Raw genomic sequence first — 54,521 nt, forward strand, 5'->3', positions numbered from 1 at the left:
TAATTTTTTTTTATTTTTAAATCTTTTTATTTTCAAAACATGTGCATGCATAATTTTTCAACATTGACCCTTGCATAGCCTTGTATTCCAAATTTTCTCCTCCTTCCCCCCACCCCTTCCCCTAGATGGCAAGCAATCCAATATGTTATACAAGTTAAAATATATGTATAACCATTTTTTGTTTGTCATTTTATTTTATACATTTAAAGATGTTCTGAGAAGAGTTTCAAAATATAAACGAGGTGAAAATCCCTGCTCTAGAGAAGATTACCCAAGAGAAAAGTAAAGTTTTACTGAAGTAGGCCAGGCCTATTATACCTGCTGTCATCCCGTGCACTCCCACTTTGGTTTTATGCTCAAATCTGGTACAGGTCATTGTTATTCCCTTATGAACATCAAAAGGCATTTATGTGCAGAGCCCTACACCAAGTACAATGGGAAAAAATAAAAATTAAATAACGCCTAGAATCTAACTGGCTATAACTCACAATCTAGAAGGTATGATCCCACCCAGAATGAGGGTAGACCAGATCATGGGGAGTCCTTTCCTCTTGGGCCAGACTGTCCCTGCTCAGACTGAACCAGGATTTTGCCTTTTGCCTGACCTTCCTGACAATGACCCTTACCCCATTCCTATGGATACTCGGGTCCAAGGAAAGAATCCCATTGTTCTACTCCATTCCCAATGACTATAGGCCTGGACTTCCAGTATCCTCCCTCTCCCAAAGATCCTTGTCCCCTGGGATGAGAATATAAACTCCTTGCATGTGACAATCATTTCATGCTTTGTATTTCTAATATGTAGCAGTGCCCTGAATAGAACGGGCAAGGATCAATTAATAATTGATTATATATAAATATATCAAATAATAAAGAATGAGCAGGACAATACAAATCCTATCAACTACCCTAAAATTAAACTCTAAAGATCAGGTAATTACCTCAAGTGTAGTAGAAGCACTAAGACCTTATCCAAGGACTACCCTCCTAAATACCTCTTCCAATTGCCCATTTTATTCCCTCAGTACTTAGTAGATAAAGAAATGCATAAGGCTTTTAAAATTCATTCCCATATAGATGAGTCTAATTCAAAATGACATGTGAAAAAGTACATTAAAAAAGGTTAAATCCTATCTCCCTCCTAAATTCTTAAACCTTTTCCTCTTCCAAGCTCACCTTTTCCTGTTGAGGCCATTACCACATTCCCAATTTCCTTGAAAGGATGTAGAAAGAACTTGGAATTTAGGTCAAAAACCTTGAGTTCAATGAGTCTAACAGTCAATAAACATTTATTAAGCACCTACAACATACCAAGCACTGTTTGGACACAAAAAGAGGGAAAAAACAGTCCCTGCGGTTGGGGAGCTCACAACTTAATGGTATTTAATGTACAAACAAGCTATATGCAAGATAAAGAAAAATTGATTGAGAGAGAAAAGACGCTAGATTTAAGAGAGGCTGAGCAAAAGCTTCCTAGAGAAGATGGAGTTTTGAAGGAAGCCAGAGAAATCCATTAAGTCTCCACTGAAGAGGGAGAGCCTTCCAGGCTCAGGGACAGCCAGAGAAAGTACCCAGAACTGAGAGATGGGGGTCTTGTTCCTAGGACAGTCAGGAGGCCAGAACCTATATTCTCTGTGTCTCAGATCTGGGCTTAGAATGAAGGGTTCAAGAAAGGATTTATTATTAAAATGGGACTTGAGCTTTGGTTTAAATGATAGAACAAAAGCACAGGACAGCAAGGAGTCCAGTTTGGCTGAATAGTAGCACACCTGGAGGAGTAGGAGCAGCAGGAGGAGGAAATGCTGGAGGAATAGCAGCAGGGGAAGCAATAGTACTGGTAGTAGTAGTAGTGGTGGTGGTAGTAATATGAGAGAAAGCTAAAAAGCTATGTTGGTGTGAGATTTTAAAGGGCTATGAATGCCAGGAAAAAAAGTTACTGAAGTTTTAAACAGAATACTGTATATTTTTGAACAAGGAAGGTTAATCTGGCAGAATGGGCTTCAAGATAGATCGGAAGGGGGAGAAATAGAAAGACCAATTAGAAGGCTGCTCCAATAGTCTGGATGATGGGTTTTCTGGTCCCTCATTCTCCAAGAGGACCAATGACGTCAGGAGGATCATACCTTGATTTGTCAGTGAATTGGATTTAAGCAAGGCAGAACTGTGCCAATCACCAGCCTCACTTTCTCTTCTATTCATTGGAGTTCAGTGACAAGATAGGTCAGGACAACTGGCATGGTCCCCTACTAACTGTAGGAACAAAGAGGATAGGATAGATGCGAGAGACCTTATTTTCCCATTTTATTTTTAGTATTTTAAAGCTTTTTATTTTCAAAAGATATGCATGGATAATTTTTCAACATTGACTCTTGCCAGATGGCAAGCAATCCAATATATGTTAGACATGTTAAAATATATGTTAAATCCATTATGTGTAAACATACTTATACAATTCTCTTGTTGCACAAGAAAAATCAGATCAAAAAGGAAAGAAAATGAGTAAGAAAACAAAATACAAGTGAACAACATCAAAAAGAATGAAAATGCTATATTGTGATCCTTATTTAGTACCCACAGTCCTCTCTCTGGGTGTAGATGGCTCTCTTCATCACAAGATCATTGGAACTATCCTCAATCATCTCATTGTTGGAAAGAGCCACGCTCATCAGAATTGGTCGTCCTGTAATTTTGATGTTGTTGTGTACATTGATCTCCTGCTTCTGCTCATTTCATTTCTCGTCAGTTCATGTAAGTCTCCCCAGAACTCTCTGAAATCATCCTGCTGGTTATTTCTTATAGAATAATAATATTCCATAACATTCATAAATACCATTACTTATTCAGCCATTCCCTAATGGATGGGCATCCATTCAGTTTCCAGTTTCTTGCCACTACAAAAAGGCCTGCCACAAACATTTGTGCACATGTGGGTCCCTTTCCCTCCTTTAAGATCTCTGGGATACAGACCCAGTAGTAACACTACTGGATCAAAGAGTATGCACAGTTTGATAACTTTTTGAGCATAGTTCCAAACTGCTCTCCAGAATGGCTGGATCTGTTCACAGTTCCATCAACAATATATTGGGATGAAAGAGACTTTGATGATCAAATCAGACAAAGGGGAAGAGAGACAGACAAATTTGACACCATTGCCACTGACATAGAAAAGTTGGGAAGGTAGATTTTGGACAGAAAATGCCATCTGCATCCAGAAAAAGAACTATGAGACTGAAGGTAAAACAGCATATACTATGTTCACTTCTTTTTTGTTTTTTTTTTTTCTTTCCTCTCCCATGGTTTTTCCCCTTTGTTCTGATTTCTCTCTCCCAAATGATTCATAATATATATACATTTTATATATATTAAAATAAATTTTTAAAAATAGAAAAAAAGAAAAGTTGGGGAAGAGGAAAATATATGGAGGAAAAAAATTCGATTTAGAACATGTTGAGTTTTAGGGACGAGGAGAAAATTCAAATGTGGAAATACTCAAAATGCAGCCTGAGCTTAGAAAAGGTCATTTTTAAAAATTCTATTACTAATTATGAACAAATACTTTATTTTTCCAGACTCCATCCATATGCTTATTATGCAACATAACAAAACTTCAATTCTTAATTCTATAGTTAATGAAAATTATGACACTGGTTAGTCATGGCATTAATCTAATCTCACAGTCTTGTGTAGAAAGGTGGGGGAGGGTAGTTTTCTTTAGAAGGAAAATGAAAAAAATAGGGATAGCTCATTTTGGCAAGAAAAAAGATATGTTGAAAGAACTTGGCACTCTCTAGGAATCCAAATTCTTTAATATTACTGAATCTATGGCCTATGTATTGGAAAAAAAAAAAAGCAGAGAAGAATCAAAGTAAAGAATGCTTTAAAAATTTTTTTTCAGTGAACAGATGTTAAGCAATATTCATTACAACAAAATTCCATTACAGAAAAAGAACTTGGCCCCTATACCTTATTGCAAGATTTGACCTACACAACTTTCTGGAATTGTGCTTGGAATTACTTACTTTCCATGAAGACAGAAAATCAAAATTAGATTTGCCTCTTGAAAATATCTTCCATTATATGCACATACATATACATATGTATATTATTATATGCATATACATATGCACATCTTCCAATGTAAGAGGCATCCAGTCAGCCCTTTGATCTATTAGTTCTCTGTGTCAATGGAGATGGCAATTGTAACAGATAAGCCCAAACAGTAAGGAATCCCAAATCCTCTCTGCTTCTGGAATCTACTACATCCCAAATCGTAGCAAAGCTATCTTCCTGATTATGCTGTGTTTAGGCTACTAACAAAATAAGTTTACATTCTTGTATGGCAGTGGAGGGAGGAGTCCAGAAATAGTGTGGAAAACTGGGAAGGCAGCCTGATAAAGAACCGATGGTCTGTATTAGACAGCTTCAGTGTCCATATAGAAACATAAGCAATTCCATCAATGTCAGTTTGTCTGCGGAATTATTTTTGAGCTTATTCCTTGTTCAAGTTTATGGGTAAAAAGCAGGGGTTCCCATTACATTATTAGGGAAAGATACTAACAGCTGACATTTATGTAGTGTTTTACATTACAAATGGCTAGACAGAAGTTAAGTGCTTGCTGGACCTAATGTCAGAAAACTCTTGAATTTGAATCCCATCTGGAACACTTATCTGCTGTGACCTGGATATGTCAGTTTACCTCTCTCAGCTTTAATTTCCTCATTTGCAAGATGGGAAAAGAGCACCTACCTCCCAGGACTGTTTTGAGGATCAAAAAGAGCTACATAATAAATATTATCTTCATTATTATGATGATCATTACTTAAATGACACACAATTGAGGCAAATTCTTCAGTTATTATTATACCCATTTTAGAGATAGGACAACAGGCAACTTGATCATTTATTGAGCACCTACTATATGCCAGACACTGAGCTAAGCACAACACTTTGAAGGAGCTCACATTCTAGTGGAGGAGAAAGAACGCAAGCAATTCTGCCCATATGTTAGTGACTCAGCTGGGATCACAGGTTCAGTATCATAGAATTCAAATCCAGTTCAAATCCAGTCTCATAGTTGTGGCCCTTGTTGCTTCAACAAATTACTCTTTAAGGGAAAAATTTGGAACAGGTTTTGCAAGGGTCAATGCTGAAAAAATTACCCATATGTATGTTTTGTAAATAAAAAGATATAATAAAAAACAAAAAAAAACTCACAAATTACTCCTTAGCAGGTTTCATTACTCTCCTCAGAAACATATGAATAAACAAGAACCAGCCCAGTAAACAGGTCTAGTGGATGTATAACTTTGGCCTTTGCCATTCAGATTGCTGAGGGCAGGCACCTAGTCTTATGCTTGCACCTAACTAGAAGGTTCTTATAGAATATATAGAATTATACAAGAGAGATCATAATATCACCAACAATGAAGACTCAGTGGTTTTCCCCTTTGTTCTGATTTTTCTTTCCCAACATGATTCATTAAGCAATGTATTTTGAAACAAACTAATTAATTTTTTAAAAGTGCTGCATTCAATATGCCAGCAAATTGGGAAAATCAATAGGCCACTGGATTGGAAAAGACTTTTTACATCTCAATCCTAAAGAATGACAAAAACCAGCCAAATTGCTAAACAAACTAACTGCACTCATTTCATGTATCAGCAGATTATGCTTAAGATTCTTCAAATGAGGTTTTAGTAATAAGCTTAATAAGAATCGCTAGAAGAACAAGCAGAGGAACGAGTGACTAAATTACCAACATTTGGTGGATTATGGGAAAATCAAGAGATTCCAGAAAAAAATCTACTCCTGCTTCATTGACTAAACCTTTGATCACAAATCACAACAAAATGTGGCAAATCCTCAAAAAGATAAAAGTGCCAGATCATCTTACTTGTCTCCCTAAAAAATCCATATTCAGGTCAAGAAGCAATAGTCAGAACCAAATGTGGAACTGACTGACTTAAGATTGCAAAAGGAGGCCCTGATTTTAACTTATATCCAGAGTACATCATGCAAAATGCCAGGCTGATGAACCAAAAGCCAGAATCATGGTTGCCCAGAGAATTATCAACAAATATCAGATATACAGAAGATACCTCTCTAATGACAGAAAGTAAAGAATTAGAAACCTGAAAGATGGTGGAATAAAAGCAGGAAAACAATCATTCTCCTAACTTCTCCCGCAAACAATATCAAATACCCCCTCAGAAGAGAACCTTGAACAGCAGAAATAAGTCAGGGTGGTAAAGCAATTATTTCACCTAAGACAGCCTGGGAGGCCTTAGGAAAGACCTGACCTCCCAAGCCTGTGACTTGGCCAGTTTGAAGTGCAAACACTGCCAACAAGCAGCAAGCCCTGGGGCGGCTGTGAGGGGGGCAGGAACTTTCTGCTCAGGCCAGGTGGATGGGACAAGTGGGGAAGGGAGCCTGCACATGGGCTGGATTCCCACCCAGAGGGGCTGACCTGGCTTGTCCCCGCCTGAGGAGGCCACCCAGGGCCAGGATCCTAGGGGCTGCAGGCATTTGCAGGCTAGGCATAGGGGAGTTAAGGCTTCCAGCTTGGGGGATGTAAGAGAACAAGGCTTGTTCGAAGAGACAGCCTTGCTGGGGGCCCTGGTCATGGCTCAGGGGCAGAGAGGAATACCTGAAGTCAGGTGCCCACAGAGCTCAGAGAACAGCAGCACCAAAAAACCTCAGTGAGATGTTATCACCCATACCTCCTGGCTAAAGCCTGATTTTAACACAAAGTTAAGTGACAAGAAATAAACTCCGGTTCTCTCTCTCTTTTTTTAAACTTATTTTTTCTTGAGGGTTTTTATTTTCATTAGGGTGGGAGATCTATGTTTTCTTTCATAAAAGTCATGGAAATGTCTTACATAACTTCACATATGGTTTCTTAATTGTTGGTGGGGAAAAGGAAGAGAACCTAGAACTCAAAAAATTTTAAAACAAATGTTTAAAAAATTTGTTTTAAATGTAACTGGAGAAAAAATATTAAATAAATAAATAAAAAACAACAACAACAAAGAAACAAACTGTTGACAATGATGTTAATAAGAATAATAATAAGCAAAAAAGAAAGAACCCAAATATAAGTAGCTGCTCTAGTAATAGAGATGATTGGGGTTTAAACTCAGAAGATAGTGAACTTAAAATAGCTATTTCTATCTTAAAACAAAAAATCAAAGTAGCGACAAACCGAAAAATAATTTTTTAAAAAGCTTAAGAAGGATTTTAAAAATCAGAGAGGTTAAGGAAAAAAAAAAAAACACAATAATGGGCACAGTGGATAGAGCACCAACCCTAAAGTCAGGAAGACCTGAGTTCAATTCTTGTCTCAGACACTCCTGGCTGTGTGATCCTAGGCAAGTCACTTAATCCCAATTGCCTCAGGGCGAAAAAAAGGAAAGAAGAAAACAAAAACAAATTATGTTAAACTAATTCCATTTCCTTAAAAAAAAATAATAAAACAAAATCAAAAGAATGAACAAATAGAAGAGAATGTGAAACATTTCATTAGAAAAGCAACTGATGTGGAGAACAGATCAAAGAGAATACAAAAATTATTGGACTAACTGAAAGTTATAATCAAAGTCAAAGTCTAGCTATTATACTTTATAAGATAATAAAGGAAAATTGTCCTGAAGCTCTAGAATGAGAGGAAAAAATAGAAAAAAACCAGCAATCAACACCTGAAAGAGATCCCAAAATGAAAGCTCACAGGAACACCATAGCTAAGTTTCAAAGCTCCTAGGTCAAGGAGAAAATCCTACAAGCAATTAGAAAAAAATACTTTAAATACTGAGGAGTTACAGTCAGCATTACACAAGATTTAGCTGCTTCTACATTAAAAGATCAAAGGTCATGGAACAACAATATATTTTGTAACAAAGGAGTTGGACTTGTTTGTCCTTTATTCCCCAACCTCAGGGAAGTTGAAGTCATGACATAAATCAATTGGAAGGAGGGAGGGCTGGGCAAGGTCACCTGCCTCACTTTCTCCTCCTGAGACATCTGGGTCTAGTGGCCAGATATCATCTGGATCACTGGAGATGATTCTAGATGCAGTGGGAGATCTTGGCCTTTGTAAGTCTTTTTTTTTCTTCCTAAACAGATCTCAGTTAAACTCCGGCAACCACCCAGTTAGTGATTAAGCCAAGAAAGAATGAGGCAAAGAATGGCCTTTTTCATCTAATTCTTCCCCTCCCTCAAAATTTTTTTTAAAAAAGCAACAAATCTGGGAGGATTTCTGATCAAAAGAGAATTGTTATTAACATTCTGTTTGTGGCAATCAGGGCCCAAACTAAGTGCATACAGACTTGGCCTGGGACCTTTTATTGACCAATCAATGAGTCTGAGTGATTTGAATTTAAGGCAACCTGTGTGTTAGCTTAAATGAAGGGAGGAAATGAAACATTTAAGTAACTAAAGGGCTTTCAGGTATTTGTGAAGAAAGGCCCAGAACAAATGGTAAACATTAAAAAACCCTTTAAATAAAGTCAGAATCTTTTCTTATATGGGAAAATGTTATCTATAAGTCTTAAGGATGTTATCATTACTTGGATAATTTAAAAGATCATACACAGAAAGAAGGCTTGGGATTGAGTTGAGTATGAGGGAATGATGCTTAAAAAATAAAATTTGGTGAGGAAAGAGAAGATGGAGCAATTATCTCATACAACTGAGTGTGAATGGAAGAACTGATACAATAGAAGTAGGAAGAGGTAAAGGACTGGTAGTGCTAGAACTTTATTCTCATCTGAACTGGTATAAAGAGGAAATAACACATATAAGTCTTATTAACATCCAGAGAAATAGGATGAGGGTAGGAAAAGGGAGACTTTTGGAAGGGTGGAGAAATTAAGCAATAGGAAAGGAAGAAAGGAATTCTTGGAAGGGATACAGATTAGGGTGGCAAGGATTGGAAGTCAATTAGATTTTCAAGGAGAGATAGGGTAAAAAGAGAAGGATAAAGTGACAATAAATAGGATGGAGAAAAATGTTTAAGTAGTAATTATAATTTTTAATATGAATCCATAAAACAAAAATGAATAGCAGAATGAATTAACTAGAATCTGACAATATATTGTTACCAAAAGACACCTTTTAAAATTTGAGATACACCCAGAGTAAAAATAAAGGGCTGGAAAATGCTTTTAGCTGATGCAAAAAGAACAGGGGTAGCAATCATGATCTCAGACAAACTTAAAGCTAAAACAGATTTAATTAAAAGAAAAAAAAGATACTTTATTGAATAAAAGGTACCATAGAAAATGAGGTAGTAACAATTCTGAACCTATAAGCACCAAATGTTATACTATCCATATTTTTAAAGAAAAAGTTAAATGATCTACAGTTGAAAATATAAAACTATCTCTTTGCAGATGCTATGATGACATATTTGGAAAATCCTGGAGATTCAAAAACTCAGTTAGCAAAGTAGCAGGATACAAAATAAATCCATATAAATCATCAGCATTTCTGTGTCACCAACTAAACCCTACTAGAAGAGATCTCTTATAGATACCCCCATTTAAAATAAGTATAGATTGTATAAAATACCTGTGGGCAAATATCTGCCAAGACAAACATAGGAACTACATGAGCATAATCATAAAACATTTTTTATACAAATAAAGTCAGATTTTAAAAGCTGAAGAAATTTTAATTGCTCAGGGGTAGGCAGAACCAATACAATAAAAAGACAATTCTACCTAATATACTTAGTAAATTAATCCCAATTAAACCACCAAAATTTATTTTGAGCTAAAAAAATAATAAATTCATTTGTTAAAATCAAAAGGTCAAAAAATAACAGAGAAATTAATGGAGAAAATGTAAAGGAAGAAGATTTAGCAGTACCAGATCTTAAACCATAAGGCAGTAATTATCAAAACTGATACTGGCAAAGAAATAGAAAAGTGGAACAATGGATCAGAGTAGACATACAAAACAGTAGCAAATTATACTAACCTTGTATTTATTGTAAAAATTTAAGCTTTTGGGATAAGAATATGCCATTTGGTTTAAAAAAAACCTGGAAAATAGCTTGGCATAAATTGGGTATAGACCAACATATTATACCATTTACCAAGATAAGGTAAAAATGGATACATGATCTAGGTATAAAGGAAAAACATCTAGAAGAATATGGAAGATTTTACCTATTAGACTTATGAATGGAATAATAATTTATAACTATAAAAGAGATAGAGAACACTGTAAAATATAATTTTGATTACATTAAATTTTTTAAAAGTTTTGTACAAATAAAATCAACATAGCCAGGATTAGAAGCTAAGCAGAAAATTGGGGGAGGGGGGAAAATTTTATAGACAATATAGAGAACTTTATAAAAATGAGTCATTTTCTAACTGATAAATGGCAAAAGGATGTAAACAGGCAGTTTTTCAATAGTCATGTGAAAAACATGCTCTAAATCACTATTAGAGAAATGCAAATTATAACAACTTTGAGGTATCTCACCCCTATCAGATTGGATGCAATAACATAAAAAAATAACAAATATTGGAGGGGATATGAAAAATTTGTTACATTAATAGGCTGTTGGAATTGTGACCTGATCCAACCATTTTGTGGAGGACAATCTAGAACCATGCCCAAGAATTATAAAACTGTGATTCAGTAATAACATTTTTAGGTCTGTTTCCCAAGGTGATCAGGGTAAAAAGAAACGAACCAATGTTATAATTCTTCTTTGGGGTAGCAAAGAACATTGAGGGGAATTATCAAATAGGGAATAAACAGGTTATAGTATTCATATACTATATACATATATACATGTACATCATATACTATGATGAAATACCATATGAAATGATTAGCTGGTTGATTTTAAGAAAAAGCATGGATTTACACAATATAATGAAATGTGAATTGAGCAGAACCAAGGCACTGTTATATATGGTAACAATAATATTGTGCAAAGAATTGTGAACAATCAAGTTATTCTAAGTATTATTCAAATTAACTATGAAGAACCTATGAGAGAAGATGCTATACAATTCCAAAGAACTGATAAATGAAAGTGTGCATAGTATGGTTTTTATAATATATATTTACAAATCTGCATCAAATAGTAGCCTAGTGTGGGATGGAGAGGGAGAGTATGAAATTTTAAATGTGACCAAAACCAAATATTTTAAAATTAAAAGTATTCAATTATTAAAAAAATATCCAAGAAGCCCCTTAATGAGGGAAAAAGAGGCAAGTGTAGAAGCCAGCTTGAAGTTTAACATCAAAAAAACTAAGATCTTGGCAACTGATCCCATCACTTCCTGGCAAATAGTGGGAGAGGAAATGTCAAATTTTATATTCTTGAGCTCAAAGATCAATATAGATGACAAATGCAGCCAATTTCTCCTTAAAAGGAGAGCTATGGCAAATCTGAATGGCACACTAAAAAGCAGAGATAATACCTTTCCAATCAAGATTTGGATATTCAAAGCTCTGGCTTTTCCAGCAGCAATGTATGGCTGTGAAAAGTTGGAACTATAAGCAGAATTGAAGCTTTTAAATTATGGTACTGGAGAATTTTGAGAGTCTCTTGGACAGTAAGGAAATCTTGAATGAATACTTAAACTAATTCATACTATTTACTGAAAGGTCAGATACTGAAGCTGAAACTGAAATATTTTGGCCACATAACAAAAAGATAAGACTCGCTGAAAAAGACTGTGATGCTGGGGAAAATTAAAGGCAAAAGAAAACGGGAACAGCAGAAGATGAGATGGATGTTATGGAAGCAATAAACATGAACTTGGATAGACTTGGGTAGATATGGAGGACGGAAGGACCCGTGGTTCATGGGGTCATTAAGAGTCAAGCTTGACTGAATTGACCAAGTAGAGAGTTTTTGTAATTTGTTTATTGATTGTTCAGAGGACACCCAATACACATGATGTAACCATCAATGTGAAGTAAATAAGTTTAGAAGGAAAAGACCTCCCTCTAGTGATACCAGACAAATATTTCAGATCTGAAGCCCACTTCTGTTTAGCCACGTTGTGATTTAACATTCTGTCCTCCATGAAGGTCTTATGTTGATGTGTCTGAGTGGCGTCTAACTGATCCTGGGTCCTCGAGAACTGTACCAATAGAATGCAGACTCTCTAGAACAAAGCTTCTCAAACTATGGGTCACAAAACCACACACGGTCATGTAACAAAATGGGGAGCACAAAACATTTCCAACAGTAAAACTATCTGCTGTCTTGAGTAAGAGGGAGGTAGGAAAAATCTGGAACACGAAATCTTACAAAAATGAATGTTGAAAACTATTTTGACATGTTTTTGGAAAAATTTACTACTACTGAGGGAAAAAACAGTAAAAGTTATCAAATATTCCTCTAAGATTTAATTTTTTTAAAAGCTTTTTATTTTCAAAATATATACATGGAAAATTTTTGACACTCACCCCTACAAAACTCGGTGTTTTAATTTTTTCCCTCCCTTCCCCTTACTTCCTCCCCCAGTCAGCAAGTGATCCATATGTTAAACATATGCCATTCTTCTATACATATTTCCACAAATATCATGCTACACAAGAAAAATAAGATTTAATTCTTTATGTAAAAAAAGCACATTCATTTGATTAGTATACAATTTGCTTTTGTCTTTAATAAATGATAACTTCTATGCAGACCAAAGATTTAAGATAAATTTATGATTATCAGTAAACGTGTGCATAAAAATTTCTTGGGCAAAATGGGTCGAGTGGAAAAAAATGTAAGCCTTTCCCTAGAAGGATCTACTCCATTGCAAAGCATATGACTTAAGACTGACCCGATGACGAGGTGATCGAGGGATGACTCTTGAATTGAGCCAAACTTGTCAGACTCTGGGGAAGGGATCTCTTTGAATACAATCCCTTCATTTCATGGATCAGGAAATGTGGGCCAGATGTCTCTAATTTGTTTTAGCAGTTTGACCTTGGGGGTGATTCTACACTTGTATAGTCCATCAGTGATTCCATTAAAAAAAAAAAAAAGCACTGGACAATACCAGGAGACCTGGGTTCTAGATCTTGTTTTGAGGAATAACTATGAATCACAATATACAAAGTCTACATATAAAATCTAAGTACTTTTATGGTTACCAAGCATTTATGCCCATTATCCAATTTGGCATAGGTAGTGCAAGTAGTTACTCCTATATTGTAGATGAGAAAACTGAGGATCTTAAGGCCTTGGAACTGGAAATCTCTAAATTCAGGGGCGATAGCATGGGACATGAGGTGAGAATCTGGAATCAGAAGACCTCAGTTCAAACATGGCTTCTGCAATCTCCTACCTGCATGACCCAGAATTCATCATTTGGTTCTTCATCTGTACAATGTAGCTATGAGGTCTCTCCCACCTGTAAATCTAAGACACTAAGGTAAGAATGGACTGACCTACGTTTTGTCCCCAGTAACTCAGATCTCCTCCACACAATCTGCATTGGCAGGGGTACTCACAGGGATGAAATCACAGCCTCTTGTGGCTCATTTCCTGATAACTTCTTGAGGTAAACAAATCTGACAGCAGTACAACATGTGCTTCGTTATTCCTCCCTCCCCCACTGACCTAATTCAGTACAAATTAAACACCTTGCTATAGACCTATAATAAAGGATTACATCAGTTTACACAACCCTTAAGTGTCTTCCAGTGGGGGGGAGGGGGAGGGGAAATGAGGCTTTTGAAATTTTAAATTTGGAAACTGAATCTGGTTTTCTTGTGGATGCTCAAAGGTCTTCCCAATGGTGCTGGAGATATTAGATCATATGCAAGCTACCCAGATGTAAATCTTTGTTTAAAAAACAAACCAGCTCCTTTATGCTGTTTTCTCTTCCTACTCAGCATGGCCATCTACAGCAAAGCAATTTAAAGGATGGAAAATCGAAAAGGCCCTCATTTTACAGCATGGTGTGGAGGACCAAGGAAAAGTAACATTTAACTAAAACAAAACCTCACCATCCCTTTCTGTCATCATTTTACTGCATCAAATCTTTGCTTCTCAAGGTGCCCTTCAAATAACCATCTTTTTCCTTTAGGGGATAATTGAAAATAGCTCTTTCAAGAAACCCCCAAATTAACTTTACCTTTAATCTACATTCCTGTCATTTTTCTGTTTGCATTCTGTTGGAGAAATTCAGAGTTGAGATCTCAGTGGCTATGCAGGGCAACATGAACCTTCAAGAATTCCTCCTCCAAAATAAACTGTCCAGCCTCCAAATCTAAGACCTCTGGGAAAGACTAATCCATCACCTCCCAAAGGTTCCATCACCAGATGGTGACCAGAAATACCAGACTTCTGCCTGTTGCTTTAGGGGGCTTTGAGTTTGGTGCAGGCTTTCTTCCATAGGGCAGGTTTCAAGTATTTGATGCCAACTATTATACATCCCCAGTCACTCTTGGATTAATCTGTATGTAAAATGAAGTTGTCTTGTAACTGTACCAAGGCTGTTGTATCTTTTTTATCTCATTTGTGTGTATTAACTTGTAGAAAACTTCAAAGATAAAACTCTTCCCCCAAAAGATCACTGATAACCAAGCCAATCATTTGGCCATATTTTTATTTACTACATATATAAACATATACATTACATGCTACAAAAAAAATTTTTAAAAAAATTTTTAACTGTCAAGAAAGTGTATAGTGTTATAATACAATGGCACATGTTTATATTTTGTTTCAAATTGGTTTGCTTATCACCCTTTCCAAACCATTTACAGTGAAATGTTACTAAAGGATAATTAAAAATTATCTATTTGCATTATTAACAAAAAGAATTCCAACAAATTAACCAGAATTAATCATGTCAAACACTAATATTGAAAGAATGGGCTTTGCTGAAAGATTATATAAAACATAGCAGCCAATTCAGGTTTATTTTTGCTCTGTGATGTAATACACACATTTGCAATTAAATAGTGTACTAATATTTTGCTTCCAGAGAGTATTTATAGAAGACATTTGATTTCTTAAGGTCCAGCAACTGCCCATGCACAACCAAATCTTAATGCTGCAATAGAAGAGTCCCTGCTTTTATGGTCACGATCAACCATGATTTGGGCAAAAATGTGAATCCCAATAATTTTACATGTGATAAAATTATATAACCATTACAAGCCAATTTAAAAGTCAAATGCAAAGCAAAATACAAAATTCCCCATTGGATCTGACAGTTTTCTCCACAAAGATTCCAAATACCATACTTGTGGGGAAATAGCACTGAATTAATACGCATTTAGGTTTTAAAAATCTGTGCTCATTCACTGAAACCTGACTAACCAATTAGACAAAGCAGAACAAAATGAGTTAAATCTAGTAATTCAATCATTTACTGAGTGCCTATGTGCGCAGCATTATGCTAACACATAAAGAAAAGCTGAAGATTAAAGGTCTCTCAAGTTTTACTGTAGTGTGAGGTAAAACTACTATTTTAATTACAGTCAATTCAAATTTGCACTGGATTCTCTCACTAACCCAAGGCTTTCCCCCACCTGTCACACAGCATGATTCTGGGATGCTTGCTTTCCCTTTACCATCTTTTGGCATGCTCAGTGATCACACTCATCTTTTATTAACCTATGAAAACATGATTAGGAAGGTAAACAATTAAAAAAATCTAATAAAACATGTGTTATAAAGCCAAATATAAATGTTTTTATGTTATCCACACCATTGTTCCTTACAATTAAGCAGGGACAAGTGGGAATCGATTGTCCTCCACTGGCTTTAACTCACGTCCCTCTCAGGGGAAATACTGTAAAATCACTTCCTTGTCTTGAGGTGTGTGTGTGTGTCTCTGACACATTAAAAAAAAAAATTATAAAAGCCTCATGATCAATCAACAAGCATTTATTAAGCACCTTCATGTACCAGGCACTATGTTCCGTGTTTGTGTATTCAAAGTGTTCTGGAACATTTTTGGTCATAACCGTGTACTTGGAACAGCTCACTCCATTAAAAAAAAAAAAAAAAAAACCCACCAATATCATGGTTAGTAAGGTTTGTAAACTACATCTGAACACAAAATGCCAGCTGACAATTCAGCCAGTTTACAATATGAACTACTTCAAGCACGGATCTAGCCCACGTACAATGAATGGTTCATCCACAAGTTGTTGTCATGATTGGTTTAGAAGCACTGCTCCAAGCACTAAATCCTGCTGCCCTGAATGCAGGTTACACATAAGCAGAAGACTGGACTTGGCCCCAAAACCTTTCATGGAATAGTCTTAAGTGATTGGTCCTTCCACTCCAAAGATTGTATCCAGGAATTCAAGAGATTTCCCCTTAGGCCCCAGCTCAGGCCCTGACTGGGCCAAGTAAGTGTAAGTGAAGTTCCTGATACTTGGGACCCTTCTGTTCCCTTTAGGAGGGAAGGCGGGGCCTGTCTGTCCACTGAGTCAAATACTGGCTTAAAGCTATGTGCTGATGAGTCCAGAGCTCTGCACATTCTACTTCACAACTGGTTCTTAAACCTACAGGTCTCTTAAGTTACAAATCTGTAGGTTTAGGGGAAAAAAGAATGCCATGTGTTAGCAGAATAAATTTAATATTAAATCAATCCTAAGAAAAAATAAGAAGCATTGACTAGAAAGGAAGACATATGCCTCGAGTAGTGTCCTCAAAATTCTTAGGATCTGAAATGTCAGACTATGTCTTACAGTGGTCATTTTCTGTAAATTACAAAGCAATCCCAAAGGGCAAGGTAACCTTTTTTTAAAAATTCCTAATCACATTGTGCACAATTTCTTCATGATGAAAAAATACAGTCTATAGCCATTTATGGTATGGATTGAGAATGAAAACACAAAACCACAAAGTAAATAAGGATAATAACCAGGATGCACCACTCCTACCTGTCCATCAATTTTCCTAAGGTTGATTTGCTTTGCCTGAGAGTAAGGGAGTAAGCTATTTAATCTATATGACTGATTTGGGAGAAAAAACCCAACCAAAATTCAGTGTTGAAGTGATGCTGCTTGCTCTCCCTTACACAATGCAGGCAGGGTAGAACAGTATGCCTGACCAACAGCCATTACTACCTACGATTAGTGATTTTCTAAGTTGACCCAGAAGCCATCCAGTTTCGTACCCTGAATATTTTGAACCAAGGTTAGGCATGGAGTAGTTCAGTCCCAGGAGATCATGGGTAATGAATGCTTATATATAAACTATACTGCTTTTGACATCAGTAGGAAAATTGTATAGATGGCAGTTGGAAAAAAACAAAAAAAAAAAAACTGAGATTGTTCCCATCTGTCAGCAAAACTGTTGAGCTACACTCAGCTGAAGTCCTCGTCAGGATTCTGTTGATCCAGCAGGCGGACATGCGTGAACGGAAAGTGCCCGTGTTTGCCATTACACTCCCCTTCCCACTGGCCACTCACATTAATCTTCGTGACCTTTACCAGCTCACCGACCTGCAGGATGAGAACAAGGAAAGCACTTTATTATAGTTTAAGAATGGGTGCTAACAATCTCAGTACTCTGGTTAGGAAGACCTTCCCATGTGATCATTTTGGTGCCGACTTGGCCAAAAAAGTTTAGGCACTGCCTCAGACAGCAAGCTGCCAGCAGCTCAGCCTCATTCACCAGGCTGATTTCTAATGGCTAATACAAAAGGGGTATGTTTAAGAGATACCAAGAACAGAAGAAAAGAAAAAACAATCCTGGAAAATATTCTGTAGAATTTCAAATGTCTCAAGATAAAATCATTTAACAAGAATTGTCTTTCAACTACAACATTAGCCTAAATTTCTAGCTTCTACTCCCAGGATCCAATTCAGTGTAGCATACCTACACATGCTTATGCAGCCCAAACAAACCTCGAGAATCACTGCCCTACTTGACCAAAATCGACCAGGCTCAAGGGACCTCAGAAGAAGAAAAGCAAAACCAAATTTGCCATGCACTCCTAATTCAAAGAAAGAATGATAAAATGCTTTCCTCAACAAACTTCATTCCACATCTGTAGATAAGGAGTAGCCCTCCTATGATGGCTGCATACTCTTCAGGTCAGTACTTCCTGTAGCTATGCTATAAAGTATCTTGGAGGATGTTCCCTAATGTGACTTCTAGTCTCCATACTTTCATTTTCCAGCAGAGACAAATTTTTCTTCTTCTTGCTTTGCCTTTTTAGAAGCTTCTAACATTCAGATGGCTTAATGGATCACACACTACACTGTCCTGCTTTGAGAGACAGAAATCTACCTAATCATATATCCTTACCTGGGTCAGGAACATTGAATGCTGGCAAGATTAAGGTCATATGGTTATCTGAAACCTTCACAAAAATAATTTAATTACTGATATCTTAAAAGACAAAACACAGGAGGAGATCTAAAGGTAAAAATTAATTTTTCTAACCATGAACAAAGAAAAAGTTCAATCTAAACATTCAAATAGTGGCAAATAATACAGATTTAATCAATCAGAAGGTAAAAGATGCTCAATGTTATTAACTTTAGAATTTCAGTCAAAACTTGTTAAACACCTACTATATATTAAGCACCATGTGAAGCACTAGAAACAAAGATAGAACAATTCCTGCTCTCAAGAAACTTCCTTTCTATAAGGGAGAAAATATTAATACAGATCAGTACACACAAAGCAATCACCAGAAGAAAAATCAGAATGGCCAGTCTGGGAAAATTAGCACTTAAGCCAAATTCTGAAAGAAGCTAGATAGTCTACGAGAAGAGATAAAGAATCATCCTTGGCACAGAAAATAATGGAAATCCATTGGTGTTTTAAGCAAGAAAGCGACATGTTTAGACCAAGGCAGAGAAACTAGCAGGAGACTCCCTGCAATAATCCAGGAGAGAGATGACAGCTATGTAACTGCAGGAGTTTTAGAGGTGAGCCGCTGCAGATGCAGAATCAAGAAGAGGTGGCAACTAATTGGACTTGTGAAGGAGGAAAAGGGAAGAGTTTAGAATCTAGGGAACTGGAAGGATACATTCAGTGATTAACCCTCAAACGGATCAAAATCAATAAATTGAATGATTAAACTGCTATAAAAGTTAGTTCACGGATGACTTCTATAGAGCACTGACAGTTAAGCACTGGTACGATACATTTAGAGAATAGATTGGGCTATGTGGTGCAGTGGGAAGGGAAGAATGGGATTGAAGAAATTTTTAATATATGTACACACACACAGTAACTAGTTTATAAAAGGTACTTTTATTAGTTCAAGAACCCCAAATATTTTCTACTTATAAAACAGATGGTACAATATAATGGTCATGAGCTCAGGGGCAATATGACCAGAGACAGATCATTTTCGCTCACCTATAAATCAGGTTTAGACTAGACGAACTTAAAGGTCAACAATCTTATTAAAGGCCTACTATGTATAAAGTACTGTGCTAAGTGCAAAGCAAGGCACCAAACACTCCCTGCTCTCCAGGAGCCAAGTCTAATGGGAGAAGACTAGATGCAAAAAACTACCTTCAAACAAGATACAGGATTAGTTGGGAGATGATTTTAGAAGAAAGGTACTGAATAAGAAGGGCTGAGAAAGGTTTCTTACTAACAGTAGAATTTTAGAGTCAAGAGGATGAGAAGAGTTCCAGCTATAAGGGAAAAGTCAGTGAAAATGCTGGGAGTCAGGGCACAAAATCTCATATGAAAACTCAGCAAACCAAGGAGGCCAGTGTCTAGTTCTAACATTAATCTAGGCCCTTATGATTTAAGAGAAGCAAAGGCCTTTGAGAAGAGATTGGGGGTATTATGAGGAACTTATTTCCTAATGTTTTCTAACTTGAGGTGAAAAAAAACAAGTCCTTCTAGGAAATTAACATTTTTGGGGGGACAAAAACAAATTTATTGATCCTGTTGTTAACCTTGGAAACTGACAAATAAGGGTATCCCAGGACTCTGAGGCTAATCTCAGTTAATAAAAGGTGGAGATATTCACACAATGAGTCAAAGGAGGTAGAATCTGGATCTCAAGCATTTCCCTAGAATTTGACCTCATTTCTCACATAAGTTTATCAAGTACCTTAGACCATGACTTCCTAAGAACAGTTCAGAAACCCTGAAATGTGCTCATATGGGGATAAAAAAAATGAATTAGCTCAATCTGTAGATACTAAGAAAGAAAGAAATTCTGGATAAAAGAGGACTTCTTGGGGTGTATGTCTGCTAGAGTACCCCAAAACAGCACTCTGACTTTAGTTTCTTCCCATTTATATTAGCTCAGTGCTAACTCACCATATTTTTATTGCTGCCTTTTCACCATTTTGGGGAACATCTCTGCCTTGCCATACTTCTTCAGCCAAGAAGAAGCCAAAACTTCTTCAATGTGTGCTATACCCCCCCCCCCCCCTCCCCACTGTACAAGTCATGGAAATTGATGCCTCTGGTCTGACAGTCACATGCTGTGTTAAGGTCAAACTACCACCAAGTACATTCCACTTACCCTTTTTTGTTTGTCATTTATTTACAGCTTTGACAAGCATCCACTGGATGCCATCTGCAGAGTAATATAAAATGACACCCGTCCCTTGACTCAGAAGACTGACATTCTGATGGAGGGGCTAAATGAAATAGTGGATAAGAGAGCAGGGATGACCAAGAAAATAGCAGATGCTAAAACACTTCCTTCCCCTGGCAGCATGGAAGAAGATATATAAGATACATTCCCCTTATTGGTCAACTTTACTTGTCTGATTTCCTCTGTTACAAGTGAAACTTCGGTGATTATCATGAAATGATTTATGTTAAAAAAAAAAAAAAAATCAATAAAGCTTAAAAAGAAAATGGAGTTCAAAACTCTGACATTAGTCCTGACTAGCTAAGACCCCCAGATCTGAGTTACTATTCTTTCTCGACACCTGAGCTTAATGAACAAGTTTATATTTTATGTTCCCATATGTTCAAAATTCTGAGGTGATATAAAATAGAGATCCAAAAACAGATAACCACGCTATTTTGGAGTGCTGCTAAACCAGATAATATTCAACAAAATAATCTCAAAAACAACAAAACCTAGATGTTGATAAGTGTTTTTAAGTCAAATCTACACCTACAGAAATCCTTATGTATGGTTTAATGGCCCCCATTTCTATTTGTGTCTGACTCCATTGCTTTAAAACACTATTGCAAGGATCTTAACCAGGGGCCTGTGAGTTTTTGTTTTTTAAATATTCTGATAACGTCATTTCATTTGTAACTCATTTTCTTTATAATTGCAGGCATTTTATAGTATATATTTAAAATCATCATTTTGAGTTCATAAACTTTACTAAATGACAGACAAATGGTCCACGGCACACAAAGATCTATCTGTACTCACAACTGTAATACCACATTCACATTTCTATTCACTCTCTAAGAGAAATGGCCTCAGAGACTTCATTCAGTTCAGGTCTACCACAACCACTAATTACTTGACTCTGGCCAAGCCATACCTTTTGTGCCTAAATAATGTTTCTACTTATTAATAAAAGAAGAAAAAGAGACAAGAGGTTTGCCGGTAATTTTAAGACATACTGGAGGTTATTTGGAATTGAAAGAACCACCTAGCTACAGAACTACAAAAAGAATGGCTCACAATTCTAATGAGCTTGTGATGGAGAGAGCCATCTACACCCAAAGAGAAAATGATGGGAACTGAGTGTGGCTCACTATATAGCATTTTCACGCTTTTTGGTGTTGTTTGCTTGCATTTTTTTTTCTAATTTTTTTCCTTTTTGAGCTGATTTTTCTTGTGAAGCAAGATAATTGTATAAATATGTATGTATAGATTAGATTTAACACATTTTTAACATATGAGATTTTTTGCCATCTAGAGGAGAGGGTGGGAGGAAGGGGGGAAAATTGGAAGACAAGGTTTTGCAAGGGTCAATGTTGAAAAATTATCCATGCATGTTTTGAAAATAAAGTTTGAATTTTAAAAAAGTTAAAAAAAAAAAAGATACTAACAAAAAAATAATAAAAAGAGTGGCTCACTTAGCCTACCTAGGAGTCAAGAGTTCATAGGCAGATACCAGAATGAGATGTTCTTTCCCCCAATATTCTTCCTTCAACCAAGTCCCTCCCTCCCATAAGTATTCGTTAAATTTTTTGCTTGCTATTAGTTAGATGCTCACTTAGCCTACCCAAGACTACAAGTTAATGCACAAAACACTTAATGAACACTTCTTTTCTTTACCCAGAGCCAACCTTTCTCTCTTCTTTCTTTGTTTCTGTTTCTCTTCCCAGAGTGTTAAAAAGAACACTTCATTCTGGAATGTTCATGGTCCTTCAAGTGTCTTTCCTCCCTATTCCCCTCCCTATCCCGTCCTGTCTTCCTCACCAAGGCAGGAAAGGAGGCCTGGAGGAAGATAAGGAGGATGTATGTGGTTTGAAACCATATGCACTACTTCCTAATTCAGAACAGACAAACCTAGTATTTTCTTCCAACATGTTACAACCTTAAGACACAAAGGAGTGTGCTCTTCTATAAAAACAGCAACTCATATTTGCTCTGCTATCTAAACAGACTACTGTTAATGGAAAGATGATTTCACATGAATATTGGGGGAAAATCAAAAATAGCAAGAATAATTCTCCTTTCATTGCTGAGGATTATCAAATGTGCCCAACAAGCTGAGAACGGAGCTGACTGACTCATTCCTTGTCAGTTTTCAGGATATTAAGCCCTCTGGCCTGTACACTATGGTAAAAAAGCCTGAGTGAGTTCTTATTAAGAGACCTATAATCAGAGGCTCTCCACACAAAAACTACAATAATCCAAAGCATATTCAAAATTTATAATCCATCACCTTGAAAACATGCTTTCTCTGGCCTGAAACAGAAAGCAAGAGCGAGAGCACGCGCGAGAGAGGAGAGAAAGAGAGAGGAGAGAAAGAGAGAGGAAAGGGGGGGGGCGGGGGGGGGGGAGGGTGTGTGCATGCTAATTCTGGGGTTCTACCTCACACCTATCCAATAGGCAAAGATAACCAAAAAGGAAAATGGAAGGAGTTTTGGGAGAAACATTAATTAAACAGATGGATTGTTTACCAGGCTATAATCTAGTTGAACCACTAAGGAAAGCTATTTGAAAATATTTCCATAAAGTCACTCAACACTACCTATAAGCCAAAACCTTAAAGAGATCAAAGAAAAAGGAAAAGAATCCACATGTACAAAAATATTTATAATAGTTGTTCCTTCTGTAGTAATAAAAAACTGGAAACTAAAAGGGAGTGTCCATCAACTGGACGACAGCTAACCAAATTATGGATTATGAATGTAATGGATAATTAATGACTGACCTTAAGTAACAAAATGGATAGTTTTAGAGATAATTGGGAAGATCTTTACGATGTGATGTAAAGTAGCTTGTATAGTACCAGAACAACAATTTATACTATGTACAGTATAAATATATAGTATAGTATATACAGAATATGCTGTGTATCGTATAAAAAATTATACTTATGAAAAACAGCTTTAAACGCCTTAAAGACCACCGATCAGCACAATGACAAACCTCAATCTCAAAGGACTGAAAATGAAGCACAATGAACCACACCTCATGACAGAATGATTTGGTGCAGGGGAAGACAGATTTTTGGACATGGACAACGTAAGAATTTGTTTTGCTTGACTAGGGGTATTTAGTACGAGGGGTTTTCGTTTTTTGATGTCCAAATGGAGAGAAGGGGAAAGAGAGAAAAAGAAATTTCTGTCAGTCCTTACTGGCCTACTTCTAGGGGAAAGCGTTAACAGTCACCTTAAACTTCCAAGGATAGGATATGGGTTGGACAACATTTGTCTTTTCCTCAGCAGCAAAGATAAAGTTTACCTCTCTGGGAAAGAAAAACTATCACAGTATCACAATCTTCTGCAATATTTTTCATCTTAATTTTCTAATTCAAGTAGTCTGGAACCCTTGTCTCTGTCAGCATTTTAACAGAGGATTAGATAACATCCTGAGATACAGAACTGGAAGATACAATATATTATGGAAATGAAGATTTTTTCTAAAGTCTAGCTTAAAGGTTTCCCCTAATTTCTTTTCTTTTTTTGGCTGAGGCAATTGGGGTTAAGTGACTTGCCCAGGCTCATGCAGCTAAGAAGTGTTAAGTGTCTGAGGGTGGATTTGAATGCAGGTTCTCCTGACTTCAGGGCTGCTCTATCTACTGCACCATCTAGCTGCCCCTCCCCTAATTTCATATAAGAAAACAAAGACCTGTAGGAGGTTAAATAACTTGATTAAAACTTGGAGAAGGATTAAAACCCCAAGACCAGCTAGAGCCAGCACCTGGCTAGAAGCCTTTCTTTTCTGTGGCCTTCAATCATTTCCCATAGCAAAGTAAAGCAACCCCAAACTCCATCCAGGCACCTATAGCTATATCCACCACAAAGACAGGAAACCCATGGCTGCCCTGCAAAGGTTATTTCTGAAGCACCAGAGACTTGCAGTTTTCACCCAGACAACAGAGATCCACCTTTTCTTCAGAGGCAGAGAGAAGTGACTTTCATCTATCTACCCACCCCACAAATTTTCCACAAGATACATGTAAATCAAAAGCCCATAAGAATATGGGTCTCCAAGAAGTAAAAGCTCATTCTCCCAGAAGTTCATGATACAATGTGGGCCTTTTCTCGTTTCACTAAGGCCCCTGAGTCTACCTAGTAAGGCAGGATACAAAACACTTCTTTAAAGCCTAGGATGTGAAAGACACTATTAAAGCAATGTGGACACAATCTCAACAAATGGAACAAATCTCTTCATTTTACAGGTGAGGAAACCGAGGACCACAAGGTGCTTCTTCAAGAGAGATTTCTGTTGGCTGATCCTATTTATCATAAACAGGATTAATGATAAGCTTGCCAGAACTGGCCACTTGCCCTTTAAATAAGCAGAAACTTTGGGATAGAGTACATTAAAAGGAGGCGCCACTTCTTTGCTAAGATGCCCCCATGGCTACCATCATTTCCCCTTGGTCCAGATGAGTCCTGGTGGTGATGGATCGGTGTCCTTTTCACCTCCACTGCCAGGAACACCTCTCTTCTTCCCAGCAATGTCTTCTTTTTTTCCATATGAATTTTGTTTTTATTTTTTCTAGGTCATTAAAATAGTTTTTTGGGAGTCTGATTGGTATAGCGCTAAATAAATAGATTAGTTTAGGTAATATTGTCATCTTTATTATATTTGCTCGCCCTATCCAAGAGCATTTAATATTTTTCCAATTGGTTAGATCAGACTTAATTTGTGTGAAAAGTAGCCTGTAATTTTGCTCATAAAGTTTCTGATTTTCCCTTGGCAGATAGATTCCTAAATATTTTATATTATCAGTAGTTACTTTTTGAGCATAGTTCCAAACCACTCTCCAAAATGGTTGGATTCGTTCACAACTCCACCAACAATGCATCAATGTCCCAGTTTTCCCGCATCCCCTCCAACAATCATCATTATTTTTTCCTGTCATCTTAGCCAATCTGACAGATGTGTAGTGGTATCTTAGAGTTGTCTTAATTTGCATTTCTCTGATTAGTAATGACTTGGAGCATCTTTTCATATGACTAGAAATAGTTTCAATTTCTTCATCTGAGAATTGTCTGTTCATATCCTTTCACCATTTTTCAATTGGAGAATGGCTTGATTTTTTTTAAATTAGAGTTAATTCTCTATATATTTTGGAAATGAGGCCTTTATCAGAACCTTTGACTGTAAAAATATTTTCCCACTTTATTGCTTCCCTTCTAATCTTGTCTGCATTAGTTTTGTTTGTACAAAAACTTTTCAGTTTGGTATAATTGAAATTTTCTATTTTATGATCAGTAATGATCTCTAGTTCTGCTTTGGTCATAAAGACCTTCCCCTTCCACAGGTCTGAGAGGTAAACTATCCTATGTTCCTCTAATTTATTAATAATTTCATTCTTTATGCCTAGGTCATGAACCCATTTTGACCTTATCTTGGTGTACGGCGTTAAGTATGGATCAATGCCTAGTTTCTGCCATATTAGTTTCCAATTTTCCCAGCAATTTTTATCAAACAGTAAGTTCTTATCCCAAAAGCTGGGATCTTTGGGTTTGTCAAAGACTAGGTTGCTATATTTGTTGACTGTTTTATCCCTTGAACCTAATCTATTCCACTGATCAACTAATCTATTCCTTAGCCAATACCAAATAGTTTTGGTAACTGCTGCTCTATAATATAATTTTAGATCTGGTACAGCTAAAGCCACCTTCATTTGATTTTTTTTTCATTAATTCCCTTGAAATTCTTGACCTTTTGTTTTTCCATATGAATTTTGTTGTTATTTTTCTAGGTCATTAAAATAGTTTTTTGGGAGTCTGATTGGTATAGCGCTAAATAAATAGATTAGTTTAGGTAATATTGTCATCTTTATTATATTTGCTCGTCCTATCCAAGAGCATTTAATATTTTTCCAATTGGTTAGATCAGACTTAATTTGTGTGAAAAGTGGTCTGTAATTTTGCTCATAAAGTTTCTGATTTTCCCTTGGCAGATAGATTCCTAAATATTTTATATTATCAGTAGTTACTTTAAATGGAATTTCTCTTTGTAACTCTGACTGTTGGATTTTGTTAGTGATATATAAGAATGCTGATGACTTATGGGGGTTTATTTTATAACCAGTAACTTTGCTAAAGTTGTGGATTATTTCTAATAACTTTTTAGTAGAATCTCTGGGGTTCTCTAAGTATACCATCATGTCATCGGCAAAGAGTGATAATTTGGTTTCCTCATTGCCTATTCTTATTCCTTTAATCTCTTTCTCAGCTCTTATTGCTAAAGCTAGCATTTCTAATACAATATTAAATAGTAACGGTGATAGTGGACAACCTTGTTTCACTCCAGATCTTATTGGGAATGGTCTCCATTACATATAATCCAGCAATGTCTTCTTACACAACGAATTTCCTCCCTCCTTACCTGAGAGTTACCTCACCAATAATACACTGTATTATTTATTGTTGATACATGTATGTTCATGTCTCCCCTGAATTTAAGCTCTTTGAGAGCAGAGACAGCCTCATTCTTGTGTGTCACCAGCTGCTAAACCCAGAGTTTAGAACACAACAGGTGCCTAATAAATGCTTGTGGATTAATGGCTCCCTTATCTGTGTGCTGGAGACCTGGCCCAAGATACTGAGCATTTTTTTTTTAAATAATTTATGTCCAAAGAAGCCCTACTCCTACAGCAAAGTCTCCTTATTTGTAAGCTTAAACGATACCTTCAATTTAAAATGAAGTGCTAGGGTGTGGGCTCCTGACCAGGATGTTCTGGTACAGAGCTGAGGGGCTGGTGAGAAACCAGGGCCACCACATACCAGTGAGATGCTGTGAGATTAGGATCTGCTATCAAAGTATGGAAGAGGAAGGTTAACATCTGCAAACCACAAAATAAGATGCTGCGATTACAGCAGCTACTTGGGTACAATTTAAGGAACTGAATAAAAAGGAATGAAAAGTTTCCTCTAAAATGGACCATTTATAGAGCTTGTCAGTCACATCTGTAGTTCTAGGGAAGGATAGTTAGGGCTGTATGTTTTAGCAAAGGATGACTTTTATCCAATACATACATACACATACACTCTCTCTCTCTCACATCTGAACCATATACTCCCTCTCTTCCAGGTAAAAAAGAGAACCAAATACTGGATAACCAACCATGTTCCAATGACAAACCATTATATCTGACATATCTATAAAAAATGAAGAACTAGATGATTTTCTAGGTCTTTTCCAAATTTAACCTTTCCTCAAAGCTTGGTTCTAGAGGCACCTTCTCCATTTAGCTTCAATGATTCCTTCTTCTACCCTTAGTTTCCCCAAGTTGTTAATGCTTTTCTCTTTCTCAGATTACTTTGCATTTGCTGATCTAGGGATATGCTTAATTACTCTGCAGAATAGAAGTTACTCACAGCCAGGAAATGTCTCCTTTTTGTCTTTGTATAGTCAACATCTACTGTGGTACTTTACACACAAACACTAGTAGAAAGGGACTCAGGTTCTTCCTATAATGGCAGAATTACAATAAAGCTCCATTCTAAGGTACCCCACCATTCCAGGACCAGCCCTTCAGAAAGTTCTTACTATGACTGATCAGAATATAAGACAGAATCAGAGGCCTGATAAATAACAGTCTAATAATGAGCCATTTTTTTTTTAAACCACTAAAGTTCATCATGTATTTAAATGCACATCACTATAATTTGTGGTGATGCTCTCTAGCAATCAATGTATATGGCTCAACACCAACATCCTAGCCAATAAAAACAAATTCATAAACTTTTTACTTTTATCCTAAAACTAAATATTAATCAACATTAACCATAAGTGTTTACATCAGTATAAATGTTTTAATCTTACAAGATCTGTATTTCACAATAAGCTAGACTGCTTTTAAGTGCTAACGCCTATATGATAAAAGCCAAAACTCTTAAACAATTTATCTTCACAACTAAAAGGATACAGAAATGAAAGCAATAATTTCTTAATCTATTTCCTGACTATAAGCCAGCCTGTGCCATTATCATCTTCACCATCTTACACATTCTGCCTAGTTCTAACCATATCAGGTATACTGCCTACAGGTCCACATTGAATTCTAAACCCATATGAAACCAATGGCTCCTGTCCCCAAGGAATTTACACTCAAGAAAACACCCAGAGATTATGAACTTTTCTCTCCTTTTCTAAACTTCAAACATTTCTCTATTACCATGCTGAAAGGATGACCTCCAGTTAAAAGTCTGGTCTTAATGAAGTGATTAAACTAAAACCAGCTATAATCTACAATTAGGAAAAAAATGCTCATTGAATGGGAAAGCAGTCCTTTGGTTTCTCCAAGTTGGGATTGGTACCATTCCAGCACTCTTCTTTTCATTACATAGCCAATTATGAATGATACCACTCTGTAACTCAATCAGAAAACTCACTTTTTAGGACAAAGCTATGTAAGAGAAGTTTACCTAACAGGGACATTAACTTCAAATTAAAGGAATCTGAAGATGCTCCAAATTAAGCCAGGAACATTTCCACCATCAAAAGCACCAGCCTTCTCGCCTCATCCCCAACTGACATTTTTCAACCAGCCATATGCAAATCCAAATTATCTCACGAGTGGAGACTGAAATACAAGACTCTGCAGAGGAAAGGTAGAATCAAAGAACTGTGCTGGCCTTGCTATTTATTATATACTCCCCTCAAATAGAATGTGCAAGGATGCCACAAGATGAAGAAAAGCCATCAACACAACATTCTTATTGGTCAGAAGAGTATGTACTACCAAAGATAAGACACCATTAGAGGAGGGAATGCCTTCCTGGAGAAATGTACAAACACCTGAGAAACACAGAAACAAGCAAAAGTAAATAAGGCTGCAGCCCAGAATCCTTTGAAACCAAAATATATCTTTCTTTTTCTAGAAACTGACACCCTATGGAATCACCTTACCTGTTCAACAGGCTTTACAGTTTCCTCCTGACATTCTTATCTGGCTGTTCAGTTAATACAACCAAATTTGGAGAAAACCACCCCCTATAATGTTAAGACTACTGTATTTGGGGAAAATGTGACATTTAATATTATGACATTGCAGTCTGCCTATTACATTAAAATTTGTGAATGAACCCAAACCTTAAAAAAAAAAAAAAAAAAAAAAAAAAGACAGAGAAAACAAGGAAGAAATTAGAATGCATTAGAGAAAACTCTAGGTTATTTCTTGTAAAGATGGGGTTATTATGAAATTAGCCCAAGTATACTTAGTAGAAGAAATCAATCAGAATGAAGAACAATCAGTAGCCATGCTTCAAGTAGTTATATGGTTATTCATTCTAGGTTAGGTTTTCTATGAAGAAGTATTCATCTCCAACATCAAACTCCTACATCATTAGTTATTGGTTTGACATCTACAGTAACATCACAATGCTGGTGCTCACGCACTGCACGTCTACAAAGCTGTAATATGTCTGAAAGGGAGATCCCTGGAGCAGATCTCTTCTTTCTACGTTTTGCCCATTATGTACCTCCAAAGCCAAGGCTGTCTTGTCGTAGGCATTAGGGACTCGCTTCTGGATAACCCTGGCATAAATGGGCCCATTCTGGAGGTTAGGGAGCGGAGTGTTGACGCTGGGTTGGGCATAGGGCCCAGGCTCCGGCCCACCCAGTGGCTGTGGGTGGGAATTATCCTGGTTACCTCCAATCAAAGCTGATACTGAGGCGGAAGCAGGTCTATACTTCTCGACGTAAGGAACTGGGATCATTCCCCTCTTGCCTTCGCTGTCCTCCGCATTCCACCACTGCTCTTCGGGCTTATCGCGGATTCTCAAGATGTCTCCTTTCTTAAACGGAAGGTCTTCTTCATCATTCCCATTAAAGTCAAAGAGAGCTCGCACATACTCTGCCTCCTCTGGCCTGAGAATTACTCCACTATGCTGCCTGGATCTGGAAACAGGTTCTATCAAGGTTGTAGTGTCCAAATAGTGTATTTTGTAGAATTCCAGTAAAGCAGGCAATGAATCAAATTCTTGATCTCCTATTCGGAGTCTGGTAGGGTTCAGCCCTGAAAGAAACACAACAAGATATTATTCAAAAGAACGCAATGCATACAAAACAAACTTTAGATTTTAAATGTAAAATACAAATATAATACCCAATTAACTCAGTAAAATAACTGAACATATGACCATGTGAAAAGAGCAGCACTTACAAAATAGTTTGTTAATTTTAATAGTATCAGAAATAGTCAAAACCTAGACCTCAGAGAGAATTCCAAGACAGAACATGTTTCACAGACTATACCATTTAATATGTCTGTTTCCAATATTATCTGTGAAAACTTACTCAGCACCGGAAAAAATAAATTTAAATGTCTCTGTTACAATCACATAAAGAAGATCATTATGGGAAACTGATTCCTAAGATTCCACAGTTCAAAGTGGCAATCGGATTGACAGTAAACTAGAAAATATGGGAAGACCCATGAAAAAGCTACGGCTAGATTATAACTGCTAAATCTAAAATAAGGGAGTGAAGTACATGCGAACTAAATTTTCATAAAACATGATTTTAGCCTACCAGAAGAGAATGAATTTTGCAATATATTCTCTTCTGCCCTAAGGTTCTAAAATGGAAGGACAAAGAACATGCGACCAAATAAAAAGCAAAATTGCCACTGAATGAGAAACAAGCTTTTCAACAGTATTATGAGAGATTTAGAGGGAGACACAGAATATACTGTTTTTAATCTTCTTTTTATATATATATGATAGTTATTTTCAAATCAAATTATCATTTAAATTTTAGGATCCTTAATTTAATCCATATTTATTATTCTTTGTTATCAATGCTAATTTTAAGAAGAAATTTAAGGAAACAGAAGCCATTTATCCTATAATTGAGATAGCATTGCATAGTGATTAGCAGGAAGATTGATTGGAGAGTTAAGGAATATCAGAGTTTGAGTACTGTTATAGATACATATGCATTTCCATGTTCAAAACACCCACCCCATCCTACTCAATGCCCCAATCTCAAACTTTTCAATCTGTTAGCAAATCCAAATTATCTCATGAAGGGAAATCGAAATACAGATCTCTGGCTCTATATACCCACAGGAAAGTTACTTAGTGTCTGTGTCCCAGCTAGCTCTCTAAAACTAAGTTATCAACTGTTTTCAATCAATCAGTAAATATTTATTAAGAATCTATTATATGGGGCAGCTAGGTGACTCACTGGATAGAGCACCAGCCCTGAAGTCAGGAGGACCCGAGTACAAATCCGACTTCAAAAACTTAACATTTCCTAGTTATGAGACTCTGGGCAAGTTACTTAGCCCCAATTGCCTCAACAACAAAAAAAATCTATTATATGCCTGGCATTGTAGTAAGCCCAGAACAGAGAAAAAGAGGCAAAAGGTAGTCTTTGCCCTCTAATCAGGAATAGTAACAGCTAACAATATAGCACTTACAGTGTGCCAAGTCCTGAGCTAAGTGCTTTACAATTATTCTCTTTGATCCTCACAACACTGGGAGGTAAGAACTCCATTTTACACAGGAAGAAAATTGAGGCAAAGCTAAAAAACTTGCTCGGAGTCACACACAACTAGTACTAACAAATATCAGAGGCCACATCTGACATAAGGTCTGATTTCAGACCATGAACTACCCTGGCTGCCCTGTAATACTGGAGGGAAAGGGGAAGGAATGAGGATTTCAACCCCAAGAAAGAATGAGATGATTGGAAATGCTAAAAGAGTTCCTTGGATGCCTCCTTATGTGTGGACATGTCCCCTGGATTCTTGCCAGCAGAGAACAGGTTGGGGCAGGCTAGAAAGACTTCAAATAAATCTAGGTCCAGAGATGGACTGCTATCCTACATGCCAGTTGTCTGAGACCCAGACTACCTAAATTTGGAGCTGCTCCTTATCAAGTTAATCAATGTGATTTTCAGTCCTATCTTTCTAAGTCATGAAGGCATTGCACTGGGAGGGTGAACATCCAAACCAATGAAATTCCAGATCTTTAAAACCTTGAATTACTAAAAGTTATACAGATGAATGACATATAAGTGTGGAAAGAATAAAGATATGCCTTTAAAACAAAATTCACTTTATTATTAGGGTGAAAAGAAAAAGATGAACTCTGAAAGGACTTCATGGATTTGAAGGCCTACAATTCAGAACGAGTTCTGCAGTGCCTTCTCTTTTCACCCCAGCTGAATAATTGAAGAACAAAGCCCTAATTTAAAGGACAGTACACTTCTCATGAGTAAATATACACATTCCTTGCACAACACAAAGTCTATCTGTGGAATTCAGAGTTGTAAGCTGAAACAAGTTAGTTAGGAAACCAGGCAAGAGACCCAATTCAAATCCAGAAATTTTGGGTACAGGCCCCAAACCAGAACACTGAGATGAATGCCCAAGTCTTAGGGCACAAACCCATAGCAGACATAGACTAAGAACAAGCAAAAAGCGACCCAAAGAGCTCCCAGCATAGAATGAATTTTGGGCAATTAACTAGAATCCCAGTCCTATAGCTAGAGGGGCTGTCAGAGATTGATACAAATTCAGAGGCTCTGAGCACAGGATGAGAACAAGGCCTTTCCTTCATCAGCCTAGTTTCCAAGTTTAAGACAGAGTTACTAGAAATAACAGAGAGCGTTGCCCAATATTCTCTTGTCTGGGTCAGTTGAGATTATGGGTCACAGAAGAGACATGCCGAGGCAGAAAACTGCTTCAGACAAGCAGAAGGGAATGAATGATTTCTAATACTTTCTCCAGCCCTCAACCAACTAGCTACATCACAGGAAAGTTGTCACCAGCCTCCCTTTTTACTTGGGAGAGGGAGAATCTAGCTATATTTACAAGTATCTCAGAATGAGATAGATCACAAAAGTCCTTATTTTAAACAATGAATTCCATTTTGCCACTGATTTCCATTATGTAAAGAAATTTGTAAATTTTTTTTTTTTTTAAATCTAGTATGAAAATTTGAGGAGACTGTCTCCAAGTATCAAAAGTTGTTCCTTCTGTTTAGGGTATGAAATAACTGTCACCCCCGACTTTCCTAAGGACTCTAAGACAAAGGTAAAATTTAAGGGACAGGCATTGGAGAAAATATCTTTTGTAAAGATCAGATAGCCTGGACCCATACTGGCTCCTATAAGTTCCCTAGGATATGAAGCTACCCCAATTCACCCCCCTATATTCCACCTACCATATTATTTTGTCCCAAAATACAAACTGGTCCCAAAGTGACCCAGTTCCCAGTTCTTTTTAGCAGAAGCCACATCAGCATAGAAACAAATGCAAGGTACCAGGCCAAACAAAACTGCAGGATAATGTAGAAATATAGATGTAAAGTTCCCAATTCTTTCCTCTAGGTTTTAATTGCAATTCCACCCACCCAAGAATAGTTTTTGGGAAGACGAGGGGAGGGAATATAACTTATTTTCCCCATCATCATGGAGAATTTCAGGTGTGGAAACTCCTTTCATGTCTATTGCCAGCTAGAATTTGAACAGGAAAGCAACACATCTCTCTCTCTCTGAAAGTTTGCTTTGTTTTACTTAGGCAAGTCTTCCATCAGGACTTCATTTAAGCACCTGGGTCTTCAGGTTATTTATCTGACAGTCTTAGTAACTGGAAGGTTTGTGGAAACTGAGAAAAAGCTGTGCCCAAGCCAGAGCACCACGTCCAATGAGTAGCGCATGAAGAGAAAGCACACTAGCCTCGTGGCCTTGTCTTTATCTCTCAAGACATTCTCTATTCTCTTTTCCCTTGCCCCTTATCTATAATCCTCTTTCTTTCATCTTTCCTGCCTACGTCTTCAGCCTGCCAATGGTAGTCACAGATACTGATGGGGCCCTTCAAAGGATGAACACTCAAGAGCCACAAAGATTGCTGACTTAAAGCTTCCCCAGAGTCCGAGGATTATTGTGTTCTCTCAAGCAGACCACATCCATTTCTATGCAATTTAAGTTTCTTAAATGGTAGACCTATCCTAACAACACTTGACACCTACCACTGTAGCCTCAGAAGAAATTATCCCATAGGCCAGAATATGCAGAACCATCCAATGACATTTTCTAAGGCAAAGACTGCAAACACAAGAAAAGAATAAGAAATGAAGATTAGGTTGTCAGATGGCCAGAGACAGGAATGTCTGAAAACAAAAAAGGCGGCCCAAGTGGCCCAAAGGTAGAAAGGTATAAAGGAAGGACCTTTGCCTTAACAATGTCATCTGGAGGAACATTGGCTACCTAACATTGCAAAGAACCCAATGCCAATGGAGCAGTTGAAAGCTCTCTGATGTACATAGTTGGCACAAAATGTTAGATGTGCCAATTCAACAACTGCTGAATGTCTACTCTGAGAGGCACCACACCAAGCACTGAAATGGTTGTACTTCGGTGGGTACATGAAAACGAGGAAGACCTGCTTCCTGCACTGAGTTCACAATGAAATGGTAAAACATTCTTTTTGCCAACATGCCCTCTCTACATCTCTTGCTTTCCTTAAAATGTGATGTACAATTCATGTTTTCCATGTAACTTAAATGGAAAGGCCCCATATGTTATATAGAAGAAATGGAAACAATGTGGGTGTCTATCATTTGAGGAATGACTGAACTGTGGTAAAGAAATAGAACGGAACATTACTCCACTTTTAAGTGATGAATATGATGAATTCAGAGAAACTGGAGAAATTAGTATGAACTTATGTAGGAGTACAATTACAGGATGAGCATAATTAATAGAAAACAATTTTCAAAAGCTGCAAAACCGTGACCAATCATAAAACTCATGAAGCATACTTTCCATCTGTTGGTGGGCTATCGGTCAGGAATGAGATATATATTTAAAACTTTGCCAATATGCTGGTATATTTTGCTTAATTATACCTAATTGTTGAGTAAGATTTCAGTTTGAGGGTGGGAGTGAGTAGAAGTGAATAGAGATATCCCCCCCCAAAAGAATACCAATATTAAAAATCAAAAGAAAAACCTCTGTTATAAAACCAAGTGTTCAGCAGTAAACACAAAACATGGCAATTTTGTCACTATCTTAAAACGATATACTTTTAAAAACATACATAAAAGTTCAGTTTCATATGCAATTTCTTTCCCCCCCTCTTCTTAATATATAGGAAGGCTTGGTAATTGCTGGTGACAAATATTCACCTATTTCAAATCTTACTTGATTCACACTGTCTGATCTTGGTTCTCTTTCTACTAAGCATCATCTACACAACTTATCTTTATTACTTTGTAAATGTTCATCCAGACTATCCAACTAAAGTATAATCTTCTCAAGGAAGGAAACTGTATCTTCCATTTCCCATCTCAGAATTTTACAAGGGGAATACCTAATTACAATCATTTTAAGTTGAAGGTGAAAAGGTAAATGCACATTGTATTTCTTAAACTGAATACCAAGGGACTGTAAATTGTTAAGAATGAGAGTACCTAAATCATCTCTCAGGTACTTCTCGGTTTTAATATTCTGTAATTCATTCTATATTAGAGTTGCTCAACTGAAAAGCCCAACTTCAAACCCTACCTTCCTTGCCATAAGCTAGCAGGTAACCCTTAATACCACCCTAAATAAATATCTATCCTAACTTAACTGCTGCTGCCTATGTTCTATTTACAGAAGAGCAAAGCAATCATTTGCATAAATCTTTCTAAATGAATTCTTATCCAATCTGCCAAAGATTTTTAGAAGCTCTCAATTTCCTTCCCCACCCCACCTTCCTGCCCTAAACAAAGGATGGCAAAGGACTGGGGATAGTTTTCCTTCACAATCTCCATTCAGCTTGGGCACTGAACAAAACCAAGGCCCATGGGAAGCAAAGGCACTGAACTATTCACATTCCCAGGTGCTCCTTCCTCCATTGCAATGCTCTTTTGAAAGCTATTGGAATCCTGAAATGGCCAAAAGACCTTCTATATTCCCCAACAAAATTCAAACCAACTTCCTATATCACTTCAAAAAACAGTAAAGGCATTGCAGAAATAACATTCAAAAAATACACAGCAGCTGAATGAAATACACTAAATGGAAAATAGATAATGTGGTAGAAAGCAACCCAGCTGTTTTTTACCCTTTGAACTGCTTTCCTAATCACACAGCAATGATAATCCTAACATCCCTGGCTGGGCCAAGGAAGTGTCTTGAGTTACATTTTGCTTTGAAAAAGAGAGGTCCTCCCTCTATTAAGGAATATATTGATACCAAGATTTAAAACCCCAGGGTGAAGAAGACTAACAATATCCACCTAGCCTTCAGCTCCATATTAGACCATCAAGTCAAAGAATACAGAGAAAAACAGAAGTCCTTTACATTTTACTATGCAAGATGCAGTCCAAGATACCCTTACCAACTACCTCAAGGCTAGGGAGAAAACTGACTGTGGACAAACATTGGACATGTGGGCTAACACTGTCCCAATACTGAATTACTAAGACACTAATCAATCTGGAAAAGATGTGCAATTTTATGAATTTTCTTTGGGGGAAAAAACCCTCAAAAGCACATTTTAAAGTGAGAAACTTTAAAACTAAAAACCTCCATCATTACAAGTCATTGATTCCTTTCAACACTTTCTATCAACATGACAGCATTTATCAGTTCTCCTGACTTTTGGACTTAAGATGGTCTATATTAGGAACATTTAAATTTTTAAAAGTCTGTTATAAAGGATGTCTTCCAAATCAAAGAGATTAGCTTGAATCCAACCTCAAGACACTTGGCAGTTAACAGAATGGAAGTCATTTTTGTCCTATTATACTAACAGCAACATCAAATGAAGATATCGCTGTTGTTGAGGGTTATCTTTAACTGTCAACTATGAAAACAAAGGGAAGCACTGGAAGCCTCTACTAAATGCCAGAAACCCCCAGGACTACACAATAAAAGGTACCCTGGTCATAGCTTAGAGCACAGAGTGATACAGTAGGAAAATGCAATTTTGGAGTCAAAAGAACTGGGTTCAAGTCTCAGTTCTATCATTCTTGTATGATCTGGGGAAAAATCACTTAAAGCCTCAGTTTTCCTCGTGGGCAAAAGGGGGAACTTGGACAGAATAACCTCCAAGCTTCCTTCCAGACTTCGAATCCAAGAAAAGGAATTCAAGTCCACTTACATGTGTAAGAGTCGTCTCTGGAAGTAAAACACTCACCTCCCCCCCCCCCCCCCCCCCCAGTCATTCACTACTACAGTTGTTTCCTGGAATCCCTGACCCCAAAGTGACAATTCTGCCCAGGGCGGCGGAGCCCCTCCAGGGACGGCCAAGTCCCCAGGACTCTCCTGCGTCCGGCCGCCTGCTCGGAGGGCTCACACGGAGCCCAGCCTAAAAGCCTTACAAGTGTCCGAGAAATGACTCGGGGTCAGAGCGGGAGGGAGAGCACGCCAATCTCAAATCCCGGGGAAAGGCAGAACCCAGAAGGACCCTTCTGAGGAGCCAAGCTGTGCCGGCGGATGCCGTCAATGCCAACAGAGACGGCAGGAAGGTTTTCATTTCAAAGTGAAATGATAATAAGCACGTTTAATCCAAGGATGCTGCAGGCTGTGGCCATGTCGGCCCTTCGGGCCTCGGCTTTCTCCCTTGCAAGGTGCCCCCCGGCCCTAAATCCACGCCCCAAGGACCCTCTGAATTCGGGGAAGGGACGTCCGGGCATGACACTTGGCCAGGTCGGGAAGCCTCAGTTTCCCCGTCTGGCAGGGCGGCCGCTCCCGGCCCGGCGCCTACCAAACGCAGAGCCCCGGCTCTCTCCGCGCGCCCCCCGCGGGCCCGGCCCCCTCTCCGCACCCCGGGGCTCCCGACGCCTCCCGCCCCGCCCGGGGTCCGCGCCGCTCCCTCACCGGGCCCAGACTGCGCGGCAGCCGGCGGCAGGGGCAGCGGCGGGGCGGCGGCGGCGGCCGCCGGGCGCGGGCCGCTGCTGTTGATGATGTAGTGGGAGACGCGCGAGTTCTCCGAGACGCTGAGCACATAGTCCCCGGGGCTGGTGCTCGAGTCCCGCACCAGGAAGACCCCGTGCCGCTGGCCCTGCAGCAGCGCCACCGCCTCCTGCCGGCTCAGCCGCCCCCAGTACCAGCTGCTCCGCTCCTCCGAGTCGAAGTTGCCCGCCATGGCCGCCTCCGCCCCGACACGCTGGGCCTGGGCCCGAGCCCGGGCCTGGCCCGCCGAGGACGAAGCCGCCGCCGCCGCCCCTCCGCCCGCGAGCGCGTCCCTCCACGCCCGCGCGCCGGCCGGCCGGCCTGCCCGCCCCGACCGACGACCGAGCGCCCGCCCGCCGCCCCGCGGACCGGCTCCGGCCTCCGCTCCTCAGCAGCGCCCGAAATGGCGGCGGCGGCGGCGGGCCTTCCCCACCGGAAGTGACGCGCTCCGCCGGGGGCGGGGGACGGGAGTTGGGCGGGCGGCCTGCCGGGAAAAGAGACGGACGGCCGCCATTGGGAGAAGGGCAAGCGCGAGCATGCGTGCTACCGCTCGCGCGGGCTTCGCAGGCCCCCTCCCTGGGCTCTCGGGTGTCACTTTCTGGCCCGGGCCGGGACTGCAGCACCTTCCAGGGCGGGGCCGAGGAGGCGAGCAGGGGGCGGGGCTTTACGGGGGGGGGGGGGGTCCCTGTCCCTCTTCCCCACTTCCCGCCGTGAGGCTGGGAAATCCTTGAACCACAGAATGCAATGTTGGGGCTGGAAGGAAGCTCTGGCTTCCGGGGGACTTCCTCTTCGGGACCCCGCGGAGCCCGAAAAGCCCCAGAGCGGGGCGGGGACCGCGCTGCCCCAGCCCCTCCTCTCGCGGAGGAGCAGCCCGCGAGGCTCGGTTCGGGCCCCAAGGAAGGACGCGAGAGCACGGCCTTCCCGACCGGAAGAATGGAAACCCCCTGAGGGCGGGCAAGGCTTCCCCGCGCGTGGGGCAGGGCCCGGAAGGACGGAGAGAATCGGGAACGCAAAAAGCGACCCTTATAAAGTGTTGGGAAAAAGGAACCTGAGCCCCTGTGCTTAAGTCTTCTCACTCGTCCATTTTTAATTCGTTAACTAGTTCCTCTCTCCCCTTCCCCAAAGATCTGCGCGCGAGCCCTTTCTCAGAACCTTCTGGGGCTTTCCATGAAAGAGGCTCTCATGCCCGTGTTCCACCACCTGAGCCCAACCTACCCTTGCAGCCGCTCTCTCCTGGTCAGCGAGCGCTCCCCTACGCCTCTGTCCCGGGCACAGAGGGGCGGACGCACAAAGAGGGCGCAACCTGCCCTCAAGGCGCGCGCACTCTGAGGGATGCACGTGTGTGTGCGCGCATGGATGCACGTGTGTGTGCGCGCATGGATGCACGTGTGTGTGCGCGCATGGATGCACGTGTGTGCGCGCGCATGGATGCACGTGTGTGCGCGCGCATGGATGCACGTGTGCGCGCGCGCATGGATGCACGTGTGCGCGCGCGCATGGATGCACGTGTGCGCGCGCGCATGGATGCACGTGTGCGCGCGCGCATGGATGCACGTGTGCGCGCGCGCATGGATGCACGTGTGTGCGCGCGCATGGATGCACGTGTGCGTGCGCATGGATGCACGTGTGCGTGCGCATGGATGCACGTGTGCGTGCGCGCATGGATGCACGTGTGCGTGCGCATGGATGCACGTGTGCGCGCGCATGGATGCACGTGTACTGCAGCACATATACCCTGTGTGACATGCGCACAACAGATAATATATATAGCATGTGTTTATGCTTAAAACAAATACAAGGTAATTTGGGGTACAGACCACCTGGATTGTTGTCGCATTCCCCGCTTCACCTAATCTAGTCTCTCCCAATCCTGTGGCCGATCCGGAGCCACCAGTTTTAGAAGGTAGATTCCAGCCTCCCTCATCCAAATTTTGTCTCGGCCGTGATCCTTCCTTGCCTTCGAGGACTCAAGGACCAACTGGAAAGCTGCCTCCCTGGGAACCTCGGGCACCCCCTAATGTTAATTGCTCCTCCCAACTCAAAGGAGGACCTCATTTTTTTATTAAAGCTTTTTATTTACAAAACATATGCATGGGTAATTTTTTTTTTTTTTAAACACTGACCCTTGCAAAATCTTTTGTTCCAAATTTCCCCTCCTCACCCCCTCCCCTAAATGGCAGGTAGTCCAATATATGTTCAATATGCTAAAATATATGTTAAATCCAATATATGTATACATAGTTATACAGTTATCTTGCTGCACAAGAAAAATTGGATCAAGAAGGAAAAGAAAAAAAACAGAAAAAACAAAATGCAAACAACAACAGAGAGTGAAAATGCTATGTTGTGGTCCACACACAGTTCCCATAGTCCTCTCTCTAGATGTAGATGGCCCTCTTCATTACTGAACAATTGGAACTGGTTTGAATCATCTCATTGTTGAAGAGAGCCCCGTCCATCAGAATTAATCATATAATCTTGCTGTTGTCATGTACAATGTCCTCCTGGTTCTGCTCACTTCCCTCAGCATCAGTTCCTGTAAGTCTCTCCAGGCCTCTCTGAAATCATCCTACTTGTTGTTTCTTACAGAATAACAACAAGTAACATAAACAATAAAATCATTCATATACCATAACTTATTCAGCCATTCTCCACCTGATGAGCATCCACTCATTTTACAATCCTTTACCACTACAAAAAGGGCTGCCACAAACATTTTTTTTGCACATCCCTCCTTTAAGCTCTCTTTGGGAAACAAGCCCAGTAGTAGCACTGCTGAGTCAAAGGATACACACAGTTTGATAACTTTTTGAGCATAGTTCCAAATTGCTCTCCAGAGTGGCTGGATCTGTTCACAGGTCCACCAACAATGCATCAGTGTCCCAGTTTTCCCACATCCCCTCCAACATTCATCATTATCTTTTCCTGCCATCTTAGCCAATCTGAGAGGAGTGTAGTGATATCTCAGTTGTCTTCATTTGCATCTCCGATCAATAGTGATTTGGAACATTTTTTCATATGACTAGAAATACTTTCAATTTCATCTGAAAATAGTTTGTTCATATCCTTTGACTATCAGTTGGAGAATGGATTGCCTCAAGAAGAATTTTAATTCAATAAATTAAATTCAACAAGTATTTAATAAGTCTCCTCTATATGGGGCCCCTAAAAAACTAGGGGTGGGGTGCAGAAACAGTTCCTGTCTCCAGGAGATTAGTCTCTTAGTTCTGCTCTGAGAATTTTGTCCTGTTCTCTATGCACAAATTTCACTCCCCCCTAGAGAATTATTTGTGTACTTCCTCATGCCCCTTTCCTCTCCTCCCTACTATCAATAAATGATGAGCTTTTTAAGAACAGGATTTGAGCCCTGTGTTCACCTCAATTCTAACACAACCTTGAAAGCACTTAGGAACTGGTACTGTACAGAACTCAGCTCTGCCCCACTTCCCACAGACTGAGTGCCCGGGAACCATTCCTCTCATGCCATTAACGTTTTGCAAAGCCGGAATGCAGCAATTGTACTGCACTCACACAGAGACCAGAACCTAACTCCTTTGGAGAAATGGGTGGGACTGCTCTGGGCTGTGACTCAGAGGGCCAGTTCTAGGGTGGGGACAGAGGGGAGAGCAGTTAGTGCAGGAAGAAACTCCAAGATCCTCTGGATACACTTAATCCACATAGTCACTCACCATTCCCCAGGGCAAATTGGACAGCACTGCCCCACCCCGTTCAAATCCTCCTAGGCTATAGTTTCTATTTTTGTATCTCCATTTCCTTTTCCCTATGACCTGATAAGAGCCAGAAACACAGTGTGTTTGGTGCTGTGCAAATGGTCAAAGACCCGGACTTGGGGTCCTCCTGTGATTCTGAACACTAGCTGTCTGATTCTGGACAAGTCATTTCATTGCTCCCATCCTGTTTTTCTCATCTGTAAAATGGGAATAATAACAGTACCAGAGTGGTTTTAAGGCTCAAATGAAGGAAATGGATGTCCTTTGTAAACTTTGAAGTGCTACATCTATGATAGCTATTGTTAAACCTAAATAATAGTTGGAGGAAGGGAGAGTAGGCAACTGATAAGATCTTAGATGATCACCTCCTAGTTATAAGTCTCTGGCCTATTAGACCACTGGCCATCTCCAGTCATCAGAACTCCTCCATAAACGAATCCTCCCCTCCCTTTCCCCTAAAGAAAGGATGTTTTTTGATCTCCTTAGCTCAGTTTAAGCTGTGTTCCCATAATTTTTTTGGTATACTCTTCATATGTTCCTTTATTATTATTTTTTTAAATAAAGCTTTTTATTTTCAAAACACATATATCAATAGTTTAACATTCACCCTTGCAAAATCTTGCTTTCCAAATTTTTTCCCTCCTTTCTCTCCATCCCCTCCCCTAGGTGGCAAGTCATCCAATACATGTTGAACATGTGCAGTTCTTCTATACATATTTCCACAATTATCTGTTTCTATAATTTTGATACTTTATTATAAGGAGATACTTGTGACACTTTCTCTCTCCCCGGCTTCCGCCAGTCTTCTAAAAGTGCTGCCTTTCTGAAGTTTATAGCCAGAGAATCATTGCATTAGCTATATGGTAGTTCCTGCCTTTCCATCTCCCAAACCTCCTTCCAGTTGCCCTTCTGGTCATCATGGCCAGTGGTGATCCCAATGGCATTTACTAAGAGTCACTACAGCTGTGACCCTACACAAGTAATTTAGCCTATTCAGATCTCAGTTTCCTTTTCTGTAAAATGAGGTATGTCAGGCTCAACTTTTTTGAACAAAGGTTGCTTAGATATGGAGTAGCTGACCTTGGACATTCCTAGTCTGGTGGTGCAATGGATAGAGTGCTGGGCCTTGAAGCAGACAGATCTGAGTTTAAATCCAGTGTCAGACATTCATTAGTGATGTGATCCTGGGTAGTCTTAATTTCTGTTTGTCTCAGTTTCCCCCCATTTTAAAAAGGCAATCATAATGGCCCCTACTTCCCAGGGTTGTAGTAAGATGCAAATAAAATAGCATTTGTAAATCCCGCTTTGCAAATATTAACTCTTAAAATTTTTTCCAACTCTGACAATCTATGATTCTGCAAAGAGCCACTGAGGAAGGAGAAGCTTTCCTTCATTTCTGATATTCCCATCACCTCCTTCTGGACTGATGGAAAGGCACGGAAATGCCCCTGAAGGCCAGATCTCCAGCTTCTGCTTCAAGCTTTTCTGAAATCCCATACTCTCCAACTTCCTGCTGGCCATCCCCCCTCCACCCCGGCCTTCTAGAACACTGGCTCTAGCCCCGGTTTCCTGACTCATCCCCTCCCCCCCAGCATGCACACCTGCACCAGCCTTCTCTGTCACCCATTGTTCTATTTCCTCCAAGTGTCCTTCCCAACACAATTTGACATTTACCAATGGACGCGTGGACAGATGCTGGCTCCCCCCAGTTTCCTGGAAAGAACGTGAGACAGTCAAAGGATCTGGGCTTGAATACCAGGAGCACGACTCACTGGGCGTGTGATCTGGGGCATCACTCCTGCAAGCTTTTGTTTCCACCTCAGTAAAAAGGGAGGATTGGGCTAGATTAGAGATGAGCACTTACTCTCTCTTGAAACTCTTGGATCTAGGGGGCAGCTAGATGATGCAGTGGATAGAGCACCAGCCCTGAAGTCAGGAGGATCCGAGTTCAAATTTGTGACTTCAGACATTTAACACTTCCTAGCTGTGTGACCCTGGGCAAGTCACTTAACTCCAATTGCCTCAACAAGAAGGAAGGGAGAGAGGAAGGGAGGGAAGGAAGGAGGGAAGAAAGAACTGGGTTTAAACAGAAGGCAGTGAAACAAAGTGGATTATCTTAGACTCCAGAAGAAATCTGGAGATCTGTCACTGGCTCTCTCTGTGACCCCAAATTACTTAACCTATCAAGACTCTAAATGCTAAGAATCTGAATTACAGAATTGCACATTTCCAGAACTATAAGTGTAAAGTACAGAAAATACCAACTTTGCACGGAGAGAATAAGTTTCCACACTGGGGAGATGTGTATACTAGAGGCAGCTACCTGTTGTGTCCCAATTTACTCATCTATAAGATGGGGGTAATTGCATCTACAGTATTGTTGTGAGAAGAAATAAGATGATGTTTGCAAATTGCTTTGTAAACCTTAAGGTGTCAAATGAATGCCAACTACTATTATTTTCTTTATGTGAAATGAGAATAGATTAGTTTGTTTTGGTTTTCATGAAAAGCAACAACTTGGGTGGAGCCAGTAAGACAGAAAATTTAGAAAGGGCAGTCTTGAAACTGAGGTGGAGGCAGCTAGGTGGCAAAGTGGATAAAGTGCCCGCTTTGGAGTTAGGGGGATCTGAGTTCAAATCAGATCTTAGACACTTCTTAGCTGAGAGACCTTGGGCAAGACACTTAACTCCAATTACTTCAACAGCAAAAAAAGGAAAGAGGATGAAGAAAATAAAAATAAAAAGAAATGAAGGAAGAAAGAGAGATAAAGGAAGAAAAAAAAAAGAGGGAGTGAAGGAGGAAGAAAGAAAGGGAGTGAGAAAGGAAGACAGAGAAAGAGAGGGAGGAACACTGAGATATAAAAAAAGGTGAAGGTGACCTCAAAGTCACGGAGTGGTTGGGGAGGACATGCCCTATTCCCAAGCCTGGCACAAAGGTGACGTCTAATTGGCTAAATGCTTTTCAGATGAATGAATCCTGTCAATATCCTGAGCAGAGCCCAAACTAGTATGGAATTAATGAGGTTTTATCCCTAGGAAGTGCTTCTTCTGGCAGTGATTTCCTCCCCACTACAAATGCACTTTCTGTACCTCATGTCTCGGACCTGTTCCTTGCAACGATTTCTCTCCTTCTTGTGACACCTTCCTCAAGGTACCTGCTTTCTCCCTCCCTCTTCCAGAATAAACTCTGCAGATGACAGTTATTTTCTCTCCACTCAACTATACCCACAATTGGATTGCTCTCTGTTGACCACAGTCCAAACTATTTTTGGCACAGACATAAAAATTTCTAGTTACTTACTAGTGGCAATGTCATGTTACTTAGAATTCCACAAAATCCTCAGCATTTTCATACTGTTGCCTTACCAGGAAGTTCTCAAGGCACAGTGCTGAAGACTTCCTTCCTTGTACTTGAGAAATTGACTTTTTGAACCCAAGGGTAGTACTTCATATTTGTTCCAATTAATTTCATCTTATTAAATTGAGTCCATAATTCCAGATCAATGAACTCTTTTTGGATCCTCTTTCTATTAGTTGTGCCTTCACGCTTTATTTCATTCTCCAATCACATAAATAAGCTTTCATAAATAAAAATGGGTCTGAACAGGACCAAGGACAGATCCTTAGTGTGCTCTTTCAGAGACCTCCCTCCATATTGCTTTTTGGATACATTAATAATTATTTGGGGAGTCTAATCATTCAGTCAATTCTGAATTCATCTACTATAATGAGGCTGAGGAAAACTTGAGATGGGCAAGGGGAGAGGATGCTAATGCGTGAGGGTATAGTGAAGTTTGGGCTGGATAGACTGAGGCCAGAATAGAGGAAATTGCCTTATAACTTTCCATTTCGTCTGGAGCATAAGGAACTTTTTCAAATGCTTTGCTAAAATACAAGTCAATAGTATCTATAAATTTCTCTAGTCTAGTAACCATGGAAGAAAATGAAATAATGTCAGGCTGAAATGACCTGTACCTGAGGAAGCTATTTTGGCTCTTAAGATTTATTTTTCTTTCCTTCCTAAATGCCTGCAGTTCATCCCTTTTATTGATATATTATAGAATTTTTCCAGGAACCAATGTCAAACTCATTGTAGTTTATAGATATTTTTCCTCTTGATTTCTTTAGGAATCAGGACCATTTTTTCCCTTTTCTGGGGCTTCACAGTCCTTCCTGTTCTTCATAATTCAGATGGTTCTGACAATACCTCAGGCATCACTCAATGACCCACGTCATTCATTCATTTAGTTGGACCAATGAACTAGAACTTAGCAAATTGTGGCTAAATGCTCCCTTGCCAAATAAGAATATTTGTCTTTCATTTCCATTTCTATTAACCCAGATTAAGAGCATTCTCCTTGACAGACAAAACAGAAAGAAAAATAAGTATTGGAGAGTTCTACATTGTCTGTACAACTTGAATTTCTAGTCACTCCATGAGCATTTTGCATGAGACTTTCCAAATTGGTGAATGTTTTATCTGGGACTATCACCAGCCCATTTATCCCCCAGGATTATCTCTTCTTTGATTTTTCTCTTGACTTCAATAAAGGTGATTTTTAAAATTAATTTTTGTTCTTCTTGGACTACCTTGGGTTATCCCAGACTTTAGGTCACCTGATGCTGTTTTTATGAGAACTGTGTCACACAGGATCACAACATTTAAGAGTAAAAGAGAGCTCAGTGGCCATCTCATCCAACACAGACACAAAAGGAAGCTTCACTATAATATAATACATGAGAAATTATCCAGCTACTGCTTGAACACCCCCTAAGAAGAAGAATCCACCACTTTTCAAGGCAACCTATTCCACTTCTGGACAGCTTTAATTGTTTTATTTTGTTTTTCTAATATCAAACCTAAATTTTCTTCTTTGCAACTTTCACGCATTGGATCTGCCCTATCAGTCAAATAGAAAAATATAATCTTTCCTTCAAAGGAGAGCCCTCCAAACATTGAAAGACAATTCTCCTGTCTCTCTATTGATCCACGTACACACACACACATCCCATCCCATCATATAACAAGTCTTCTTTTAGCCAGACTGAACATTCTCAGTTATTTTAGCCAGTTTTCATATGATAGGAACTCAAAGTCCTTCACTATCCTAGCTGTACTCTTGTAGTCACTCTCCAGATTTTTAGCATCCTTTATGGATCCCAGAGGGGAACAAAATATTCTTGATGTAGATTCAAGGCAGAAATGAGGAACTAAAATTCCTTGGAGTAATGGAAAATTGGAAAGGAGATGAAATTCATGACAGGATTGTAGGAGGCACTTAATCAGTATATATTGATTGATTAATTAATTGAAAGAAGCACTGAGTGAAGATATGGGGGAGTAATGGTATTTGGACCAATGGTAGATAGTAATCTCTGGGCTTCAGCCAGGTCCTTTTGATGGCCTGCTCTAGCTGCAATGGGCTTGTGATAGGGCCCTCAGGGCCACAGGAAATATGACCTACAGAAGATCTCCTCTCCAGTGTTCTTGGTGGATTTTGTATATACAATCTCATACAGTAATATGCACGTATAAAAGCACGACAAGAGAAGCTATCTCCCATCTGAGAGACAATTAGGAATGAGGCTGACTGAGGGAACAGCAGATTCCCATCTTTTACTCACTGTGAGTTGTGCACTTACTGAGTGGAATGACTTTCTTTATTCTTTCTCTCTTGTCTGTCTCATTCTGTCTCTATCTGTCTTTCAAATTCATAGCTGAATTTGTGTAAGTCACATGTACATATCATGTGATTCCAAGGAATGACTTATTAAAATCCAAGTTGATCAGTGAGTTCCCTGGACACTCACAACCCTCCCTTTAATTTTTAATTGGAGATATTTGAAGACTTTTATGCTTGAGTATCGTCTATCCCTTCAGGAAACAGTGAGAAGACCAGTTGGTCCATCTGGAGGGAGGGAGGGTTGTGGTAGATAAGGTTAGAAAGGGAAGCCATGTCCTATCATAGGAGTGAAAAACTGACATTTTAGCCAATAAGTAAATAGGTGGTTGGGATTTCTTGACTTGGAGATGGTAAAAAGCAGCATTAAAAATAATAATAATAATAAAAAAATAAAATCAACCAGGTAACAGCAAACCATGATGAGGACTAAAAGCAAGAAGGGGGAATCTGACGACAGGGAGGGAAATTTGGAGGTTATTGCAATTGTTAAAGAAGGAGTCGCAGAGTGCTGTACTAGAGAGACCTGGCAAAGGAAACCTTTCTTGTACTTGGTGATTGATTAGATATTTTGGGCCATAGAGGAAAGTAGTAGGGCACAGTGAAAAAAGCCCTAGCTCTAGAGTCAGGTGACCTGGGTCCTAATCCCCCCTCCCAGATGTTTGCTACTTATGTGACTTTGGGTGAGTCATCTCACCTGTGTGCCTCAGTTTCCTCATCTGTACAATAAGGCTGTTGGAATGACAGCTTCTGAGGTCAATTTCAGTTTAAAATTTATGAGTCAAAATTGAAAATGGAGGGAGAGAAATATTGAGCTCTAACTGCTAGATCAGGCAGCTTGGAAAACAATAGGGATGAGCTAGAAAGGAGAAGAGCAGCTGAAGGAGGGAGGTCTCCTTTTATCTTTGCCATGGAAAATAATCCAGGGGCCATCAAGAGGCTCTACCTGAAGGGAATTGGGTTAAATGACTTGCCCAGGATCACACAGCCAGGAAGTGTTAAGTGTCTGAGGCCAGATTTGAATGCAGGTCCTCCTGACTTCAGGGAGGGTATTCTATTCCACTGTGCTACCCCAGTTAGCTTCTTGAAAGAGCATATTGTCATGACTGACATGTTTAATTTGTATAAAATCTATCACTTCTAGGCCATATTATAATGGTAAAGTCCTGGAAAACCATTGTAACTGATTTTCTCTCTCATAACGCAATTCTTGATCATCTAATTATTATTTTTTTATGTATTAACATGATTCTCATTTTTTTAATTATAATAACTTTTTATTGACAGAACACATGCCAGGGTAATTTTTTTTTTTTTTTTTTTTTACAACATTATCCCTTGCACTCACTTCTGTTCCGATTCTTCCCTCCCACCCTCCACCCCCTCCCCTAGATGGCAAGCAGTCCTATATATGTTGAATATGTCCTAGTATATCCTAGATACGATGTATGTGTGCAGAACCAAACAGTTTTCTTGTTGCACAGGGAGAATTGGATTCAGAAGGTAAAAATAACCTGGAAGAAAAACAAAAGTGCAAACAGTTTACATTCATTTCCCAGTGTTTTTTTCTTTGGGTGTAGCTGTTTCTGTCCATCATTGTTGATAAAAATCTCTGGCAAATTTGTAAGACTAAAGTAGCTTCCTTATAGAACCTAACATTGTTCTTGAGCAATTGTTTTGACGTGTGCTCAACACATTCATCTCAATAAAATAAGATAGGGGGTGTCAGATTGGCTAAGATGACAGGAAAAAATAATGATGATTGTTGGAGGGGATGCGGGAAAACTGGGACATTGATGCATTGTTGGTGGAGTTGTGAACGAATCCAACCATTTTGGAGAGTAGTTTGGAACTGCTCAAAAGTTATCAAACTGTGCATACCCTTTGATCCAGCAGTGTTACTACTGGGATTATATCCCAAAGAGATTATAAAGAAGGAAAGGGACCTGTATGTGCACGAATGTTTGTGGCAGCCCTTTTGTAGTGGCTAAAACTGGAAACTGAATGGATGTCCATCAGTTGGAGAATGGCTGAATAAATTGTGGTATATGAATATTATGGAATATTACTGTTCTGTAAGAAATGACCAACAGGATAATTTCAGAAAGGCCTGGAGAGACTTACACGAACTGATGCTGAGTGAAATGAGCAGGACCAGGAGATCATTATATACTTCAACAAAATACTATATGATGACCAGTTCTGATGGATCAGGCCATCCTCAGCAACGAGATCAACCAAATCATTTCCAATGGAGCAGTAATGAACTGAACCAGCTAGCCCAGAGAAAGAACTCTGGGAGATGACTAAAACCATTACATTGAATTCCCAATCCCTATATTTATGCACACCTGCATTTTTGATTTCCTTCACAAGCTAATTGTACAATATTTCAGAGTCTGATTCTTTTTCTACAGCAAAATAACGTTTTGGTCAGGTATACTTATTGTGTATCTAATTTATATTTTAATATATTTAACATCTACTGGTCATCCTGCCATCTAGGGGAGGAGGTGGGGGGGTGGTAAGAGGTGAAAAATTGGAACAAGAGGTTTGGCAATTGTTAATGCTATAAAGTTACCCATGTATATATCCTGTAAATAAAAGGCTATTAAATAAAAAAAATAAAATAAAATAAAAAATAAAAAGCTTTAAAAAAAAAAATAAGATAGGGGGCCAGAATCCTAAAAAAAAAAAAAAAAATCTTGGGCTTCAGACACTTAACACTTCCTAGCTATGTGACCCTGGGCAAGTCACTTAATCCCGATTGTCTCAGGGGGGAAAAAATCATAACCAAATGAAAGAAATTGTTGGCCTTTCCATTTTTTTATTACCTATGCCACAATTTCCTTCTTTTGGCACAGATAACTGAAAGTTGACTAAACATTCTAAAATAACAGACAGGTATCATCTGATTCCAGTGTAATGTACAATGCTTAAATAGGTTTTAAAACACAGGCCATAATTTGTTCAGCAGTTCCCCAACTAAGGCACCCATTTTGATTCTAGTTCTCTACTATAACAAAAAGTTGTACTAGAAATTCATCGATACATATAATCCTCTCTCCTCCTTCTCTCCCTTTCTTCCCCCCCCCCCCTTTTTAATCTCTTTGGGCTATGTGCCAATAGTATTATTTTTGAGCCAATAGGTATCCACAGTTCAGTGATTTGGGGGGTATTAGATTTCCAAATTGCTCCCCAGAATGGAGAATTCAGAGCTCTACTATTAGTGCAGTTCCATACCTATCTTACCTTCCAATTGTTGGATTATGGGAGCTGTTGGAATACACGGGAGTCACCTGACAGTGACTGCTGGAGATCCAGTCCCAAACGGATCTCCTCTTATGAGAGGATGACACAAAGAGACTGAGAGGCTGTTGCTGTTCTCTGACTTCTCTGAGAGGCCATTGCATTGTCTAGCCTCTCTCCTCCTTCCTCTGCCTCATATTTATCTCATTCCCAATCCGAAACATCTGTGTCAGCAAAGGCTGCCCTGCAGCTCCTTCAGATGATATGATCCACAGCTGTGGAGGCTCTCAGAGAATTGACCTGTCCCTTAACATCCAACAATTGATGTTTTCTTCTTGTGTCATTTTTGACAATTTGATGAGGTGAGGTAGATCCTCAGTATTATTTGAATTTGAATATTTATTTTATTATTATTTTATATATTTTATTTATTATTATGAATGATTTGGAGCATATTTTCATATGAGTATTGATAATTGAATTTATTTCCTTGAAAATGATATGTTCATATCCTTTGGTCATTTATTTACTGTAAAACAGCTATTGTTGTTAAATATTTAAATGAATTCCCCGCATATCTCAGATATTATAACTTTATCAGAGGAAATTGTTACAAAAATTTTTTCCTGTTAACTGTTTCCCTCCTAATTCTGACTTCATTGCCTTAATTTTAATTTTAAAATTTTCTATTGGATATGCAAAGACACTTGTGTGGCAACTTTCTAATATAAAGATATGGCTCAGTTCTCATATGGCATTAGTTAGTGTGTTCTGGGATTTGTCCCACCCTGTCTCCAAGGGATACTGTGATTTCTCTTTCCTTCTATGGAGAGAAAGGGAAGGTTGTACAGTATGTTTGCCTCTTTATTTACCTATCTTCAAGATAGTTGGTCTAGAATTATACCTATCTGCCCCTTGACAAATATTTGTTAGTCTAGATTACAATACTGTGGGTTAAAGATAAACACTATCTTCCCCACCCTTTCCTAAGGGAAGGGTAATACTTAGCTAATGATCCCCACTTTAGTCCCTTCCCAATGAACATTGGTTATATAAAACATTATGAATTGCTAGTAACAATCTTTTTAACCAAACAAGCAGCAAACAGAAACTGGAGAAATTATATAGATTAGGGAAGAAAAATAGAATATGCCAAAATAAATGACCTCTTCCACTTGATCACAATAAAAAAGTACCTCAGTTCCACCAAAGACAAAATGTTCTCATGGCAGGTGTTGGGGAAGGGAAGGACAAAGTAATTTGATTTTAGCAATCTACAGGGTTGCAGGCCCCAAGAATTAGGGGACATGTTAAGGGTCAATTCTTCATGTATCCATAGCTTCAGAGAGATTTCATGGCCACCATTAATATATATATATATATATATATATATATATATATATATATATATATATATATATATTATCAAGCTCACCTCTCTTAATGACCTCTCTTGGAGTCTTCCAGTCATCCCCCAAAGTTCCTTCTCTATTCCCACAGGAATAGCCAGTAATGTGCTGGAGGCAGATCAAACTGGCTTTTTATTTATTTGTTTGTTTATTTTATTTTATTTCTTTCAAACTGGCTCCTGAGAGAAAACTGTTATATTTTCTACATGAGCTTTTCTACCTTGGAAATTAGAAAATACTAAAACTCAGAGCTTGATTCATGGTTTTGTTAACTGTCTCAACTTAAAAAACCAAAACACAAAATGTTGATAATGCAAATTCAATTTAGAAATATGTCATGCATATTTTTACCCCACAGAAAGCCTGTTGTTAAACACTTACCAGCGCATCCCAGGGAATAGTTCAGCATGGTCTCAGCCAATCAGAAGTCACATCTCCCTCTGCCTGATGCAGCATCATAGGACTATTCCTCAGAAAGACTTTTCTAGGTTTTGGCAGAAGTGGGGTTACATATAATGAAAATTTTACCATCTCTATCCCTTATTTGGAAAAGAATACTTGCTCTATATATAGATATGAAAGGAATCCTCTTCCATTCTCCTCTAATTTGTTTATGATATGGCCTTTTATGTGTAGGACATGTATCCATTTGGAGCTTATTATAGTATATGGTATGAGATGTTGACTTAAACTTAATTTCCTCCTAGCCTAGTTTCCAATTTGGGAAAATATTATTGTTGTAAAGGGATTTCAACCACACATAAATCTGGTAGAGGTCATTCTCTGCCAAAATCAGAGCATTAGTCACATTCTTCACTCTTCCTGCTTATATTTTCATCCTTCAGGAGGCAGAGAAAGAAATGAGGTGAACTGCTATTCTGAACTTAGTTGTGATTAACAAAAAAGACCAAGATGATGAAATGGAAACAATAGGAACTTTGGATGAATTTGATTCTATCTTCTGAGATCTCGTTATAGATAAGGAGGATCAATGTCTCACCATAGAATAATATATTCCCTAGACTTCAGGAGAGTAGAATTCAAAACTTTCAGAGAAGAGATTGATATTGTATCATGGCTTGAAACTAAGGAAGATGGAGAGCTCATGAGAATGAATTTCAGGTTATTCAATTTTGAATAATTTAAATGATGAATGAAAAGTAGAAGCATCAAAAAAAAAAAAAAAAAGACTTGTGTGGCTGCACAGGGAACTCTCTAATAAGCTTTTTTCTTTTAAAGGACACATGGGTAACTGAAATCTGACTCATCTGCTTAGCTGAAGCAACTTCCCCACATGAAGAAGCTGAGAAATCCACTTCTAGGGGAGTCAGAATGACTTGTCAGGGGCGTCTCTTAGAAATACTGTAGGATATATATGGACATCGCATAGGTGGAGGCTCCTGAGTGGCTACAAAAGCATTCAGAAGGCCTAACTAGCTTCTATCTTTGCTCTCTTACCTTTCATCTGCTCTGTTCCTGGTATGAGTCCTTCACCCACTGTCTGGTGAGAGAAACTATTGCTCCATGATCAGACACTTATTCTTGGCTTCTGCATTTGCTTTTTTCTATTTTAGGTGAAGGGAATGATGCCTTCTTGACCTTGTGAATCTTGAAAGATCTGGAGGATACCTCAGCATTATAGATTTTATAGTCTGGGCTCCAGAGCCAATGTAGCTCTGAGGAATGATCTGTAGGACTTTTGTTCAACAGAAGAATTCATTCATGAATTGAAGGAAATGACTTTTTAGCCTACTCTGCCCTGGGATGGTGGATAGGAGGCAGGAAAATTAGTATGTTTTTTTAAATAATATTTTTGAAGTGAATATCCCTTTGTAAAAGTCAACTGATGGCAGTCAATTAAATGGAACTTGGACAAGTCAGTGGCAATAATGAGGAAAAGAGTCAATGAGGGCTCAATCCAATAGCACTAAAGAAGAGCCACCTCTTCAGTCCTTCAAGAAAATGCTCTAGAATCCTAGCTATAGCACATCTGACTCTGATAGAGAAGGTTAAAG

General features: G+C 39.0%; 1 protein-coding gene across 2 annotated transcripts; it reads right to left on the minus strand.

Moving 5' to 3' along the window:
• Nucleotides 1-14,545: 14,545 nt before the first annotated feature.
• On the minus strand, nucleotides 14,546-38,712 carry CRK (CRK proto-oncogene, adaptor protein). 2 transcript variants are annotated; one of them, XM_031967775.1, is made up of 3 exons: nucleotides 38,363-38,712; nucleotides 30,192-30,557; nucleotides 14,546-17,441 (listed from the first exon to the last, which is right to left on the minus strand). In XM_031967775.1, the coding sequence occupies exons 1-3, from the start codon at nucleotides 38,628-38,630 to the stop codon at nucleotides 17,434-17,436; spliced, it is 642 nt and encodes a 213-aa protein (XP_031823635.1). In that variant the 5' UTR covers nucleotides 38,631-38,712; the 3' UTR covers nucleotides 14,546-17,433. The 2 variants fall into 2 exon arrangements, with proteins under 2 accessions (XP_031823635.1, XP_031823634.1); XM_031967774.1 differs by having other exon boundaries at nucleotides 30,022-30,557.
• Between the last annotated feature and the right edge of the window lie 15,809 nt (nucleotides 38,713-54,521).

The sequence above is a fragment of the Sarcophilus harrisii genome, chromosome 4 (genome assembly GCF_902635505.1).
Source record: "Sarcophilus harrisii chromosome 4, mSarHar1.11, whole genome shotgun sequence".
In the NCBI taxonomy this organism is placed as follows: Eukaryota; Metazoa; Chordata; class Mammalia; order Dasyuromorphia; family Dasyuridae; genus Sarcophilus; species Sarcophilus harrisii.

Bases quoted from the DNA above. Each gene is read 5' to 3' on its own strand.
- CRK (XM_031967774.1), bottom strand. From the start codon at position 38,630: ATGGCGGGCAACTTCGACTCGGAGGAGCGGAGCAGCTGGTACTGGGGG. The intron at 30,558-38,362 runs GTGAGGGAGCGG...TGTTTCTTTCAG, and splicing joins TGCCGCGCAGTCTGGGCCCG to GGCTGAACCCTACCAGACTC. The intron at 17,442-30,021 runs GTACATAATGGG...CTCATCCTGCAG, and splicing joins AGACAGCCTTGGCTTTGGAG to GTCGGTGAGCTGGTAAAGGT.